This window comes from Helicoverpa zea, chromosome 29 (assembly GCF_022581195.2).
Source record: "Helicoverpa zea isolate HzStark_Cry1AcR chromosome 29, ilHelZeax1.1, whole genome shotgun sequence".
Lineage (NCBI taxonomy): Eukaryota > Metazoa > Arthropoda > Insecta > Lepidoptera > Noctuidae > Helicoverpa > Helicoverpa zea.
The window spans coordinates 6947046-7019134 of record NC_061480.1 but is presented as its reverse complement, the minus strand read 5'-3'; the positions used below and the strand labels follow the sequence as shown (position 1 = coordinate 7019134).

At 35.5% G+C, this 72089-nt stretch overlaps 4 protein-coding genes, 1 long non-coding RNA gene and 2 pseudogenes across 6 annotated transcripts; 2 read left to right on the top strand and 5 right to left on the bottom strand.

The window, feature by feature from the left end:
- Nucleotides 1-3945: 3945 nt before the first annotated feature.
- Nucleotides 3946-4826, top strand: LOC124644023 (annotated as a pseudogene).
- Nucleotides 4827-21857: 17031 nt separating this feature from the next.
- LOC124644017 lies at nucleotides 21858-28154 on the bottom strand. Its single transcript, XM_047183194.1, has 2 exons — nucleotides 27769-28154; nucleotides 21858-22852 (listed from the first exon to the last, which is right to left on the bottom strand). Exons 1-2 carry the CDS (start codon nucleotides 27908-27910, stop codon nucleotides 21861-21863), a joined length of 1134 nt encoding a protein of 377 aa, XP_047039150.1. The 5' UTR covers nucleotides 27911-28154; the 3' UTR covers nucleotides 21858-21860.
- Nucleotides 22736-23195, top strand: LOC124644025. The gene is made up of 2 exons (XR_006985997.1): nucleotides 22736-22876; nucleotides 23046-23195. It is a non-coding gene; the product is annotated as an uncharacterized LOC124644025 (long non-coding RNA).
- LOC124644012 lies at nucleotides 23642-26729 on the bottom strand. Of its 2 annotated transcripts, none has more exons than XM_047183187.1 (2): nucleotides 24133-26729; nucleotides 23642-24062 (listed from the first exon to the last, which is right to left on the bottom strand). In XM_047183187.1, exons 1-2 carry the CDS (start codon nucleotides 24449-24451, stop codon nucleotides 23710-23712), a joined length of 672 nt encoding a protein of 223 aa, XP_047039143.1. In that variant the 5' UTR covers nucleotides 24452-26729; the 3' UTR covers nucleotides 23642-23709. Both variants share the same exon structure in this region; 1 of them encodes a protein (XP_047039143.1).
- Nucleotides 28155-35594: 7440 nt separating the features above from the next.
- Nucleotides 35595-38587, bottom strand: LOC124644018. Its single transcript, XM_047183195.1, has 3 exons — nucleotides 37428-38587; nucleotides 36224-37342; nucleotides 35595-35634 (listed from the first exon to the last, which is right to left on the bottom strand). The coding sequence occupies exons 1-2, from the start codon at nucleotides 37576-37578 to the stop codon at nucleotides 36393-36395; spliced, it is 1101 nt and encodes a 366-aa protein (XP_047039151.1). The 5' UTR covers nucleotides 37579-38587; the 3' UTR covers nucleotides 35595-35634; nucleotides 36224-36392.
- A 52-nt stretch (nucleotides 38588-38639) lies between these two features.
- On the bottom strand, nucleotides 38640-41193 carry LOC124644011. The gene is made up of 2 exons (XM_047183186.1): nucleotides 41079-41193; nucleotides 38640-40819 (listed from the first exon to the last, which is right to left on the bottom strand). Exon 2 carries the CDS (start codon nucleotides 40809-40811, stop codon nucleotides 38844-38846), a length of 1968 nt encoding a protein of 655 aa, XP_047039142.1. The 5' UTR covers nucleotides 40812-40819; nucleotides 41079-41193; the 3' UTR covers nucleotides 38640-38843.
- An 837-nt stretch (nucleotides 41194-42030) lies between these two features.
- Nucleotides 42031-51142, bottom strand: LOC124643939 (annotated as a pseudogene).
- Between the last annotated feature and the right edge of the window lie 20947 nt (nucleotides 51143-72089).

The following is a 72089-nucleotide window of genomic DNA, read 5'->3' as shown; positions in this document are numbered from 1 at the left end:
CTAATGTTGGACCTAACCATTTATAGTTTCCATTCAGACTAAAACATTTATATAATTTATTTTTAACAGTTTTAATCAGTCGTTCTACGATGGAGGCTTTTTTCGTGGAAAAAGATGAGTAATGGTTAATATTATACGTTTTCATCATAGCTTGAAACGTACTGTTGTAAAACTCGGTTCCCATATCGGTTTGTAAATTAACAGGATTTCGAAGAGTGCTTAGCAGTATACGTTCAAATGCTCGACTAACCTCAAATTTATTTTTCGATTTTAATGGCTCTGCCCAAGCATACTTTGAGAAACAGTCAATCACCATTAAAATGTAATTATGACTTTTGTTATATTTTCTCAGATTTTGCATGTCCATAAGATCTGCTTGCCACAAGTCATCGATTCCCTTAAGAATAACACTACGACGAAGAAAATTTCTTCGTGCCGCTTTGTGTATTTCATTTACTATTTGCTGTTTTGACATTACAGAGATTTTTCTATTAATTTATTTACTTCTGCTTTAGTATAAAACTTGTCTTCCAATTGAGTTAAAACCTCAGGTATCTTTGCTTTTAAAGTATTCTGAGCTATCTTGTGTATATCTAGTATGATTTGAGATCGCAATGAACCTATCAGTTTATTTAATTCTCGTACCATATCAGCATTTATTTGGTCTACATAATTCTTATTCACAGCATCGTCTGTTTCAACGGGAGATTTTATTCCCCTCAATCTGGATTTTTTCAAATTAAATTCTCCATTTTCTGATTTTAGCAATGCTTCGTTAAAGTCAAATATTTCTGATAAACGCATTCTTTTATGAATATAGTGGCCAAATTTATCGACATTCATGGTTAGTGTACTGTATTGAAAGGTTGATGATAAAATGAAATGTATTTGTTTAACATCATTTATTTATTACATTACTTTCACGCAATTCTTCAATAATAGATATTATTTCATTATCTAATCCTGTGTTACCAGCATCTCGAGATGCAAGTAATAATTTCAACCTTTCTACCAATTCGTTTGGATCATCCCAATACACAAAATCTACATTCTTTTTCCATTTTTTTGTCAACGGTAGTCCTTTTCCCTTCGATTGGATACCTTGAACTGCAGTTTGCAGTTTGAAAAGAGGCTTAATTACTTGCAAATATTTTTGTCCTTTATTACTTTTTATTGGCTTATTTGGATCATAGTCTCGTCGATGTGCATTTGTTTCAAGTAGCATCGACTTATAATGTTGCAAGTCACTATGTGTAACCAAGTTCAAGTCAACATCTTTTTTTAGCAGCAACTGCTTCAAACCAGGCGTATTCCTATATTTACATCCAACCACAACGATGTATTTATCATCGATAGTTATGCGAGCAGAACCTAACATTAGGTTCCCACGTTCTACTCTAACACCGAATGGTACGTCTGCTAACGCTTCTGAAGACACTGACCAGGATGATGTATTAACCTCATGATTGGTGTCGCTTATTGATTGATATGATGAGTCACTGTCGTCATCAAATTCATATTCTTCCTTGTTAACCTGGTAACCAGGTCCTTCTTCCTGCAAAGTTTCATCAATACTTGGAATTTCGGCTTCTTTGTCTTCAATATCACGCACGAGAGGAGTTTGCTTACTGACGCTGGCAATTAGGTTGAGAGGTTCTGTTACGGGCTTGAAAACTGATTCCAGTGCTTGTTTATTATTAATTTCATCATCTCTCATTTTTCGTACTTTTTTCTTTACAGCTTCGGCAGCGTCAACAATTTGTCTTTTTAATGATTTATCCATATTTGTAAAATAGAATGTAATTTGTTAAGCGTTGTCTGATGAATAATAATATCACACAGGTAACAGCCTTATATATTCATGCTACTATTCAAATACTACGAAAGTGTCAAATTTGTTTCTGTAACAACCTTTATTTTTAGGACAATCTTTATTAATTACGACGTAATTAAAGGGTTCGCTCCATATTTTAGAACACATTTCACGAAACTGAGTCCATGTCATATCTGTGTTAACGTGTTCATCATAAACGTGTCTCATATTTATTTCATCTTGTTTAAAAAGTACGATTACGTTTGCGTTGTCTCTTACTAACTGTTTAGGGATTTTAGTATAAGTTTGATTTACATAAATACAGTCGATGTACTTATGTCTCCCCATTGCAAAATAATCACGCATGTTATTTTGATTTTCACAGGCAACATCATCAAATATGATTACAGAATAAGGGTTAGCATCTTGAACACTTAGTACTTCCTCATTTTCACAATATTTCTGAAATGAAACACCCGGTACACGTTGCAAGACTTGCTCCAAAAATATGTACTTTGGTTGGTGCAAGGTTTTTGAATAAACATACACGTTTTGAAATTTTAAACCATTTTCGTGTATTAGAAGTCCAATCATTAAATTAGTTTTTCCACAATTTGAGGGCCCGCAAATAATGCATCGTACCGAGTTAGGTAGTAATTCTCCATGACGAAAGTCTGTCTTTGGAGACTCAACGCAAATTTTGTTTAAATGTAACGTTTGCGGTTGTTTTACAAATTTCATGGTCACTGCATTAGTTAAAAAGGTTTGATTAATAATGAACAAGGCATTTTTTTACGTCAGTATATATATATATTTATAGAAACCCAAATCTTGTAGATTATCTTATTACTACAAATATATTTTCAAAAATGAAATTAAAATAAATACTTAGTTGAAACAAAAAACAGATGACAAATCCTGCATCGCGCAAGCAAAGTTATCGCACCGATCTGACATATATACGAGAGCTCGACGATGACCGTCGGGCAGTGGCCCACCAGGCAAAAACAAAACACTGCTTAGTGGGAGGATCCTCCTTTCAATGGAGAAACACCACTACAGTCGTTTCCCAGACTTAGGATAGTTTCTAGAAACGAGTTAGGCGTCACTCCACTGTGGCGCCTAATCCGTTTGCTGATCTATAGCTGTTCAAACAGTGACATTCGTTGTTTGTTAACTTGTGTTTATGTGAACTGAAACAGTGGAGTGGCACCTAATCCGTTTGCTGATCGAAACAGGTAATCCATTTATATTATTGGGCATTCTACTCCACCGAGAGTGACTGAGGCGAACGGAGTGAGCCGGAGGAACGGCAGGTGGAGTAGAATGCCCAATAATACCCTACTATAAAATGGTTGCAAATCTCTCTATTGGACCAGGAATTTGTCAACAAGTGTTTGTCTTACTAAAAATAGAGGTTAAATATTATATTTTTTTTTTTCATTTTTTGACCTAGAAAACAGCAAATGCTTTATCAAGATCTTCTTATGTTTATGTACATAAATTACTTTCATTCTTTTCTTCGAAGACAAAACAAAGATCAGACAGCAGTTTTAATTTATAACTGTTTCAGGTTGCAACATGGGATGAGAAGAAAAAAAATTGTCCAGTCATCTTCGATGAGATGTCATTAGACACTGCTTTAACCTATGATAAAAACAGGGACTGCATCAATGGCTTTGTAGAGTTAAATGAAAAGCAGAGCCAGTTTGCCGACCATGCACTTGTTTTCATGCTCAGAGGAGCGGACAAGTGGCAGCAACCCATTGCTTTTTATTATTGTCAGGGGGCCACATCAGGGACTGAGCTTAAAAAAATTCTAAGATATGTTGTGGCTGTTCTCGTGGAATGTGGTCTGAAGCTTATTTGTGTCATTTGTGATCAAAGCACATCTTTCCAAGCAGCCTTGAAAAGCTTTAGAGAGGACAATAAGCGGGATTGAATACTTGCAGGTCAAGAACCAGTTCGGTGAAATTACCATAAATTACCAATTTATGTCAAAAAAGTGAGTTCAAAGTGCAACGGTTGTGTGCATGTCTTTTGTGCTCGTATTAACTTGTGTCTAGTTATTATTTATATTGTGTTTTTGATAGTAAAATAACTTTATTCGACGGTGAAGTGTATCCAGAAAAGGTAAGTTTTACTGATTAGTTTGATTTTTATTGGTCAATTAGTAAAATAATTGAATGGTATATTTTTTATTTTAATTGAAAACCCTACGGCTAAAAGCGGATGGTTCGACTCAACTACCTTTTAAGACTGGTTCAACACAATAATTTCGTAGTGTTGTGCTTACAAATATTTATTTTTTCAGCACACTATGCGGATGGCAGGCCTGTCAGTGGCACAATAAAGACTACTACAGTACTGTTTCAGCAAACAGTACTGCTTTTGACAGACTTTTTGATTGCGTCAACGGAGCAGGATCCGCAAAAGAAGCCAGAGGGAAACTAAGCACTACAGTGATAAAAAAATCACCACACCACAAATTTTGGCCAGAAGCAGTTAGGAAATTTGAAAATTTGAAATTTATTGATTCTGCAGGGAAGGAAAAATCAGTGCCCTCAGTAAAAAATTATTTAACTTTAAAAAGTTATATGAGGCAGTGGCAAATTTTGCATGGACAAGATATAAAAGTGATGCGGCCCAGATATTTTAATTCTGACCCAATAGAATTTTTTTTTGTCAGGTAAGGGCCTATAATTATAGGAATAATGATCCAAACTGCCACAGCTTCAATTGTACATTCAAATCATTATTGATTACCAGATTTATAAAATTTCACAGTGAAAACATCAACTGAATTTTCTTTCAAGAAATCCCAAAACTTCCATCACATTATTGTAGGAAATCAAGCCAAAAACTGTATTTAACACCGATTATTCAATCCAAGGCCCATCTACACCGTTTGTATGTAGAACGTGCGAATTCTCTCTCCTCTCCTATAGCAAACAAAAGGTTTTTTGAAGATGTCCTAGCTCAACAAAACATGTTTAAGCCAAAGAAGGACGAATATGATATTATGATCCGCCCAGACCAGCCAAGCCCAAGCCAGCTAGACCCCAAATTGCATTATATAAGAACTTGGTTACCCAATATATTTTTCATCTTTTTTTTTCTTTGAATTGTATAAATTATTTTTCCAGTAACGATTGCACTAAAATTATTTAGTATAATTTACTAATACATTTTTAGCTCAATTTAGATGTATAACATTCTGAGGACTAGATAGAAAACTGTATGTTTGTAATTATTTTTATTTTCTTTTAAAAAGAGTGTCCATGGAGTTTCTTGCCGATTCTTCTCCATGAGACCAACTCTTTGGAACCGTGCACCTAGCTTTGACGTTTCGAAAGAGCTTTCATAGGCCTATTTGAAATAAAAAAAATTGAGTTTGAGTTTGAGTCTGACTTGTTGTGCTCATAAAGCTGGCGATCTAAGTGATGTAGGGACACCAAAACTATAGTTAATCAAGTAATGTGATATTGATTCCTAATCATTCCTATGACACAAAGGTAATTATTGTGTTGAAACTAAATAACAGATAAGCTAAAAGCATTGTCATATTTCCTATTTTCCTACTAACATTAAGAAAGCATTGAAAAATATTATTATTTTTACTTAATTATAATAAAAAAAAGTCTAATTACCGCATAAGTCTTTCTTTTGTTGAACTAATACTGCCTAAGTCAATTGTGTTTTTCATCTGTCCCAGAATCTTGTCAAATCAAACTTAACGTTTATAGATAAATATAGGCTTTGTATTATTTATGTACCTATTGAATAGTTTTATTCACAAAAAAATACCCTTATCATCTATGCCCTTATAATCTGAACGCTCCACTAATACGAAACGGGGGTAAAATTTTCAGAGTTTGGATTAAAGAGGTCCTGCTGTAGTAGGATATAAGAGAACTATGCATAATTATATTTCGCTGAATAAACAAAAGAATCCACCAAATGAAAACAACTTTTTTTTATAACAACAAACAGACCACATGACATGCATTACCAATGGTTTACAATACAACTGTCCTATCCAAAGTCTATGGAAATAAAGGTTAAAAAACGTAAATAAAGGTAAATGAAGGTAAATATGAAATATAGGTATCTATATAATATATAATTTTTTTTTTTTTAATATTTTTTATAAAAGTTTCTTCTCGGCACGTTTCCGGGGGACAGTGATGCGGAGGAGTACTTCGACGCCTAACCCTCAGCTGGTTTTTGGTTTTATTTTGTTGTTTTCTATTCCCTTTTTTATTTTTATTCTTGATTGTACATAATAATTTAGTTTGTAAATATAGTATTAGAAGTAGAATAGTAAGTGTTCGGGCCGACCGGCACGAAGTTTAGTGCGAACCATCGCTCATTCAATCATCATTCAAAAGACATTCTACATTCATTCATTCCAATCAGTGTGCAATAAAAGACTAAAGCTACAACATCAAAATTGTGACAAAATTAATAGTATGTGTGCCTATAAACCTTTTATTTACGAAGACTCCAAGAAATTGAAGTCCGCGCATTCAGTAAGTTTGTATATAAATGTATTAAAATAATGATACAATAAACCTATGAAGAAACCATATGAAATCAAGTAAATATATGAGTAAATTGGGTGATTTGGGTGTTTATATTGACAACAAGCTTCGCTTTAACGTTCATGTTGATAAAATTGCTACTAAAGGTTTTAAAATGTTGGGTTTTATACTTCGCAACTGCAAAAATTTCAAACGCGCCTCAACTAAAATTGCAATATTTAACTCAATAGTCAGGTCAGGCTTGGAATATTGCAGTATAGCTTGGACTCCATTCTACGAGATACATAAACAACGTTTAGAATCAGTGCAAAAAAGATTTCTTTGGCACTTGTCATATCACTGCAATATAGGCAGAAACAAATCTAGCTACGGTTCACGTTTGAAACACTTCAAACTTCTGAGTCTAGAAAATCGCCGTATAATCCTAGATCATCTGTTCCTGTATAAAATAATAAATACTCACATTGATTGTCCACGGTTACTGGATCAAATAAATATTAACGTGCCTTACAAAATCGCTCGAAAGTCTCGATATCGGTTGTTTAGCGCTAAGAACTTTAAGACCAATCTGGGCCATTTTTCTACTGTAAATAGAATGCAGGTACAATTTAGTCGTCTGTCAAGCTCACCCAACGTAGATATCGACATGTCTTACTCTTTACATAAATTCAAGTCTACCCTACCCTGCACGGGGCATTATCATAACGGTAAAATTGGTAAATTATTGTTATTGTTTTTTTTATTGTTTTTTTTATTATTGTTGTTTTTTTTATAAGACTTTTTTTTATATAAGACTTTGAAACTTATAAAATGTTTAGGTTTTGTTTTTCCTTTTTGTGATTAATTGTTGGATGGCACAAGTCAGCACAATATTCTTAGCTAGTAACATGGCAAATGATTTTTTTATTGTTTTTTTTCTTACTCCTATGTTTAATGCATGCCGTGGCAGCCTTTAATTAAGGCTACACTACAAAATGTAATTATTATGTAAGTGCTATAACATGTTCTTTTCTGGTGTATGCTTTGTTGGTTGTCCTTAAATAAATAAATAAATAAATAAATAAATAAATATGTGGTGCTTTATTCAACTTCAACTCTTACATTCTTTCTTAAAACTGACTACATTCTTTCTTAAGCCCTTTATGTACCAGGGCTGCAGTAACTCTTTCAAACAATTGACTGACCCTGTATTTATAACACAATAACTGGGCAACAGTTTGATAACTTTTCAAATTTTCAAGACCATAACAATACAAATGTAGTAGGAAAACTCATCATCTACCTAGCCTTTTCCCAACTATGTTGGGGTTGGTTTCAGTGGAACCAGATGCAGCTGAGTACCAAAAGACGACCCACTGACTAATATTGTACAAGGAGCAACTACCTAAACTCCGCCCCTAAGACAACCCACTGACCGACCTCCTCAACCCAGTTAACAACCAATAATACCACTTAGTAAGTATCAAATAAAATGATACTTAGATTAAGACAAGCCACCAACCAACAAGGTTTACAAGGATTCTACAAGGATGTAGGATTAGACTTTTGTCAGCACTGCCAACCGAAAATCTGACAGCCAAAAACATGTTACAGAAAAATAACCTTAAAACAATAAATAACAACACACTTCTTGTATTTTTTGACTCAATAGACACTTCCAAAAATCCAGTACAAAATCAACACTACCCGATAATGCGAAGTTGACCCTAAATGCAGTAAATAAATATTTAAATGCAGCCTTTTTTTTATTTCATTCACCCCTAAGATATCCCCGGACCTTAAAAGACACCTCCAGAAAACCAGTACATACAGATGCATTAAATAATATGAATAAAGAACATATTGTGAGTAATTCGTACAAGAGACCACAGAAAAACGAATACTCAAAATATTTTTTAACAATTATGTACCTGCATGCTCTTTAAAACAGTAACCTTTTATGTATAGCCAAACGGATCAAAAACGAGTAAAATCCGACGTGAAGTCGGGATGGAAGTTTTACCTAAAATAAAATTGATGCACTGAGCGGAATTCAAGAAGAGTTTGACCATTATTTACACAATGATAGTGAAAACAACGCTTCAACGAATGCCCAATTATACAACACGTCACGGCGGATGAAGGATTGACATTTGACATATTCAGTTCAGTGTTCCCAACACTTAAACGAGCTCTCCACCAGATTGCCCTTATAAAACTACTAACGAAATCGGTTCCACACATTTTACACTAAACTTTGGTAAAGAAACAATTGGTATATAAATTATTAGTCATCTTTATTATTCGGTACTTACATAATGTGTAGAATATCAAAAGGTAACTATCATTATGTAAAGCACGGACTATGGATGAGAAATTGATAATTGAAGACAGCAATTAATGTGACTTCAAGTTACAGAAGTGAGAAGAACAAGTTACAGAATGAAGTTTTGTCTTGACAACGTTGATCATATGTGTTGGAATGCGGTAGGTACAGCTAATAAATTTTGTACTAAAAATGTAAATTATTGTAACGAAAATCTTCAAACGTGCTTCCTCAGATCATGTAAATGGACTTACTAGTCATCAAGTTTCACAATAACATGCTTTTTATTAAAATGCAACATGAGTTCAGCGATCGGTCTTCAATAAGAAACAATGAGTTTAGTTTTCAGGACTTGTATAGTAAATTTTCAAATTGTTTTTGTTAATCAAGTTAGTGGTTGAACCTCGTACCTTTTCAGTGACTGAAGCTAACTTAAGTCTAAACCACCAGATCTGGTGTAAATTGGAATAAGCTGGCAACACCGACTACACCATAGCTAATAAATTTTTTATTAATTTTTAATGGCATGGCGTTCTAGCCTTTGTGCCAAATCTTCATTTTGATTAGCTAATAAATACGTCCGAACTATACCATAGCTAACCCCCAAGCTTTTTTTTTTATTTATTCTTCACCATAGATACTATCTTATGGACTTTCAGACAAATAAATCGGAATAGACTGAGCATCATTATCATTAATTTGAGAGCTCAGCTTTTGTCGGTGCAGCTCCTTCCATTTACGCCTTATTATCAGCGTCCAAGTTTACCAACCGTACAACGCAATGCTCCTGTATGTCCTTATGAAATTCTTACGAATGTATTTGTTTATATTGGATTTAAATAAATATTGTTTGCTGTAAAAGGCTTGTTTGGCCATTGCTATTCGGCATCGATATCAGCGGAAAGCTCTGTAGACATTACATTATTATTTTAGACACATAAGGATTTGTTTTCAAATTAATTACAACCATTTGACCAGTGTTTTAGCAATTGTATTTTATCTTATGAACATTGAAGCATTTATTTTACTTATTGAAAAAAATATTTAAATAACTAGCTTCCGCTCGCGGCTTCGCTTACACGATAACAGCCGCGCCGTGGCCGAAATCGGCCGTGGACGCCATTATTATTTTCGCGAGCGATCGACGACTGTCGTAGGTTTTATTTTAATTGTAATATTACTAATGATATTTTGCAAAGAAAATGTATGAATAAAATAACAGTAGAACGTAAAAGACTAGTATCTGACCTGTATCTTATGTCTATGGTCAATTAAATAGTTACTTTACATATTTAAATTTTTTAAAAATGGTGGTTGTCACTTGTCACTGGTTGTTCGTTCGTGCTAAATTATTATTATACCATATCATATTTTGATATTACCTTCTCTTTTATTTATATTTATATATATATATCGATCGAATTCTCCCTATATTAGCTCGTTACATATATGTATTAATCTGTGCTCTATATGAAACCAATCGGTCAGTGGGTCGTCCTTGTTATGTGCAATTATTCCGTCTTCAGAGCGGTGTTTTCATTTCGGTAGAGTTGGCCACATCTCACATCTGCTGTGTATGATACTGAGATCGGAAAAGATTAATTTGTGGTTGTTTTTGCTTCTGGTGCGTTCTTAAACTGTCGAGTTGCTGTTTTGTTGGTCAAAAATGCATAGAAATTGTGATGGGTGTGTGTGTGTACCATGTATAGGTATGGAATTTTGAAGTGATGTTCAAAAAGACGCTGACATTCAGCCAAATTCGATTAAATGAAAGAAATCTAGAAAAGGAAAGGTTTCGGTTTAAAAAAATGTGGTTTAAACATTATAAAGTAGCTCTGGTTGTCAGGTTGCCTGAGTAACTTTGTTTTGGTGGTCAGATAAGTAGTCGCTCCTTGTAAAACATTGTCAGTGGGTCATCTTTGCACTGGTACTCTGCTACATTTGTTGAGAATGGAAGCCAACTCCAACATAGTTGTGAGAAGACTAGATAGATGAGACGGGTGCTTTAAAATAGCAGTCTTTTGGAAGTGATGTTTGGTCCTTGTCACTCGTAACGGGTAGTCAGAAGCCAGTAAGTCTGACACTAGTCTAACCAAGGGTTATTGGGTTGCCCGGGTAACTGGGTTGAGGAGGTCAGATAGGCAGTCGCTCCTTGTAAAGCACTGGTACTCAGCTGAATCCGGTTAGACTGGAAGCCAATTCCAACATAGTTGGGGAAAAGGCTCAGAGGATGAAAGAACAGAAAAATTAGAAAGTTTAGGTACAACATTTGGTTCAGACTAAACAACAATAAAAAATCGTATTTTTGCTAAAACCAATAAACTTGATGGGTACTTCGTTGAACGTTAACAGTTTTCAGCTATCTAAATTGATATTTGGACCTACTTATGCAAAACAGAATCAACCCACACAATGATAGTTTTGAGAAAAAGCCATTTTTGTCTAAATTCTGTATACAGTCAAATTGTTGGTTATTTTGAATAAAGTTTATTTGCAATATTGTGCCAAATCATTTGTTCTATGTATACAAATATAATATTGAAGAAAATTATTAATATTTTTGATAATAATAAAAGGAAAACTCGTTGGTTCCTGTTTGCAAAACTACATATACATATGTGTGTTTGGGTTCTTTGTTAATTTATCACTATGCCAAAAGATTATAGAAAAATAATGAAAAGTCCCATGTCTCTTTTATACATATCCATTATTTATTAATAATAAATTCAAAACCTAAATTCTTAGAAGTATATGTTTATATAAAAAGGACAAAAACTACAAAAAAGTTTTTATTGAATAGGAAATGAAAGTTTTTATTCTATCTAATAATTGTCTTGCGTAAACGGGTACAGCATACTTTTTAAATCCAATAACTTTGCGTCAGGGATGGGTTTCCCTGTTTGTTGGCCAAAGTGGCTCCATTGTGGCTTTTGTTATAAAATATTCTCTTCCCCGATTTTTTTTTATCTACTATCTTAAAATCTTCATTCAAATTAGTTTTCATGTAAAGAACAATGTCAGACGTCATTGTAACTTAGGCTCAATAAAAATATTTCATGGACAGTGAAAATTCTTACGGTTTTTTGTGTAGTTTAATGTCAGAAGCTTTTCTATGTTTTCCACTTTTGCATTGAACTTCTCAAAACCAAATTATTCAGACATTGTAAATTGGAGGTGGTTTTTACAGAGTAAATTAAACAAAAAAATATACAGTAACTGAATAGTTTTATTCGTTTTCACCATACTCCTTAACATCATCTTCAATTTCGTTATATTCAATTAACAAATCATCAAGAAATTGTGCAGGGGGCTCAATATTGTTTTGGTACCGAGCCGAAATGATATTTTCTCGAAAAGTTCTAGATAACAATTAAATATTTTATAAGAAGTTATTATTTTATATTTAAATTGTTGTAGTAAAGAACTTTGTGTCCGTGAGAATTTAGTTTTAAAAGTTTATTGGGCCGAAACCTGACATTGTTCTTTGAACATTTCATCTGTGCATAACTCACTCATTGTCTCCCAATCTAATGCACTGATTTCAGGGCAAACTTTCTCAATTAGTGCCATCCAATGCACTACAGCTTGTTTTAGTCAAGTAAATCGGCGCAGCATATAGAACATATTTATATATTTACTTAATTTATATTTATATTTCCTAACCAGCAGGTTTATAATAAAAATACACTGGTAATTTTAAATACTTATATTTATTTATTAAACTTTGTAATAAATGAAACAAAATTACTTTGGAAACAAAAATATAACTTTTGTGAACACAAATAACAAAAATTTCAATTTGGCTTTATTGGGAATGCTGTGTCTTAATAAAGCCATAATTAAAGCAAAACATTAATTTTGCATTAATTAAGAAGTTAGGTGCTTATTTTAATTACTTTTCGTAATTTTAGATTACACTTAACGAGTATCTTATTATGTAAATGTACTATATTAATCAGCCTTTTTCATCTTTTTTTTTAACGATCTCCTGAATAGTAAAATAATATATCATTTCACTGGATCCTGCAAAAACGTTCGCTGTGTTCACAACGTAGTTCAGTTGCAGGATTCATAGTAAAAGGCCGGTCCCGCAAAACTGGACTGCCGTGTGAAAGGGCTGTATCCTGTTTTTTGACCATTCCTACGCTAGTGATCAGGCGAAATGGACGTGAAAACTTTGTTAATAGTCTATTGGTATTATCGGCGTCGTCGACAGCGAAATAGAAGATTTGAGAAGAGATGAGTCAAAATTATTCAATTATTTTAGGCTGAGTATGACTACATAAGACGACCTTTTAAAAAGGATTTTTTTTATTTATTATTGGGAAGCAAAGCGTGTGTGTGTGTGTTGCATGTAGGTTTGTTAGCCGGCTAGTAAATTTGAGTAGACTCATCTTCATTATCATGTCATCAGACAACTGAGCCACAGTAATGATGCACATATTTAAAGTTTCATATTTATTACCAAAAACATTGACTTATGTATGTAGGACATTTTTACTTAATTCGTTAACATTAATGAAGTCCGGAAAAGCAGAGGACTCCGACTCCACTGATGGTTCAGAACTTTGACCTGGCGATGACTGAACGCTGTAATGTGGTGTGAAATAACCTTGTGAATGATAAGAATAGTTTGAAGTAGATGGTTGTTGAGAAGACCATTAGGGTCAATCCCCACTGAAAGAGCAGCGGCCGGCAGCAGCCGTAAATGCAAGTGATTGAGCGCGAGCGCGGCGCTCTTACATTGTCCCTTAGTTTAAATTGCGGCTTTTTGTATTTTGCAAGAAATTTATGACAGCCCCTTGAAATTGTAATATTTGATCGACGTTGAATGAAGCTAGCATTGGAAGTAAACTTTTGAAATATGATAAGTTACGATCTTCATTCTGCATATTGGGTTGACTTTTCCTTTGGTGATCAATAAAAGTTGGCCATTTTGTTATGGGTGAATATTTGTTTTTGACATTTTTCGACAAAACAACCTTCCTTGGCGCTGCGCAAATTAAGACAGCGCGAGCAGAGCGCTACACACTGATACTGGTATAGATACGCCACTGTGAGACCCAAAATTCAGAAAACTATATTTCCCTCGCCGCTAGATGGTGCGCAAACTGGGCAGCAGCTAGGGTTGCCAACTTTTTTTACAAGAAAAAAAGTATATTCAGGTCTATGAAGATTATCAAACAGTGTTTTAGAAAAACGAACAGTATTTTATTTATTTATTGCTTTAAATACATATTTTTTTGAGCTTCTCGCACAACGTATTAATTCACAATCTTTTTTTAAAATGTCATGTGCCTCATCACAATTTATATCAAAGTTAAAATAAATGAGGAGCTCGTTTTTAGCTACTAGCAGCGCTATAGGTGGCGCAAGTAGTACCAGAGTTACTTAATTTATTATTTTCTTGGGCTGAAAAAATTAAATAAAAACAAACGAAGTTATTCTTTTCTTTTATTATAAAAATCAAATGATTTGGTCATTCCTATTAAAACACAATCAATGTAAAACTTGATTTCATCCTTTAAAAATTTTGGTGTCTGGTTATTTCGAAGACATGCAACAATCACATAATACATATTATTCATTAAATCTATAAAATTATCACTTGGGTGAAATAATGATCTTTTTGTATAATCAATTTCATAATGAAACGATTCCAAATCAGCACTAGATCTACACAAATTATTGACACAATTAGTACAACTTTTGAAAACTTTTGCCTCCGATTTCTTAATCACAAACCCTGTTACATATTTTTTCGATTCAGCATGCAATAGAGAATCATTCTTTTTTATTTCCGTCATCACATTAAGCAATGTTACATGAAAAATCAACAGTATTTGAATCAGCCCGATCGCTTCCGATTAGACATGATAATGATTGCATAGGTAACTGAATTATTATCTTCTTCACTATTGGCACCTGCAGAATGTGGTGAATTATAATGATTAACAATCAATGTTTTATAGGCATTAATAAATTGATAGCAATTTGGATTTACATTTCTGACACCATTGCTTTTAATACTTCTAAAAAAGTTTTCTAATGGATCTTGACTAAAATTTCTTGTGATTTTTGTTATTCTACAATTGGATGATAAATATTCTCACATTTCCTTAAAAGTTTTATATTTAGTATCCAATTCTTTATTGAAGGAATCATCTCATATTAAATTTGATCAATACCATTTTTTAACTGATTGATTTAAATCTAATTGATTCTAATGTAGGAAGTAAATCATCCCATAGTTGGAAGTGAGGGGAATTCTTTTTTACACAACTCTTATGCATTTTTGAATCATCTTGTAAGAAATGACCATTAAAAGAATCAAATAATTTATCAAATATTAAAAGTAAATCAGCGGTTCCCTCGCATTTCGCCGGTAAAATTCAAGGTCCTGAAAAAACTATATTATTATAAAGAGGAAAGAATTATATTTTTGCATGTGTGTATGTATGATTGTAATTTTGCCGTTCCGTTATAAGCTACTAGGACTTCACAATAGTCAAAAATAACAAACACACATCCTCAAAGCACGAGGTCGCAAAAGGTCGAATTCAGAATAGCAAAGTTTTTAATGTTAATTCAAATGTTAACAAAATGCACTTAGGGTAGGGTGGCATAGGAGTACGCACTTAAGCTTCAGCGGGTTAAAAGAAAACGAAGAAATTGAGTAGTCTAATCAGTTTTTGTTTTATTTGAATAACAAACTAATAACATAATTAAATTATGAGTAACAACTTCTTACGTTAATATAATATCGAGTTAAGTAAAAATCAAAAAATGGGATTTGCACAGGGGTGGATAAGAGTACTGCTTACATTAATCAGCACATGAATCACAAATAAATTGTCCAAACCCTGTATAAGCGGTGCATGCACTCACATGCACATGCAATGAAATGCAAGCTCCCTCAGCCCTTTTCGAGTTAGACCATAAAACATTCCGTCGATTCTTTTTATGTAGTCACATAATTCTTGCTCCATCTCTAAAGAAAATGTAGTGTCATACCTCCCAAGAGAGGTAGCTAGAGTATCTCTTTTTAATATCTTACGGAGAGTGGCTTCAGATACTATAAGTGAACGGGCTATTGATTCGCCATCATTTACACGTTTTCTTGCATTTTCAAGATCGTTGACGGACCAGAGACTTCGATCCGAAGTCTTTTTTCATCGAGACATACCTACTGAAAAAGTAAAAAATAACAATATTATATATTGAGAGTATACAAATAAAATATCGGCGTATAAGAGTACGCGCGTACTCCTGCACACCCTCGTTCTGCGTTATCTTAAGCCGCGTACGCACGTACGAACAAACATGATATGCAACAACTTGGTTCGCACGTGCGTACCACTATCGAACATCGAACACTCTGTTCGTCAAACATGTTCGCGGCGATCCTTGTAGTGCATAGCTGGGCACCGTTTATAAAATAGTTAACTTCGTTAATCGTTAATCCGCTACAAAAAAAGTTAGCTTCGTTAAACGTTAAAGCGTTACATTACGGAAGAATTAACGCAAGTTAAAGTTAATCGTTAATCCGTTAACTATGTGTAAAATTGCATTTTTATATCGTTGCGTTAGTGAACTTATAAAACCTGTTGGTTGGTTTAGGTTTTGGAAGTTAACAGGAACAAAACAAAAAACGTGTATAATTCAAATAAATGTATAATTTAATCGTCGGACAGAAGGTGCATATTCCCTTTCATAAACATTAACATGTTGAAGTTCTCGTCTGAAAGCGAGGCTCGTTTTGGTAAAATGTCTTTACCCGTGGAAAACAGACGTTCTACTGCAGCGCTTTAGGGTGTAGGAGTATTAAAAAAATCTTTATTTTTCTCTTCAATTACAGTGTTAGGTACATTACAATACAGGTTGCTTTTGTAAGAGAATGGTGTCTGTTTAAGGTTACCCCTGTGTTACAGATCACCATTTATCCTTTTGAATGTTATACAGCACATTTTGTAAGGAGAGAGGCAATTAAAAATCCTAAATACAACTATCTGTATTATCATAATGCCTGTATCACAAATAATTTAAAATAAAATAGGAAAGAGCAAACAAACATAAGTCTCTGCATTTATTATTGCACATAAATATTTAGATATATAACCCAAAACTTAACATATAATTATGTTTTCTTCCACTTAAAAATACACATTATCAAAGAATAAATAATAATAACATAATGCCTGTATCACAAATAATTTAAAATAAAATAGGAAAAAGCTAACAAACATAAGTCTCTGCACTTATTATTGCACATAAAAATTTAGATATATAACCCAAAAATTAACATATAATTATGGTTTCTTCAGTATGGTATTGTATTTAATAAATAGATTTATTAATATCTGTTCCCCGAGGAATCCGGTGCTCCAATACTCTTGACATTGAAAGAGCAATTGAGCTGAATCGGGGGTCAAAGGTATTCGTACAATCTCTTGGAAGAAGCCACTTGACGAAACTGACCACAACGACTGTTTCGGAGCGAATACGGCACCATCGACCACAGCCACACAGTGCGGCAGATTATACAGCAGACCGAAGAGTATAATTAGCCCCTGTGTCTAGCATTTGTGGACTATGAGAAGGCTTTTGACTCGGTTGAAATCTGGTGTTTCACTCACTGCCACGCGCCGCGCTCGCCGCGCCCGGCACTTGTCTGAAGGCGCGAACCTATTTTAAATCTATGGTCTGAACCTGTTTTTCGCGCCTCGTCCCGCGGAGCCGTGCGGTAAATAGTAGGCATTGGATTAACGATTAACGGACTTCTGCATAATTAACGGAAGTTAACATGTCCGTTAACATTTTTTAAAGTTAACTTAAAAGTTAATCCGCTAATCAAAATGTTAACTTCGTTAATTAACGATTAACGGATTAACGAGTCAATGCCCAGCTATGTTGTAGTGTGTTCTGTATGGACGGTGTTCGAAGCGCTTTAATAACTTCACAATCGACCACTTCCAACGGCGCCGTCATGGCTACTAAGATAGAGTTCACGACTGTTGTTCGCGAACTCGACTCGAACTATGTTTGCGTTCGTGTTCGAATATGCCGTCCATACGTACGAACCAAATGTTCGGATCTGGTGTTTGTGTTCGCTATGTTCGTGTTCGTACGTGCGTACGCGCCTTTACACCACACACCCTTTTAATGCAAATAATCCTACTACTGCCATCTAGTGGTTAGTAGCGGAATTACGTTTCTTTCCAATAAAAATACTATAAACCGGCACTCGAGAACAGTAATCGTTTTCTATAAAACACATCACGATTTTGAGTGGTTAAAAAGTGGTTTGGCGTTAAAAACGATGAAAACAAATAACAATAAAATATAAATAAATAACATTCTTCACATCAACGGGTTACCACGAAATACAGTCCACTGCTCGAAACCCGACATCAAGAACTAGCGACAAGCGGGGCGTCAACGTCTCAAGCCATACCCATAGTTCAACGCTTTGAGTACCTACGTCCGTCCCGCACAGCATCTCTAGTAGCTAATTGAAATTCTCCATTTTGACAAAGGTACATGGACTTTAAGCCTCTATCTAGGATGAACACATCTCCAGATTGAAAGTATTGTCTTAATGAACTGGATTCATCACCAAATTCATTATTTATTATATCCGCATCCGAGGTTGTTGCAGGATAAGGGCCTAGGATATCTATTATATAACCATCACAACAAACAAAAAGGAAAGGCTAAAGGTTGCGATATTTGTGTGATGAGTAAGTTTTTTTCTGGTATAAATAATTTTAACTTTTTTTTTTATATACATATACAGTATACAGGTACCATCGGCAATTATAATTGGCTTCCTATCTTCTCCCCCATTCAGTCCATTTGGAATAAGGAGATTTCTTAGAGCTATTTCTGCTCAGGATATATGATTTATGCCAACATGTCTGGGAACAAAATCCGTATTTAATATGTTGCGGGCCATATTCATGAGCCGCTCTAATGTGCTTCTTGGCACTTGCAATAATGCCGACATGCGTTCGTCACTATCTCCTGTTCACAGAACACATATACCCTGACGGGCAACTTAATACAAAAAAAATGCCAACAGCTATTGACACTAGCGCCCCAGTATTTGATCTGTGAAACTACTTTTATCGCCAAATTTTGAGACTGATGTAATTTTTTGTTTGTATTGTATTTTTTTGTAATTTTCTGACATATTATGAAAACAAAGAGATAAATTAAAATTGACCATTACCTGAATTTCGCTTTGTTTGCATGATTCATTCATGTTTACTGAAAAGTATTTAAATGAAACAAAATTTTAAGCGTTTTTAGAATATTTATTTTTCGTTTTACAACTTTTTTCGAAGCGTCTTGGATGAACTGTCTATTTTTTAAAATACAGTGTCGTTTTATGCAAATGTTTATGGTTGAAATTACTATGTGCATTTTATTTTTATCGTAATGCTCAGAACAATCAAGCAACCATTGGAAATTTAATTTTGTCCTTAAAATTTCTATGAGTTCATTTTTATTTTATTTTTACACACATGCTCATTTAACAAATTGTTAATAATTGTTGCAGCAATCTCTACTGTCTCCTTAAATGCAAATTTTACATATTGAAGCCTATTGCGCATAGAACTATATTCTTTAAAACTAGTAAATAAATGATCTGATGATGACCTCAGTCTTCTGGTCTGCAAGCATTGTGTTTTTGCACATATGGCAAACGGGTCCTAATATTTTTAACACATATGCGCAAGCTTGCAGTTCTCCAGAACACTGGGATATTACAATGTTAGATGTTTCTACAGCTGCCGTAAAATCAAATGTTTCAACATCAGCTACATTTGTTTCTTTGTTGGGGTTTGGTTGCGTTAGAAAAGATTTTAAATCATTTAATAATATATGATTATCTTTGCAGTTTTTATTTTTACTGCTATGCAATAAATTATTAATAATAGCAGTTTTAAGAGCTGCAACTAATTGTAGGGTGTTTGGGTTTGGGTTGCATCCACAATTGCTGCGGATGCAACCAAAACAGTTTTGTAACAGGGTCTTGATTCAGTCTGCGCGTTGATAAACTTTTGATGTTGTACTGTTTTTCTAAGTTAACAAATAGACGCTCAACTGCATTTAAAGTTCTTATAAAACCCTCCAAAGAAGGCAATAAATACTAATCCTTCAAATATAGCTTTCATTTCTTTGAAATAATTTAAATGTGGACTTTTTCGCGTAAAATTTGTGATAAATTTTTTGCCTCGTTTCCGATCCGGCGTATCACCATTTAAGGTGTCGAACAGTTGGTTCATTTTTTCAGTTCATCTGGAAAGTGAACACTTATTTTTAACTATTGTTAAAGCAAGGCAATTTTTAAAATTCATTATTATGAAATAGCGACATGTTATAGCGTGATGTTATACAGCCTACGTTCTTTTATTCTTTTCCATGTCAAAGACTATATGCATGCCAAATTTCATCCAAATCCGGTCCGTTTTTGCATGATTAATTAACAAACATCCACACTTTCACATTTATAATATTAGTGAGGATTTTAGCATTATGACAACTCACTGTTTGCAATCTTCGCAAGCATTCCTGGAATGAATGGCTGAAGACTTGGCAAGCTAAGCTGACCTTAATTTTTTGCTTAAAGTTTGGTTCAATATGCAGCTTGATTAAAGCAGGGGCAAAAACAAAATTCGGATTTACGTTATCTTTTTCATAAAATTCTTTTTATGTGGCTCCATTTGGCTATCCCTGTAATAAAAACACATAAAATAATTAGAAATAATTAAAAAACAATCCATATATTTGAGTCTACGTTAATTCAGGAATTCCTCCCAGGCGAATTTATATTACTTGATGATCATCCGCGCGGTGGATTACTGAAAACTCGATACGACTTATGAAATCTGCATTGCATCCGTCCAACTAATTAATGACCTTATCATGTACTCATGTTATACCTAATTTATTATCCCTTATAAATACACAAAATTCAAATTACCTGGTACAGATGGTCGAGCCACTGAGGAACCAGGGGAGTTTAATGCTCTGATGTTCACACCAAAGTTATCAGACACAGTAGCAGTGACATTCAACCCAGCTTGGAAACTTGCATCGAGAACCTGTAAATACAAAAAATAATATAGTTTAGCTATTTACCGTGCCTGTTCCAGACAGCGGGTTATGTTTTTCAAGTGGTGTATGTACCTATATATGTATGTATATTTCTTTGGCACGCTCTAAAGCCTGAATGGCTTGTCGCATTTTAGCTTGTAAGGTATCATTACATTAGTCTAAGTTGTAAGAGTGCCACAGGTTATATCAGATTTGTGTAATCTAAATCAATATTTAGGGTTTTCACACCTATTGTTCTTTAAATGCCGATTACGAATATGTACATATGTACCTGTATATGTATGTACATATGTACCTGTGTTCTGCGAGAGCACTGAGTTTATTTTTCAACGAAATACTACAGCGGTTGGTCAGACCAACCTTCACGGGCGGAAAACAAGACGCCAATGACGAACTATGGCCGCCGAGTGGCACCGAGAACACTCGTCGCCTCCTGCCTGCCGGAGAGTGAACCCGGTCGGTGTGCGAGAGAGATGCAAGATGTGGGGTAGAAAAGGACGGAGATAAACGCGCAGGCGGCGCGCGACGTCTGACATCTTCGATAGTACTGAGCCAATATACGGAACTGTAACGGCGTTAGCACACTGACGCCGCAAACCGCGATAGCGAACAGGAAAAAGCGGTAAACAAGCGAAATTTAAGCGGTCGTTTTCACACCGCATTTTAGTATCGCATTTTCCTATTCATTTTAGTGCAACATGTCGTTTGAGTCAGACTGGTTTCTTTCTGAATCTGAAGAAGAAGAACTATTACTTCTTGTATCGACAATAAGAAAAAGACGAAGAATATGGGTTCATGAAATTAATCAAAAAAGAAAGAAGCTTGGAGAAAATAAATTATGCAAAGAACTACAGCAGCATAGTGATCGTTTTTTCACTTATTTTAGAATGTCGCCTGAAACTTTTGATTACTTGCACAACCAACTTCAGCCATATATCCAGAAGAAAAATACAAACTTCAGGGAAAGTATATCCTCAAAGAAAAGATTGGCAATATGTTTAAGGTAAGTTTATTTATTTATTAAAAAAATACAATTTAGATTAGTATGTAGTAGATAATTTGCACACATGTTTCATTACTCGTTCCAATTAGCAAAACAACTTTGAGCACTCAAGTAATTATTTTCCTTATTATCATTTCTTTGGTCTGATGGTTGAATCATGATGTACTTTTGAGTACTTTTTTCATCAGTTATGATTTGTGATGTGTGTTGATCACTGATTTCAGATGATTGTAAAATGATGATATTAGGTGTTCGTATATTATTATGGGTGTTGACACCTGATGTGGACGGCTGATTGAGGTCACGATTTTCTGTTTGGCTTTGCGTGTTTGAAAGTGTATTATGATAGTTGACGCCTGATGTGGATGGTTGACGGACGTTACGATTGCTGTGATTGCTAAGATCATCGAGAGTAATACTTTCTGGAGTCGAAACATAGGTACTGTTGCTAGAGTTTGGTCTATTGTCACTTGTTATTTCTTTTAATTCATACTCGGTTATTAATTTCATGATTTGTAATTTAATAATGGCTTGGTTGTTCAAAGAAAGTTTCTTGACACTGTCAGCAAAACCTAAAAATGTCATATCAAGCCTGTCACACAATACATTAACTAGATTTTGACCTGTATTTGGAGTAGATGATTTTGCAATCTTCCTCTTTTCTAAATAATTAATAATTTTATCGGATGGATCTAAGTTTCGGCGTCTTCTTCTTCGATATAGATCGCTTCCTGTCTCTGAAATATTGCTTACTGACCCATCATCCTGTGCTTCTTGTTGTGTCTCATTTCCGATTATAGGTTCTACTCGTTCTTCTATATCCGTTGGATTTTGAAGTAAATTTTCAATCTTATTATTTTCCGCTGCTTGCAGTTTTGGAGGGCTAGTATTTAAAATGCTCTCAGTAGATCGTAAATTTGTTGTAGAATCCACATAACTCATGTGTTCAGCCCACACCCAATTAGCATATTTCTTTGCAGCTTGCCCACTAAATGTTAGTTGAGACTGTTTGTACTTCTTGTAAGTATCACGCAGATTTTTCCATTTTGCTTTTAGTGATTTCACTGAAACAAAATTAGGAGACACATGTAGATTATGCAGATTTAACAAATCTCACACAGCGTAATACATTCTGTATTTCATTTTTCAGATTTTTGGCTGCGGGCGATACTTTTACTACTATTTCATCTTCATACCGAATGGGTATAAGCACCGTTTCAAGTATAGTTTCTGAAGTTTGTGAAGCTATTTGGAAAGTATTGCAGCCAATATACATTCCAGTACCAACTCTACAGACATGGGAGCAAATATCAGAAGGATTTTATACAATATGGGGCTTTCCAAACTGCCTTGGGAGTATTGATGGAAAACATATAACTATCAAGTCTCCACCTAACAGTGGATCGATGTTTTATTGCTACAAAAATAAATTTTCTATCGTTCTTCTGGCGCTAGTTGATGCACATTATAAGTTCATTTTTATATAGATGTTGGATCATATGGCAAGGATTCAGACAGGGCCGTAGCTAGGGTCGAATTTGAGGTAGGGCAGCATTAGTTACAGGTAGGGCGGAAGTAAAAAAATTATCATAATTGATCTGCCGTCGAAACACGGGCTCCTAAATCAATCACCATGTATATCACCATCATGTGAATAGTTATTCGTAGACAAATAATTACTGTGACAGTGCATGAGCATGGATCTAAGAACTATTAAATCCTCAATGATGAAGAACAAGTGAATAAGATGGTTGAACTTCCAGATTTGGATGTAGAGATCCACGTCTGAGTGAGAGTGAGGTAATAATTAATTATTGGGTGGGGTGATACGAGTAAATAGAAACGACCAAAAATACCATTAAGATCACATTGTTTTTGCGTACTTATTATAATAATTAACTAACATAATAATAAAAAACATTTAAAACAGCTGAATTCTACGATTCGCCATGTTATTAAAAATGCGAAGAACTTCGTTCAGATCAACTGATTTTGTTCTTTTTTTTTCAAAGGCCAGAAATACCATACCAGCCATTCTCTCGTGACCCATTGACAGCCTTTGAGGCCTATTGATTGCAGTTAAAGTTGAAAACGTAGATTCACACACTGCAGTGCTACATCCTATGGTCGCCACAGACGCAAAAAGTTCATATGTATCTTTGAACGCCTCTCGTTGCCTGTACAAAACTTGCAATGTATTTTCCATTATATCCTCGTTACGACTCAAGTAAGCTTTAACCACACTAGCCTCTTCTCTTGATGGAATTTTCAGACCTGAAAAATTAGTTAAAATTGTAAATTGAACATGACAATTTTTTTGAATTTTTTTTTTTTTTAAACTTACCCAAATTTTTCAGTGGAACCATTTTATCTACATCCAACTCATCAAGACTTGCAATCGAATTAATTAAATCATCGTTGTCCGAAAACCTTCTTTGTAATTCAGCAATTAAAATGTCCAACGTTTCGAAATACTCAGACTTAAATGGCTCGTCGTTCTCATCTATATTTTGTCTGGCGGAGGAACAGGGGGTGTACGTCAAATAGTCATCCATCCGATTTGGTTTTTTTACTTGCCTCTTCGAGGTCTGTGTCCTATTTTCAGATTCGCCGCAGTCATTGCTTGTTAAAGACTTAGCTTCTTCCAGAATTTGATTATACATTTGATTTGATCTTAATTTAATAATTTCATCTTTATGATTGTTATGGCATCTTTTAATCCTGCGCTTCGGGCTTGCAAAGCTTTGTCTGCAGGTTGTAGCGTGGATAAGATTTTTTTGGCCACAACCATGGCTATTCGGAATTCCAGATCAAGCATGACTTTTTTAATACCTATACTCTTGGCGACGTCATCACCGTTGAATCTGCCATTTTTAATTTCTTTCAAAGTCTGCAAAATCGATGAATAATTGTCGTATACAACTTTTGTAACTGCTAAATGTCCAGACCAGCGTTGTTCGAGGAGTCTGCCAATCCTTTTTCCATCATATAAGGCAGCTATTTTGCCATGATGAAAGAATTCATGTAACATGATGCATTGGTCAAAAAATAAACGAATAAAAGTCATTTCTGAGATAGTCCTGATGACTATTAAGTGCAAGCGATGGTTATAGCAGTGGACGTAAGGAATTTTTCGGCCCAATTTATTTTCTATTCTAGTCGCAACTCCTGAAACTTTCCCACTCATTACACTTGCGCCATCATAGCATTGGCTAAGCATACAAGAGGGGTCAATGTTATTTTCCGTGAGAGTATTTAACGTTAATTCCGTGAAAGTGGCTGCATCAAGATTTTCAGTAGTCTTAACCATCAGCAACGACTCATTGACGACACCATCCTTGACGTAGCGTATTGCTAATGCAATATTTTCGCGGTTATTTTTATCTCTCGTCCCATCTTCCATTAGAGTAAACCATTTCACGTCAGATTCATTAATATCTTTGACAATGGAACTTCGTACCGCTTGAACCATTGCTTGAATTATTTGATTTTGAATTTCGGGTGAACGATATGTTGCGTTTTGTGGTATATGAGTGAGAACCTCGTTCAAATTTGGATCTTTCATACATGTGTATTCAAATAAATTCTGAAATAATCCTTGTTCTTTTTCTTCTTCCAAAATATAATTTCCACGCAAAGCTAATTCGTTGACAATTAGAAATTGTATTACTTCCATGATAGACTTTACATAATACCTATATTTTTCTAATACTTTTTGATTTATTAACGTTTCAACACTGCTAGATGTAGATATTCTTTGTAATTTCTCCTGCCACATCGACATAGCTTGAATATGAGAAATTGATTTTTCATGTTTTGGAAAACCAGTTTTAGAATCAGTGGCATTTTTCCAGTTTCTAAATCCTGTGGAAGTGTACGAAGTCTGTTTGCTTCCATGAGGTAAAAATTGCTGGCATGGATAGCAAAAAGCAGCATCTTTCTCGACAGAATACTGCAACCATTTATAACGCTTGAACCAATCGGAAACAAAGGCCCTGTTGTGTTGTTTTGGATATGTGTCTAAAACAACTTGTTTTATTGGTTCTCCGATTTGTGCAATATCAGACGGAATACCATAGCTAACGTTACCTGTTGCTACGGAACTAGGAGTAGCGATTGTATTTGGTGCTTCCACCTGTTTTGAACAGTTAGGTTTTTCGTGGTCAATTTGCTCCTCAAGTCTTCGTTTTTTTCCAAAGAAAGCCCGTATATCCATCGCGAAATAAATGAATCTTCAATTTATAGCAATACAAATAACAATTGTATCGATTTTTGTCTAAAGCACTCTTCACCGTACACTTCACTTAACCAAACTACAAACAATCATAATCAATCTTTAGGTCAGGTTTAAAAGGGGATTCCCCGTACCATAGATTGCAATATAGCCCATATTGCAGTCTATGGTACGGGGATTCCCTCTGCATCACACAGATATTGGCGCCCAGTACACGCTCAATCTGGATCACGATCCAGATCTTGCCTTCTCGCTCTTAGATAAGACGGTGTCCCTTTCAGACTCCTACGTGAAAGGGACATAATTCAGTTGAATCTTCAACTGTTGACAATTGTAAACAATTGAAAAGGTGGCTAAAATGTCATGGGCGTCCGCAAAAAGGGAAAAAAAATTAGCTGATTGAGAGGTTAGTCATCGAATATTCGTATTCTAATTCTTTGTATAAACCCATCGCTTCATGAGATGGCGCTTCGAATGCCATCTATACACAGAACAAAGAATTATTATAATATGAAATGAATGTCACAATCTGTGGTAGGTAAGTATTTTCGGAAAAACTTAGATACCTATCGCTACATTTTTTTTCTCAAACTATGAACAAACAATTTAATTATAATAATTTATCTTAGTTTTAGATATTTTTAAGGTAGGGCATTGTGGTTTCAAGGTAGGGCATTGCCCCACAATGCCCCCCCCTAGCTACGGCCATGGATTCAGATAGTACAATTTTTGAAAATTCAACACTCTACAAACTTGTAAAAGGAAGGAAAATGGAATTGCCTGCATCTAAACCTTTACCAGGTTGTGAAAACCCTACACCACACGTGTTCATCGGCGATGGAGGTTTTAGATTGGAAACTTTTCTAATGAGACCGTTTACTAGAGAATCAATAATAAATGATCCTGATAAAAAAAAAATTTAATCGTGCATTAAGTAGAGCTAGAGTTGTCGTGGAATGTGCATTCGGAATATTGGCCCAGAAGTTTCGTATATTTTTGAGACCCTTTGAAACTGATATAAACAATACCGTAAAAGTCGTCAAAGCAGCAGCATGTCTACACAATTATTTACAAGATATGGAAAGTGCCTATGTGTATGAAAACCAAAATTCTACTAATCCTTTGGGAGCATTTGTATCCATACAACCAAACAGACATAGGGCAAATAATGAAGCGTTTGATGTTAGACAAAATTTTGTGAATTATTTTAAAAGCTAGTTTCTGTAATTAAATGGAATGCATTGTACACATCTACAATTTTTAAAACATCCTTTAAGATTATTCCAAACGGACCCCATGGCTCTGACCCAGTAAGGAGTCCTTATGAGGAGTCCGTCAGAATTCAAAATACCTAATTTCATGCTCATCCACCCTACCGAAAGTTGTATGGGGTCGGTAGGGATGAAAACATCCTATCTGCCCCTACATCTTAATAACCATTTATTTAATTTTTTTTCTTTCTTGAACGCGTAACTTTGCATTAATTTGTATTAAACCGCAGTTAAGGGCCAGGTAAACGTTCAAACTTGTTTGTCAAACTTTACGTTTTCTTCAAACAACCGCGTACACGATCAAACCAAGGAACAAAATGATTTTCATTAAACGCTTCAAACACGTAGATCAACGTAGATTGTTTGACAAACACTTCAAACACAGCCGCACACTCTCAAAAAAATTGATAAACACGTAAAATTTGACAAACACGTTTGATCGTTTACCGGGCACTTTAGGTTAAATTCAACTCACCATCCAAGCCGGTACTTCCCTCGATTTTTCGCCACGCCACTTCTTTTTTATACGAATTCTTGTAATCAGGATGTCCCAAATGGTATAATTCGGGATAACCTCGAATTTCATTAATAATTCTTTCAGTTTCTACCTCCGTCATCTTGTATCGTCGCGATATTCTGTCGAAAAAGACAAATCGCGTCGTTTCTCTCCCAGCGGCGAAACTAAAATGGCGGTACAGCGGCGTCCGTGTGAAACAAGTATCGCGAGGTACAACGATACCACACAAACTAAGATGCAATTATAGGAAGTCATAGGCGATAGAGCGAGATGTAACATAACGCGATACGTTTCGAAGTGTGGGACAGACTTACCGCAGTTTCGCTATCGCGGTTCGCGGCGTCAGTGTGCTAAAGGCATAAGGGCGAGAACTGATTGCGCGCAGATCGCGCGCCGCTCGCGCGCTCTATACGAGCCTTGCGTGAGTTGCGCTAAAGAGGCGCACCGAACTATTGCAGTGACTGCACGCGCGCAGCTCGTGGACAGCTCGCGATCGGCTCGCGTGCTGCGCATTTGCGGCGCATTCGCCAGATGTGGACGCACCCTTAAATCACTGCCAAATTAACATTAAAATTCTAGAACATTTTAAAACACCCTTCGTGCGTTCATTACAATGCAAAAAATCACTGAAAACAGAAAAAATACTGCAACTTTTGTTCTATGAACTTTAATAATACATTACATTTTTATTTGTTTTAGACTTTAATACGTTTAACAATGAACTGTTTAGCTTAGTAAAAGCACTAGATACGTTCTGAGGTCGGAACGGATCGTTGTATTAAATTTTATTTTGCATGAAATTCGAAAGAATTTTTAAAAAAACTAATGAATTATTAAAAAACATGGCACAAAATATTTTTTTATGATCCAAGTCATACGATCCTCAGCCCTCTTATTATAAAACGCGGTATCAAATAAGTATCGGCTTTTGTACTACCTTTAATCCAGCTTTAAGTACGACCTTGAAAAAACGTTATTACAAAACGCAGTTTATCGCAAGTCCTATTACTATCTGTAGTACAAAAGATAAACCATCGAGCCCCCTAGTTTAACTGCAGTACTTAGTCGACAAACGTCAAATTCCGACATTATTTACTTTTGAGGTTATTTGTTTTGTGATGAAAAAAACGAAAGTGGATATAAATATGTGTGATTTGGAATACTTGGATGTGTTAGAATACTATTGAGAGTGTCCGGGGACCCAACAGAGTGCGTCATCGAGAAAATCTCTTCAAATTACCTGACGACAATTTTCGATGTAAATATCGATTTACGTTTTTCGAAATAATAGTCAATTGAATGCATGATGATAATCCAGGATGATGATATGATGCTCAATTGGGCTCGCCATAAAGTAAGTAGCCTTTACAGTGCAAGTAGGTTGCCAAAACATCCTAATTAATTGTATAAGAGTGGAAGTTTTTATTATGGATGTTTGTTTATGTTCCACGCATAAACTACCACATGGATTTTGATGAAACTCCGAAAATATATCAGATTATCATACAGTCTACTGTTTATTTACAGATTCAAGACTATTTTGGCGTTTTACACGCCGTATCTCTGCCAGTAATATGCAATGTTTGTAAAAGACTGGAAGCTTGCTAAAATTTACAAAAATGCCAAGATGAGAAAGGGAACAAGATTGTGTGATGAAGAACAGTGTCCAACATGTATCAGTGCGTTTAACTGTATAAATAGACATCGGAATAAAATATAATTTTCTACTTTTATGTTGTTTCATTTTCTTTTGGTAATATAATGCACACGATATTCTGTGTGTAAGTTATTGTGCACTTAATTTTGAAGAGGTTCTAATGAGATGCACAACGTCTTATTTAATCATTTAAATCGGGATGAAAATAATCCAAGTTATTTCTAACCTAAAAACAAAACATAACTCGGATACGCGCGCTGACGTTCCGTTATACGCGCAAACTCGATAGTTGTTTAAAAGAGAATAATTGGATCATGTATATCGTTAAAAGATACTAGAAATATAAAATTACCTTTAAATAATAAAAAGTAACCTTTTCAACTGCAGAGATATTTTTTTTATTTTCATAGTTAATTATTTTTCATCAAAATAGACTTAACAAAATAATGTAAAAAGGAACGGCGCATAGAATCCGGAACGATTGAACGAATGATTTAAATATTTGTTGCTTATAATCTGTGGATATTATTTCAACCACAGACAAATCGAAGTACCAAACAGTCTTCTCTTAGTCTACGTTTTGTAATAAGGATGTAAAGACTATCGTAAGTACCGTAACAAACCAAGACGTCTTCAGTCTGGTTTAATCCACTACTTGCGGCAGTTTTTATAATAACAGGGAATAGGTTTTTAGTGTTTCACCAATAACTAATAATATAAAACAGCGTAAAAATTAAAAAATATTATATTTATTGAGATCAACGTTGAATATTAGTTGACCACGTCGAAAAATAACGGGCTGAGGTAAGACACAAATTATATCTGCTTTAGATTTAATAACACAGATATCCTCTACAATAGGATAACTAAACGTTGTTTCAGATTTTGACTGTTTTACCTTTCGTACAAATTTTACAACTGGTAATTTATCTTCAATCGATAAAATTGTACCTATGAAATGTTTGACACTTTTTTTCGTAGTAAACTGAACTACAAGCCAGTCGTCTTTTTTTAATTTAAAACGAACTTTCATCATAAAATTGTATATCACTTAAACCAAACGGCAGTTTTGCATTTGGTTCAATGTTTTCTTCATCTTCTTGGATTTTCAGGCATTGTTCTATGTATTCGTCCATATTTTCATATTCGGAATCGGTATCTACAGTCATACACCCCTTTTCGCTGTGTGTGTGTTGTTTATATCAACACGGTGGACTATAGCTGTAACACTGATTTTCCTAGATCTCACTGCTTTATTATCATCATCACAGGAGTCTGAGATACTATCTTCAGTATTCATTGGCATAGATTAAACACTATAATACTGTAATAGATACGCAACTCGTGGTACAAAAATAAAGATTTTGACCGTGATTACCAGAGGGCGCGGCAGTAGCTTTAGTACCAAAAAAATCCGATAGGTGGTGCCCATTCTATAGTACTATTGATATTTTAACATTGTTAAGATGATTGAATTTAAATATTCTAATCAAATTCAAAATTTTATAAATAAATACCAAGATTAGAATTCAATTTATTTCAATCATCTAACAATCTTAAGATAATGGATAATTTAGTAAAAAAATGTTTTATAATAAAAATAATAACACTGGTTATGTATATTTCGTTATTTATTTATTTATTTAGTCTTTTTTTATAATATTCAAGTGCTTGCTGTTTGATATGGTCATTCTTATCAAATTTTGAAATTTTTCCATTTAAAATCCTATTCACCCCTGTACACCAACTGTGTATAATCAACTTAATTGATAAATCATTAATAAACTCAATTAGTGCTTTTTTATGTCGCTTACACAAGTTACAAGTTATAACGTTATAATCACATGCACAATCTATACATATAATAAATCTGTAAAAAAACTGTGTCTGTACATTGAATATATTAAAAAAATAATAATTGGGTGCGGTTTAGAAACAGTAATGGAGCACAAATCCAAAAAAAAAATTCTGTCTGTATGTCTGTATGTCTGTATGTCTGTTTGTTTGTACACGCTAATCTTCCGAACTACTGAACGGATTTCAATGATTTTTTCTTTGTTGTATCAGTATTAAGCCTGGTCAACATATAGGCTATAATTTATCTTCGAAACTTGAAGACCTGATGCAGAACTCCAACAGACCAATAAAACTATAAGAGATACAAATATGGTGCCGTGGCAAAAATTGTTTCATTTGATGAGCATTTTCAGCTGAGATAATAAATTTTAAGATCTGGAACACCTGATGTGGAACCCCAAGAGCCCAGCTTCTCTGTACCATATACAGGTATGACGTTTTAGCAAAAGTTGTTCAATTTGATAAGCACTTTCTATTGACTTATACAAATTGAAGATCTAAAACATCTGATGTGGAACTCCAGGGGCCCAGCTAGACTATAGCATATAGAGGTATGACGTTTTAGCAAAAGTTGTTCAATCTGATAAGCACTCTCTGTTGACTTATAAAAATTGAAGATGTAAAACACCTGATGTGGAACTCCAGGAGCCCTGCTAGACTATATGAAGCATATGAAGATATGACGTTTTAGCAAAAGTGGTTCAATCTGATAAGCACTCTCTATTGACGCATTTTTCTTTTCTCTCTCACACAAACAAATAATAACGAAGATACAACAACGCTTGAATTTTGTGTTAAGTCACTGCTTAGTACAAATTTTACATACCTAGACGTGGCGTCACGAGCCCCCGCTCTCTAACTTTGTTGCGTTATATCTCATTATTATTTTGTATGTCTCTTCCAGACCTCGGGACTACAGAGTTCCGAATTTTTGGGAGGCAAACGTGGGGCCGAAGCCAACACGCTGAAGTCCTTTTGAGACAACTTTAATGAAATGGTGACACAAAACCGACGATTATTCCTTTATACACTATAGAAATGAACCCAAGGACAATCCCCGGTGGACGTCGTTAAAAAAAAAGACAATCCCCGGTTCTGTGCTAAACTATTGCTAACTATGGAGGAAAACTACTTGGGCTATTGTGATGGGATGTTAGTGGATGACAATGTATTAGGTACATGTAAAAACGGCAGGTGGAGACTCGCCACCTCACTTACTGGGCCCCCGGGAACCAGTCACTGAATAGCAACAAGAGGGCAACAGGGACATGAGCGGCTGAAGGGTGAGGATAACTCGGCGGACTTTAAACGCAGATTACGCGCTCCCTGTGCTTACCATGAGGCACCTACCCTGCGAGCAAGGCTAATAATCCTGCTCTAGCGACGGCTCCACTCTGGACGGCCAAGCCAAGCCAGAGGCGTGAGACCTACCCCCGTCATGGTTCACTCCGACCGGCCGGATATGGGGGACAGTATACACTCCCTGGAGAACTCAGTTTATATAGCCCCGCGGGGTCGCTACTCCCCGTCATCAGCCTCAGATGTCCTGCGGTGCCTATATCTCATTATTATTGTCGTTATTATCTCAAGAGCCTTTGTCCCAATTATGTTAGGGTCGACTTCCAGTCAAGATGCAACTGAGTACCAGTGTTTTACAAGGAGCGACTGCCTATCTGACCTCCACAACCCGGTTACCCGCTCAACCCAACACCCCTTGGTAAGACTTACTGGCTTCTGACTACCCATAACGACTGCCAAGAATGGAATGTTCAATGACAGTCGGAACCTACAGTTTAACATCCCCTCCAAATAACGGTCATTGGTATCCAAAATATACGTAGAAAGTACATACTTAGAAAAGTTGCATTGGCAGGCACTTGCCAGACCTGGAATCAAAGACACACGCTCATACTTAAGAGATTGGTTCTCTACCTACTAAACCACCACGAATTCCACTATTTAATGTTTTTATACGTAATATTTTTGCCACACACAACTTAAATGCGGACTAATTAGAATCACTACTTTTATCCCTATGTTCACGTCTATTGCGACTATTCAGATCTTTGATTTTGCTGACCCCGTAGTCGCTGGCATAAGGGACAGGATCCGCGTACGAAGTCGCGGGCAGAAGCTAGTTAATCATATATTTGATTTTTTTATTCAATAAATTTGATTCTGGGCAATCACGTAAACATGCAACAATTGTGTGATAAATATCTGTCATTAAATGATTAAATTTGTCGCTGGGATAAAATAAAGATTTTTTAGTATAATCAACTTCATAATTGAATGATTGCAAATCAACTTCAGATCTACAAAAATCACGCATGCAAACACCACAGTTTTTAAATATTTTAGATTTAATTTTTTTAATCATATATCCTGTGACATATTTTTTTGATTCAATATGAATTAAAGAATCGTCAATTTTAATTTCATTCATTACATTTAATAAAGGATTAATGTCACATGCAAAATCATCATTATTCGAATCATCAGATTTATCATCAAGCAGATTTATAATTGATTGAAATGATTTATTAGAATCATCTTCACAATTAGCTCCGCACAGAATTAAAATTATTAATCAGTAAAGTTTTGTATGCATTGGTAAATTGATTACAATTTGGATTCACATTACGCACACCATTACTCCTTATACTACTAAAGAAATTTTCCAGAGGGTCTTGATTGAAATTTCGGGTGATAATGTTATGGACCAAGTGATAAATTGAGCAGTATACATAATGCCCGGTCATTATGAAAAATGCCCAATATGAGAGTGCAATTTGATAATAATTATTCAAATAATCAAATTGACCGGGCACTATACATATTGCCCATGACCTTTTGGGCAAAGTAATACAAGCAACGTAATAACATATTTATATTCAATTTTTTATTGTTATTGCCATTTAATTTAAAATTAACTAAATATTAAACCACTTAAATAATCAGCCTCATGATTTGGATTAATTATGAAGGACTTCTGCCTTAAAAATCCACTAGTTTTTGCATTTAAAAGTTAAGGAAAGTCATATTTAAAGGGTGCTTATTAAACAGGCTCCTTTTTAATATAATTATTCGCCCCGAATAATGTATGTTGCCTTCTTAATTACTAAGTCAGCCACAATTAACGAGCATCTAAATAATACTATCTCAGCCACTCGTTATCTTCTAAGTAAACTACTCTAAATACAACTCCGCATGATGGTTATTTTTTAGCATCTAAATTTGTAGCATGCATTCTAACAGTAAACTTCTAAAATACTATTAAATGACATCATAAAATTTATTTATTTAGCTTCTAATTTTTTAACTCAGTACGTTTAAAATGTAAGCAAGCAACATGCAGCAAGCATGGCTTCTGTCACGGCTCCGGTGCTGCGGGGCTCCGGCGGTCCCATGCGAGCTTATCGTCGCAGATGGTTTTCACGCTCACCGCCGCAGCTTCGGCTTGCTGGCCGGCTCAGCCGGCCAGCCTCAGCCGCGTCGGCGAGCGTTAAAACTACCTGCGCCTCAGCTCGCAGGCCGCCTCGCCCCTCCACACTTACGGGGTTTTGAATTGCACTCTAGGGGTAGGACAGACAAGACTACGTGGAGTCGGTTTTGCAGCGATACGTTTTCGTCACATCATCCTCCGAGCCTTTTTCCCAAACTATGTTGGGGTCGGCTTCCAGTCTAACCGGATGTAGCTGAGTACCAGTGCTTTACAAGGAGCGACTGCCCTATCTGACCTCCTCAACCCAGTTACCCGGGCAACCGTTACGTGGGATACGTTTTCGTCACTAACTTCAATTTTTTGCTTTATTATCAAATTGCCCAACTGTCATGTAGCAATATAATAATGCCCGTGCAATGTGATAAATAATGAAGTTAAGATAGTTATTAATCACTTGGCCCGATAAAGCTAGACATTATTCATAATGCTCGGGCATTATTTATAATGCCCGAATTAATCACATGGTCCATAACAATAACATTATTGATTTTAAAACTTTTATTTAAATATTGCCACATTTCCTTAAATGTATGTATATTGTGGATCCAATTTTTAACAGACGGAACTGATTCATGTTTAATCAACACAGAATTATTTTTTCTAACTACTGATTCAAATTTAATTGATTCTAAAATCGGCAACATTTCATTCCACAGTTGGAAATGGGGTGAATAATTTGTCAAGCATTGCTTATATTTCTTAGGTGATCCTTCATAAGAATGACCATTAAATGAATCAAATAACTTGTCGAAAATTAAAAGGAACTCTGCAGTTTCTTGGCCTTCTGTAGGAAGTATATTGTGTTCTGAAACAAAGAGTGAATGCTTGTTTTAACGTAATGTAATAATCGAGAGTCATTTACTAAAAATAATAGATTACTAGTAGCATAATCGATGAAAACTTTTAGACAATCTTTCATCCCTAATTATATTAGAAATGTGAAAGTAATTTTATCTGTGTGTTACGTAATCACACTTTACAGGCTGAACCAATCGAGATGAAATTAGGCACAGAGAGGGATTGGAGATAGACACTTTTTATTCAGGGGACAGAAGTAGCTCTCCCGGGACACAAATGAAACCATGGGCAGAAACAAATATAAATTTGTGACAACAAATTGTATTTATCAAATAATGTAAATTTATTGTTTACTAGCTTTGCTTCACGGCCCAAGGGAATTTCTTCCAGTACCCGGGTAAAAAGTATCATATCTCAGTCTATAAACTGGTCATCAATCAAATTGATTTCGCCGTTTTTGGTGTGATAACATAACGATTTCGAATTTATAATCACCTTATGTGAGGTAGGGACGGGTCGCTAGTAACAAACAAAATATACATTATTTGAGTTTATGATTAAAGAAAGTCTTATATGCATACTATTAACATACTTACTTGATGAAAATCGTAGGGCGCTAGACACTCTCTGGCTGAAGACTTGGGCTGCGTATTTGACCTTCATCTTTGGGATTTTGTTCTTGATAACATGTTTTTCTGTTAATTTATTGACAAGTCTTATTTCATCATCCCCCTCATCTAATTCTAACAACATTTCTATGTGTTCCTATTTCGCCTTTTTTGTTTCCCCATTCTGAGTAAACTGAGCATTTTTTTCTAACAAATTATTTCTGACTCCCTTGAGCAAATGTGGCGTATCAAATAGAGGAAATATCTTTGAATTTTCAATTTCAAATGCTTTGGAGTAATACTCCATGCCTTTCCTCAAGTATTTTTCTCTGGTTTCAGCGAGTAATTGCCGCACCACTCTTACGTTAGTAGCGGCTTGGTCACAAATTGTAGCAATTACTTTTAAACCAGTTGAATTTATTTCTTTTATTACTCTTGTAATTATATTTTTTAAATCATTCGCTTTTGTAATGCCTTTGCAGAATGTAAAGCAAATGGGCTGCTTAGATTTGCTCTTAATTCCTTTGATCATGAAGACAAGTGCATGGTCAGCGAGTGTCTTATTTCTATGGTCACCAAAATCTTCAAATCCAATAATTTTGCCAGTTGCGGCTTTAAATTCTACTCCAGCGGCCAAGGACACCTCGTCGAACAGTAAGTTCACCAGCTTTTTTTCATTAGGCAATCTGCTGGCCATTTTTTTTAAATCATTTATTATATTTTTATTTATGCCAGGTTCCAAAGTGAATGCGCTTAATAGGCTCTGCAAACAACGCTTAGAAGGCAGCACAAGCATTTTTTGTAAAAGGCTATAAGCCTTGGGGCTTTGTTTTAGAATGGTAAGTGCCATTATTTTTTCCTCATTGGAAAATCGTCTCCCCCTTGGTTTAGCATTATATTTTAATTGTAATTTTGTAAAAAAATTTATTTCCTCTGGTAACTTTTCTATTGTAGAGAGGAATGCCTTGTTCATTGAAATTTTTTTTGCGGCTCGTAATTGTGGTTTGCTATTTTTACATTTTTGTCTTAGTTTCTCTAATTGTAATTGCAGTTTATATATTGATTTGTTTGAATTGCTTTTGCCCGGACGAGTTTTCCGATTTGAACCTGAAATAAAAAATATAGTTTCAAAGAAATAATTTACAAAAATATAAAATAGAAAAAACAATCACAAAGAAGTATGTTTATTCACCAACAAGCTGTGCAGGCATTTGAGAGGTTGATGGTTGTAGACCCGATGTAGAGGGTAGTGAAAAGACAGCAGGTGCCAATGTCGGCCGTTGTTGTTCTGAAAATGTTATATTGATTACTTTATTAATCATCATACTTAGTGAATTGAACATTATATTGGTGCATTGACGAGTGCTAACTTATGGCAATAATTGCATTCGTAGCATGTATAGGTAGAACCAGAGTATTTCTTTTGTAGCATCTTTGTATTCTATCCCATACTAGACCATGGAGGATGGAAAGATCGTCCCTCGAACACCCGCACTTGGGCGGTGCTACTTTCTTAGGAGATTTTATGTTGTGGCATCTCCGCTCATCATTTTGTTTTCCAAGTACCACTCTTTTGATCTCAGGAGACACATAATATTCTTTGGTTTTTCTCCATATACATATAAAAAAATATAGGTGGGAATAAAATAACTGATTTGGTTTAAAGACACTCTTAAAACTATAAGACAATTTACTAACCAGTAGGTCCAGGTATGTCAGCTGCGAAGTGTTGATTTCTGTCAACCTTGAATAAGTTTATTGTAGGTACCTACAGCGTTATTTGTAAGGCGACGGCTGGGCAGTCGATAACATTCCAAAAAGTGTTCATTACACAGTAGTATATGATTATAAATATATTTATCTCCCCTCTCCTGAGTCGCCGTATCCAATATAGCCTTCCACTGAGCAAATCTCTCAATTGGGGAAATGAGCAGCCCTTTTGGATTGGGGAAATGATGCAGCGGTCCTATAAAAAATTAAAAAAAATGTGGATCAACCATGATACTTACCATCATTGATGCACCCGAAGTAGCACACCAAACGAGATTTGTCAGGCATGATGATAAATATCTTAAACCAGATGATCAACAGGCACCAATTATCAAAACACAATCGTGAGCCGCCAGTAGTCCGGATATCTTGCCAAGGTCTCGCGAATGGAATAATCGGTGTCCAAATTCAAAGCCAAGTAGTACCAGGTATGCTGGGATCTCAGAATCCGTAGGAAGAAAGCCAAGTCGTCCAATTTTCTCATCCAAAAGCACTTTAACATCAACACAACACAGCAACGAAAACAGCGAAACAGAAAAAAAACGGTCAAGTTTGAAAAATCTGTCATCGACAGTCTCATAGAGTACTAGGGGAAGGGGGGGCATGATGGGGTATCTAAGGAAAATACCAAAAATACAGTATAATCATTGCGTTTATTATGCTTATTTATTTATGGCACAATGCCTTATTAATCTAACTACAATTTGGCATAGTCTTTGGGAGATGAACTTATAACATTTTTTTTAAATAAATGATTTAATAGGAACTTTCGAAAACCCATCTTGCCCCTTACCATGGGGTAAGATGGGGTAATGAAAATGGGGCAAGATGGGGTTAGCTAATTATTATCACAATAAATACAAATATGAATTTCTTCGGTGTTTTCATCATCCACACCAGCACAACCATTGTGAGCCCAACGTCCACAAAGCTGGCAGCCTACCCAACCTTCGGATGATTTCAGAAAACTATGATTTTCATCATTACAATAGAGACAAATTGTATCTTCATCATCGTCATTTTTCGTCTTGGCTGCAACTGTAGTCTTTTGTTTCTTCTTAGCATTTTTTTTGAGCCGAGGATCATTAGGATTGGATACTTTCCTCAGTTTTTTCAAATTCTCCAGCTCATTTTTATAAGGAGTTGAAGTAATGACAGCTGTTTTTCCTCTCCGGTATTGCTTCCTCTTTTCAGTTTGTTGGACCAAAGGGATTGGCAAAATATCACCAGGGGATGCATTTTCAAAGCTAGATGTAAGATCGCGGCATACCGCACGGATGGGAGATTTAGAAGCAAAAGAACATCCAGGTTCAGGTTCGGGAGCAGATTTTTTAGTCACATCAGGTGTGACTTGCTCTGTACATTCGGTGATAAAATCTATTCTAACTGAAGTGCATGATTCTGTTGTAAGTTCAGGTCTTGTTGTAACTGCTCCAGGATGGGATGTTGTGGTCGTTGAAGATACAGTCGTGACTACTGTGGTTGAAGGCACAGATGGAACTACCTCATATTGAGGCCCTTCGGCTTCTGTAACTCTGTGTTGCTCTACACTCGACGAGTTTTCAATATTTTGTATATCAGTAGTTGCAGCAGATATGAAATCGGCATCCGTAAAATTATTTTCATTAAACGGCCATATGCCACACTTTCTGAATGCGTTGATTGCTGTCGACATTGTAGCTGCCTGAATATATGCATTTCCAAATATTTCACTTATCTGAAATACAGTTACCACACGCCCTGGGTGTGATCTCAACCAGGCCGAAACAGCATGGTCATAATATGTACTGAGTGGCCTCATAAATGCAACATCTGCTGGCTGCATTTTATGTGTGCAGTGAGGTGGAAAGCAAAGTATAATAACTCCATTTTTACGTGCCAGATCAATTACTTCCAAATTTTGAGTGTGACTTACATGCCCATCTAGAAGCAGCAACACATGATTAGTAGGAGTAGCTCCGGAGAATCTGATAAACTTTTTGAACCAAGTCAAAAATATTTCGGTAGTTATCCAGCCTCGAGCATTGCAAACACCTTCAGTACCTGGTGGGGCGTGATCTAACAATTCTGGTTTCATTCGTTGTCTCGGAAAAATCATCAGTGGAGGCATGTAGGTTCCAGCAGCGTTAAAACATATTTCTACTGTAATAGTCTGGCCGCGATCTGCAGATGATAACGAGCCTACTTGTTTTCGTCCTTTCATGGCCAATATTTTGCTCTTGGTTTTAGATACAACGGAGATACCAGTTTCGTCACAATTATATATTTTGTCAGGAGTTAATTTATGCTTGTCATAAATCTCTCCGAGCAACTGGTAGAATTTACTAACGGCCACTTTATTAAACCCCATTGCTCTAGCTGCTGAAGTAGCTTCGGGCTTACGAATGGATAAATCTGGATGACGCCTTAAGAAACCTTTGAGCCAATCAACCCCTGCCATCTGCTTGTCAGTATTAAAATTGTGCGCCTTACCATTTCTCACAGCCAGTTGATATGCTAGACGTCTCAGATCGAGAGTTGTCAGCCCAAAAAGACGTTCTTCCATATGTTTTAGATATGCCACAATCTCGTCTTCTTCTTTTGTTGTAAAAATAGGTTTTTTAGGGCCCAAAGGTACACCAATTGTAACTTCACCATCTTCCTTCATTTTCTTAACATATCGCTCCAAAGTAGTCTGAGGCACTCCGTATTCAGAAGCGGCTTTTCTGTAGCCCATTTCTTTACTTAATACTTTATCTATAGCTGTTTTCATAGAAATTGTTGACCACTCTCCTCTTTTAGTTTTTTTCTTGTATGAACGTACCATTGTTTTACCTGAAAAGTACAATCGTATTAGGCACGTACCTATTTATAAACATAGATACCTAAACGAAGACCCACTTCACCATGTTGCCCCTATACCCCATCTTACCTCATACCCAATACCCCGTCTTACCCCAAAGGCTGATTTAGAAAAAATAAATTTCTCGAAAAAAAAATATTAACTGAACTTTTGTCTAACTATACCACAACAAAGTAAACAACACTAACAACCATATACGAGAAAAGACATAAATTGGGTAGTCATAATTACCTTACAGTAAAGACGTTTTTAACTGCGTAAAATTAGATCGACGAGACACTCAACGTGATTTTCGTTTGTAAACAAAAAACGCGTGCACTCCCACTCACTGTTTCTGTCGCACTGACGCACAGTATACGATTTGACTAATCTAGGGGGACAAAACTCGGGAACCTAACTATTATATTATTATTACATTTGTTGTGAATGTTGTAGTAAATAAAAGGCAAAACTGAACGTATAACATTTTTTTTAATCTTTTAATAAGATTCTTATATCTATATCACGCTTAGATATTTTTTTTTGATGAAGTTTTCTTAATAATGTTATATAGGGATCTGAAGATGTTAACAAATGTTTAATTAAATCATAATTACTTCTGTGTCTTGATGTTTTCAATGTATGCCCCAATCTGGCTTTTCTAATTTCTTTATTTTTGGCCTCGGAAGCCTCTTCGGACATTTGTCCTATCGGTATCACCGAATTTTTTATTATATTTGCTCCATGTACCAAAATTTTATGCACTGTTGCCGGCATATTATACCATGGGTATAAACTTAAATACATCTCCCTGGTCGCCACACAGTAGTCATTAAATTTTTCTGTGTCGATTTCATAGCCTGAAGCTATGGCTGCAAGAATTGTCCCAAAACGATGAATGAGGTTTTCATTGAGACCAGTAATCCGCGCTGTTGTGGCATAATTATAAAAAAATGCTCGTGCGGTATTTCCGTCATTGCTTGTACCGAATCCTGGTTTAACTTTGTCGATTATTAGACCAATTTCTTTAAACTTTGCCTTTATTTCTTCTTTAGTTTTTTTGAATGTCTCTTTATTTTTGTCTCCTCTGATTTGCCACTCACAAATGTTCATGCGATAACTAATATTTAAGAGACATTCCATTGTACGAATGTACGCATGTAAACTAGAGATTCCAAATTGGTACATATTCTCATCAGGCTCTCTAACCATTGATGCCGAATTCATTTCCTTTGATGTTGCCTTGCAGATAAAACATCTTTGAGTCGATTTATTTTCAGCTAAAACGTTACAAACTTTACCATCAATCATTGAAAGAATCATCTTGTGCGTGATTGAGATGGTTACGCCTCTGATTTCCAATAGAGTTGGCATTAACGCCCGTATTTGATTTTCCATACCTTGGCATTCTTCTTTGATCAATGCTTCGCACTCTTTCTTATATATGAATTTGATAACTCTGCAGAATCTTGGTGAGGATGGCCGAGGATTTTCCCATATGACCTTCTGTGCATTGTTTACAAGTCTTATTGGAACTAAAGACATGATAAACATATATTCGTCTGTGCTACCGGTATCTTCAAATGGTTGCTTGTATAAGCTATGACCCGAAGACCCATCGCATCCCCATTTGTATATCAAAGTGTAATTTAACACACTTGTATCTAATATTTCTCCAAGAATATTTTTACATATTCTCAATGCAGTATGGTTCAAAAGAGAATCCAGTCTTACTTCAGCCGATATATCGGTTACTGTTATATTTTCAACTGGAGGATAGCACTGCTTTTTAACCTGTGCCACGTGATCATAGCAAGGGTATATATTGAATCCCCTTTCTTTGGCTTCTTGTTGAACATTTTTGTATGTCTGGACAGTGAAATTATTTGATATGAACAACGCCAAAGCTTCGTCAGGAGTATAAGGCCTTTGTTCTTTTCCAGTATTAATAATTCTTCGAGCTTTCTTATATGTGGTGGCTCGTTTTGGCGAGGCTGTAGATAATTCTTCAATCAATGTAGCAGCATCACGTTTGCCACTAGCTCTAACACTTAATTGCGCGGCGAAAATCAATTCATCTTTACTGTAGTCATTTAATAAGTGCTGAACTTTCCTCTTCTTCGTTTTTTTTGAACTTTCCACAAAACTTTTCTGCGGCCTGCCACCACTAGTACTTGGTATTGAAACATTTTCTGATACCACAAGCATGGCGAAAGTTAAATCTTCGCTGAGCCACTGTTCATAGTCTTTTAAAAACAAGTCTAATCGTCTTTGCTTGCGATCCCATTTCACACGTATTTTTTCGCATTCTTTTTTCAAAAATGCTTTTAACTGTTCGTCTTGGTGTTCGGTAACAACCAAATTACCAAAGCTCACTTTCACAAAGTCGATTACTTTATTTAATCGACCTTTGGGCGGAATAGAACGCCAAAAATCAAATATTGATTTTCGCTGCATTCTGGCATCTATAAAGAAAAAACGAAAAAAAAATATAATCGCAAAAAATCGCAAAATACAATTATTATAGCTTCAAAGTATATAACACAGAGATTTTTTTAAGACTACACTTACAGCTTGACTACATTTGACTACATGGTAGATCTCCAAACAAAAATTAATTTAAAATAGAAATACATTTTTATTGATGTGTTTTTTCAGTGAGTGTTACAGTTCGAAAGCATACAATTTGGTTTTATTTAAGGACTTTAATATATGGATAATTACCTCTATTTGATGACTCCATCACAAAAAAACACTTACAAGCACTCAATACACCAAAGAACATGTATACACGTTAGCGTTAACGGTCACACTGAGCGGTCGAGCGACTACCTGAATAGGGTCAAGTAACTTCGCCCATTGTTAAAACCAGTTTTGCGTGACAAGAGATTATTTGCCTTGTGTTATCAGCTAAAAGATGTATTCGACAGCGTAACAAGATTAAAAAAAATGTAGTTTTAAACATTTCATTTAAATACCTATTGTCTCCCTAGATTAGTCAAATCGTATACTGTGTGACGGTTGATCGAGTATGGCTTCCTATTGGGTTATTGCTTTCTGTTCGCAAGAGTCTAGTTTCTTGTATGTGTGCGTGACCCCGTCTTACCTCGCGTCCCCGTCATGCCCCCCCTTCCCCTATAGACGTATTAGTGTATTATCTATGCTATAGACTTAAATAAAATTTCTTTATTTTTTAATTACTCGCATTCATAAATTTTTGTATGATTATTTTAGAAATATTTTATTAATTACGAAAAATAATGCCGTATATTAATCATTTTCACACCAAATATTGTAGCTGCTGCCATCTGTTGAACAAAATGCGACAATACTCTCTCAATAATGTTTAACCTTAATCACAAGGTGGCGCTAGTTTTGCTACAAATTTTTGGTACTGTGATTTGTATGGAACTTTCACCCCCCTGTTCATTGGTTCTGGTATGGCGCCTTCTCTCGGCTAACGATGCAGTCACACTTCGCTATAGCTCTAACTATAGCTATAATGTAATTATGTACTAGGCACAACCAAGATCTAATAGATTACAATTTTTTTGATATACATATTATACCTCGTCCAAGATAGCTTTATGCCAAAATCACAAAGCTATGTTGCACGAGGTATAATATACCAAAAAGTCGAGGTTTCGGGTAAAAATGGACGAATAAAACAACATTGTTGTCGACATTGATGGCCATTGTTGTTAATCCTGGCGTACCAGAGTGTTAAGTGAAGGCTTCTTTGAAGAATCTTTCAGCAGTACTACTTCTTCTGATATGTAACACATCCATCTCTTCATCATAATTATCTACTGAATGTGAATTACCAATAGCTGGTGATACATGTTTGTAGTAGCTTTAAGTGTACATTTTTTTAAAGACTGATATGATCGTCTTTCAGATTCTTTGACGGCATGGGAGCAATCTGGGACTCTCTGTAATTATAATAGCACCTGTAGTTTTTTTTTCATTGGCCTCGAATTTCCAGGAATAGCCCTCAACGGTGATATAGTTTCCAGTGTCGTTCTAACTGACTGTGCTGTAAGATCCTCTATTTAAGTATTTGAGGAAGAATCTTTCTTTTTGCCTTTTAGACACTGATCTTCCTGTTTCAAATGATATATGCTCGTTACCTAAGGAAGATTTGGGGACATGACTTCCTAAGTCTGTTCTTGCACAGAAATTTCGTTAGATTGTGGCACACTCGTGAAAGCCTTTGTTTGTTCTTGTTGTATTTCATTTGTTAGATTCTGGGAGACTTCTGTCAATATATTATTGATAATTTATGGATTGTTATAGCATAGGAATAGAGATGACTTGGTGTGGGCAAATGTCACCATTTACCGACAATATTTCACGTTCCATTGTAATATGTTGATGACAATTACTACCTACTGTTAAACTACTATAGTTCGGCCATTCAGAGAATGCGTTCCTGACACGTCGCGATTGAACTGACGACGTAACTTTGCAATGGTTTTGCAGTTACGATAAAAATATTTTTGCTGGTTGTTTACCGTTTTAACAATTGAGGAGCATTAAAACAACATTATTATATCAATAATCAATGAATGTTATTACGTCGTCAGTTCAATCGCGACGTGTCAGGAACGCATTCTCTGAATGGCCGAACTATACTACCAAATATATTCCTACAGCTTAAACGTATAAAATAACTAAACTAACTTACAATTAAATCACTGAGTATATAACAAATTAAACTAACTTACATGCAACTAACGGCCAGTTTCTTCATCAAAAGTTAAAGTAATGTCTTAAGTTAAAGTAACGGTCAAATTCGTTTTTTCAAGGCTAAAGTGACAGCAAATTCATAGAAAAATTGAATTTAACCGTTACTTTTACTTTAGACATTACTTTGACTTTTACTTTGGCTTTAACTTTTGATGAAGAAACTGGCCGTAACTAAATATATAACAAACTAAATATGTACAGCTAAAGTTGCGGCGCACTGTGGGCTGGACTTCGGGTTTCATAGACATCCGGTCTCGCACGATTGGCCCTAATTAATGTTCAGGGAGTAAATCTTTGAATTATTTGAAATGTTTTGATATACTGCATTATAAGGCCAGGGGTGCGAAACATTATTTTTTTAATTATTAAAAAATTTAACTCTATTCCAGCTTAGCGTCTATATCTAGCGCAATAAAAATAGGAATATGAATAGTGTAGGATTGTGGTAAATAAAACAAGTATTTAATAAAGAATTTAGTTTATTCGGACACACTTCTGTACGTTACAAGGCTTGAGAGCAGAAAGGAACGACCAATAATATAAACATAGGTCAAAGAGAATAGGTTCAAAAATCCATTCACAACATCCTCCCCAGAACGGATTCCCATATGTGTTACACAAAATACATGTTTTTCAAAAGATGTACCTTTATTAAGTATATCTGCAACATTATCAGAACCTTTGACAAAACAAAATTTTAACTCATTATTAAAAACATGGTCCTTTATAAAATGATATCGTATATCTATGTGCTTAGATCTGGGTAAGTAGCAGTCGCTGACTGTTAACTTGATAGAGCTCTGATTGTCACTGTATATCAGTAACGTGTCGGAGCCGCTGTCGCAGCCAGAGTGCCTCCTGCGCGGCGCTCCCCATGGCCATGTACTCGGCCTCAGCGGTTGACAGAGCGATGGTCTGATGCTTGGGGGAACACCATGAAATCGCGCCTCCCTGAAACATAAAAATATAACCTGTGCACGACTTCCGATCACGTGCATCACTCGCCCAGTCTGCATCACAGTAGTCTGTGATTTCTTTTTTACCATTCTTGTTATATGTAAGTTTGTAATCCTTTGTGCCTTGTAAGTATCTCATCACTCTTTTCACCTCAGCCCAATGCTCAGACCTTGGCTCCTTGTTGAATCTGCTTAGAGTATTCACAATATATCGCACGCTTATTATTAAAGTGACCGAATTGAAAAAACTAGTTTTTTGGCAAATCGCAAAAAACGTTTTGCAATTAGGACTTTGGCTGTTTATTTAGACATAAATGTTACAAGATGTTACTCGCATAGTTATTTTTATTTTTTAATGATAGAATATGAACCACATAGTTGGTTGAAACTTAAATTTCAATTGAATACTATTTATTTTGTTTATTGTAGGCTGTCAAAATTACTTTTGTAGTTTTAGGTCTATATAATACTAAGTAACAGTTAGTCTGCCAAAAAGATAAAGACCTAATTAATTTTGAGTTGATTTATTATTAAATTCAAATACTACTTGGTTGTATATGTAAGGTTTAAGTCATAATAATACTAAACGAAAATACATAAAAATGAAAATACATTTTTGTAGTTACGGTTTTTAATTAAAAAAAAGAGATCAACATTAAGGAACTAAAATTATAAAAAAACTGTTATTTTCATTTTAACACTTATTAATAGAAGATGTTAGATGTTTTTATACCGAACTTATTAATATAATTAAAAGAGATCTTAACTTCTAAGCAATAAATCAATCAGTCTCATGGTATTCTAAGTAGGTTTACATCAGTTCACAAAAATCACTCTTCTATCCTAACTATCGCTTTTTAAATTACAAGTCTTTATTTAAATGATTACGAGAAATATAATAAAAAAAATAGTATACATTTTCATATACCTTCAAAATTAACAAAAAGCAAATAGTTTTTTTATACAAAGTAGTATATAGTATTGTAAAAAACTATGATAACTATTATAAACTATAATTATAACATCGTAGCAAAATTAAAAGAGATCTTAGCGAATCTAATCAGCGTTATGGTATTCTTAGTAGGTCCGCAGTCTAGGTATAAATCAGTTAACAAAACATAAATTATTTAAAAATATAAGATGAAAACGGAGGAGTCATCTTTACCTTTACTGATTAAAGAATGGAATTATAAAAGTCAGAATAAAAGTTAGGGATCAAATTCTTAGACAATAATTCGCGTAAATCTTTTTTTTTATTTTCACTTAGCTCTTGTTTTCCAGTGTACGCTTTGACTAGCGTTAACTCGTTTAAAGGCAACATTTTGGTTCGCCTGTTTCTTACACATACTTCCAAAAAATCCTGTTTATAAGATTTTTTTATAAAAAATGAAAAGGGGTTTTTCTTTGTCACCTTAATCATTTTTACGTCATTCCATACAATATTATCTCCATTCTTTGTTTTATTAAAATTGTATCCCCAAGCTTCTTGTAACTTTTTCAAGTCATAAAAGTCATGAAATGTACGCTCATTTACTATAAATTTGTTTCCTGATTTTCGTGCATTTTTAATTATTGATACATATTGGTGTGGTGAATATATAGGTCCAGATCTTAAATTCTTTTTTACCTCTTTTTCTATAAGGCTATGTATGTTATCGGCTTCATTCTGCGTATGCCCTTTGATTAAGTATTTATGTGTGATGGAATTAATATTAAGATGTGTAACTGCGTAAAGATAAAGTGTAACGATATATTTATTTTTATTTTGTCCTCCGCAATTGTCCGAATACAGTATAAGATTGATGCCTTCCTCATTAGTAGCCCTGGATTCGATACAAAGTTGTTCGAAATAATGGAGTAGACAAGAGCCTATTTCATTGGCACCTCTTTTTGCATCAGTTTCATTCCAAAAATAACAATGCACGTTACTGTACGATTCCTGTACTTTGCCTTCTACTTTTTTGTTTAAGGAGGCAACAGTGAAATTATAGCTATTGAGCTTACTTTTGTAATAGAAAGCTGAAGTGTCCCCTTTAGGTGATTGAAGAACAGCTTGGAGGTCGAACAAAATTACTTTATTACTGTCATCAATTTTAAGTCGGTCATTATATTTTTCCTGTCGGCTGAGGGTTTTTTCTTCTAAATGGGAATCATATTTTTCTTGAATAATAAGTTTTTGTTCAGGCGATGAATTCTGGTATTGCAAACATGTGTCGCATTGATCCTTTCTTGGGCGAAAAAATGATATATTGAATTGTGTATTAAAAACCTTATAAAATGTGCAATACTTTCCTGCTGGCTTATTTTTTTGTTTTTGGACTTCTTCAAAGTCTTTAAAGAGATCTACTATCGTTTTTCCACCGTCTATGTATTCACGGGTCGATGATTGTCGTGTGTAATGAGAATCAGTTCTTGGAATAGAATTGATAAATTCTTTGATGTCAGAAATTAATACTTCATCTGATTTATGATTACCGGTTATTCCTCTACAATCCGTCTTCAAAATTCCATGTTTATCAGTCTTATGTTTAACAGTACGAATCATACGATCGGATATGTTCAAAGTATTAGTAAAAAAGGTTTTACAAACTCTGATCGAATTACCAGCAACAACAAAATGGAAAGCTTTGTTACAATGCCGTGGGGTCAATGCATTGGTATATTTATATCTGGGTGTGATATCAGATAAACACGACAAAATGAAAGATCGCTGATTATGAATATCTCCAAGTTCCCAGTATGCGTCGAAAATACTTTGCCTTTGAACAGAATCAATCTTGCTAGAACATTGCAGCCTGCACTGGTCATTACATGGTGGTTTAAGTTCACGAGCTTTAGTTATAATATTTTTACTATTAATATATGACTTACCACAATTTCTCAATTTTTTTGCTCTAGTTTGCTTCCAGTTTTCCGGTTGTCTAGTGCGTTTTTTACCTTTTGGCTTAGTAGAAACTGTAGGTGTTCCGGAAGTTGTGTCTTCTGTTAAATTATCTTGATTCTCCATTGTTCCTCCGTCTAACTCTCTTGTTGGCTCAGGTGTTCTATTTTCTGTGTTATTGGCATTTAACTGTTCTTCCAAAGTCTCTTCGTTAGAGCTATCAGATGATGAACTTGAGTCTGAAGTTGAAGAAGAACTACTACTCGAACTTGAACTACGGGTACGGGGAAATAGCAAATGACTACCCTGTTGGCCCTTTTGTACGGTTTCGAAAGTAGGATCGCCATCACTTAAATCTGCGTCGCTTTCTCCAGAATTAACAGGTGACACACGATAATCTATAACTGCCTTGTTACGGCCTTCAGTATGTTTGAAATACTCAGAGGCATTCAAATGTCGTTGATTTTCGGGTTTATTATAAACATCACATAACATCTGCAAGTAAACATAAAAGGTGAATAAACAAATTTAACTAAACATACCTACATAAAGTATCAATAAATAAGTAAGTGCTAAGTAGTAATTTTACATACCTGGACATCACCACTTTGAGTTGAAACAATATCAGTATCATTTTCGGGCTCTTTAGATGCGTCACATATCATCGTCTGTTAACAATTAAAGGTGAGTAAGTCAGTAAATTGCAGCTAGCCATAAATAAAATACCTTGACAATACAATTATTTTTACAAACCTGGACATCAGCACTTTGAGTTGGAATAATATTCGTAACATTTTCGGGCTCTTTAGTTGCATCACAACAAATCGTCTGTTAACAATAAAAGAAGTATTAGTCAGTAAATTGCAGGTAGACGTAAATAAAGAAAGACACCATAAAGACAATTCAACGATTTTTACACACCTGAACATCAACATTTTGAGTTGGAATAATGTTATCTTCAATTTGAATTAAATCTAGAATTTTTCTTGATCGCGAAGTAGACGACGTCATCCTAATAAAAAAATACTTAATTATAATTATAGGTCAACAAGTGAAACTTCTTTTTTTGTTCCATATTTCGTTTTAAAGTGACTCAATCCTGAACTTAAATCACCTAGCACATTCATAGCAAAATTCCGTTTTTTTTTTAGTATAGTACAGACCAAATACTGAATGTTACTAAAAATACATTATCATTATTTGTAATAAACAGACTTAACAATGAATTCTACAGAGTGTACGAATAAATTTACTAAGTTTTTTATTCAAAAAGAGACCTAATCATTAATGTGCTGTAGAATCATCTAGAAGTTTTAGTTTTAAACAGTCCTAAAACGTAATATATCGTACAATAAATTAACAAATTTAATATAAAATAGACTCATTACGTATTGGGTCAAAATACAACAAAAATAATCAGTAAAACTTACCTTCGATTTCACTGTTACACAATCCTAAATATTAATAGGTCACTTTTATGACAAACGACCAGATGTTCGTTTTGAGCCGGTTAAACGATTACTGAATGTGTCAGTGTAATGTCAAAATGGCGTCTTCAAATTCATAAGTGTGAAAGAGACCGAAACATTGTAAGAGCAGTATAACTCTAACTTTTTAAGAGTTTCTTGGAGTTTGTCACAGATGGCGTTGTTTTAAAGATGACAGTGTATCTAACTCATGATTGATTGATTTTGAATTCGGTCACTTTAATACTAAGCAAGCGATATGATATGCAGTGGCGTAGCGTGGGTATCTGCCGCCCGGGGCAGTGGTCGATTTTGCCGCCCCTTCCCGTGTATTTTTTTTTAAGAAGTTTTAGAGCGCTTGTAGACGTCCGTTTTTTTCACCGGATAACGGACCGTGAATAAACGGCTATCCTTGTATACATATTTTTTTACCGGATGGATCGACTGCCCTCTATATGCGTTAGTTTTGAACTGCTAGTCAGAGATTACACATGTGTGAAATGTCGAATAATAAGAAAAAAAAACTCGTATTGGCCTACTATTTGTACAAGAAGAAACAAAAAGAAATAGAAAAACGTAAAAGGTCATCGTGGGTGCATCCTATATTATTGGAAAGGGAAAAATATGGTGCATTTCAAACTCTATTTACGCAGTTGGAAGAAGATGAAACTAAATTTTACAATTATTTTCGGATGAAGAAAGAAACCTTTCAACTATTATTAACAGCCATATATGATAAAATAAGACACGAGGATACTGACATGCGTAAATCTATTTCCCCGGCAGAGAGATTAGCCGTTACGATAAGGTATGTTAAAGAGATGTTCAATTTCAAATTATAGAAAAGGGAATTGATTACTTGTATTAATTAAAACAAAATTTATAGTTCGGCCATTCAGAGAATGCGTTCCTGACACGTCGCGATTGAACTGACGACGTAACTACATTCATTGATTATTGATATAATAATGTTGTTTTAATGCTCCTCAATTGTTAAAACGGTAAACAACCAGCAAAAATATTTTTATCGTAACTGCAACGCAAGTAAATCGCTGTTAGTATCGTTCAATCGCGACGTGTCAGGAACGCATTCTCTGAATGGCCGAACTATAGTAGGTAGTAATTGTTTTATTATACTCAAAAAATAAATTAAGGAGTTTTAGAAAAATCGAATTCGTAATCAGGCGATGTGATTGAACTTAATTCAGTAATAATTGAAGATTGGGAATCATCTTGCTGCATGAGTTCTTGAGGCATCCTGGATGTGGATGGAATGAGTTGTGTTGGCTGATATTCATAGGGCATCCTGGATGTCGAAGGAATGGGTTGTGTTGGCTGATATTCGTGTATCCTGTAGTCGGGTGTAGCCGTAGTGTAGCCTCGATCAATATTGTAATTGTAATTTTGCTGCTGCATGGACGCTCGATTTCTCCGAGTTAAATTTCTCATAACTTTAATGACTTCATCACTATACTTATCTATAGCAATACCTTTGAAAAAACACATACTCTTACTCTTGTCTTCATCTTCAACTGATTTAATTAAAGTAAGCATTTGTCGATCAACTTCGCTACAGTCTGTCTTTCTCTTCTTGCTTGTTTTTGTTAAATCGGAAGTATTGGCTGGTGCGGTAGGGTCATTATTGGTTTGTGAGTCAGTTTCTTTGTTGTGAGATTGTGTGATGTTTTTTTCTGACGTAAAACTTGCTTCCGTTGTTCGGCGAGTCACAATTTTACACAAAAAGAGCATTTGATCGTAGAATTTATATTTTCGTAGACTTTTTGCACCAGAGCCGGATTTACATTCCTTAACTTTTTTGTCATATTTCATCCAGTTATCTCTTGCATTGTTCCATTTTTTTATGATATCTTTGCCTAAAAAAGAAAAAATTTCGAGATCAATGCAAATTTTCCTCATTGCTTGGGAGCTATTGACGGAAAACATATTAGAATCATCAAGCCAGAAGAAAGTGGATCAATGTTTTTCAACTACAAGCACTATTTCTCAATAGTATTAATGGCTGTGGTAGACACAAACTATAATTTTGTTTTTATTGATGTTGGAGCCTACGGCATAGAATGCGATTCAGCAGTATTTAAAGAAACAGAATTTTGGAAAAGAATAGTAGGCGATAAATTAAATATAAGTGAGTTACCTTATGTATTTGTTGCTGATGAAGCTTTCGCTTTACATCAACACGTACTTCGTCCTTACGGTAGGCATCAACTTGACTCAATAAAAAAAAAAATCAATTATCGTCTCACAAGAGCGCGACGCTACGTCGAATGCGCATTTGGTATTTTATCCAATAAATGGAGGATTTTGCATAGACCATTAAATGTTTCAACAGATACTGCTATTAACATTGTAAAAACATGCTGCTTATTACAAAACATAATTCATAAAGTAGAGGGTATTGCTAATAATGCTACTGACACTGCTAGTTCACACATGGTGTCTACTCTATGCCATTTGCCTCGTTCCCATTCAACACGAGGTAATGTAACAGCAAATATGATTCGTAACAAATATGCAGAGTATTTCATGTCACCAGTAGGGCGTGTACCATGGCAAAATCGACATGCATAAAAATAATGAAAATAAAATGTTTTTTTTATATTTTTAAATGTTTTTTATTTTTATATTTAATATTTAAAAATGTAAATTATATGTTCTAAATAAATAAATGAGATGAAAATAAAATGTTACTTACCAAAATCATTTTTTTCTTTCTCGGACATCGTTTCAAAACCTTCATCGTGCGTTAAGCAAGACAAATTTATCTCCAAGCGGCAAAACTCGACTGTCTATTTTGATAGCACTCTTGGGTTTTGTCCCACAGTACAGGCCTATTTTCAACCAAACTTATTAACAATTCCATGTCAATATTACCCATTTTTAAAAGAACGCAGGTAGACGGCACTCAATTAACAGAAAACAGGCAATACGTCCGGCAGCGTCAACACGCACCAATACACTGGCGTGGATGACCGCCATTTCTTACACCGGACCGGTGTCCGTCGCGCCGAGGGGAAGGGGTGGTGCATCCGGCGCAAATTGTTCGCCGGACCGATGTCCGGTGCATGTACACACATTCATTATAATTCATACACCACCGCGAATCCGGCAAAAAACACGGTCCGTTATCCGGTGAAAAAAACGGATTATAACGCCATCAATGTCTTTAGAATCACACACGTCTTGCTCAACGGATAAGATAGCCAAATTGCTAAATTACTCATTTTAGATCGTAAATATTTTTTTTATTAATTTTAGTTTTGAAAAACTCCTCTCGCAGCTGGCGTTGCTTATGGCAACTGTAAAAATATCCTAAACATTATTGAAATATTAGGCAGGGCATCTTCCATCTTAGATTTCACGATAAATTTAAATAACTCAAGTGTGTCTGAATTATTTTTTTTTTTATTGCAGAAACGAAAGCCCTCAGTCGCATCCTCTCTATCTTAAAATCCTCCAAGTCAATGTCGACAGATGCATCTAGATTAGATATTTCAGTATCTTCCAGCAGTGCCGGTTTTAACACTACCAGAGCGCCCTGGGCGAGATTTCTACGGCGCCCCCAACTGCAATACAGACCCCAGAACCCGAATTAAGACTACGGCTAGCTGCCAGCGCGCTAACTACGCGTTGTCCGCAAGGTGCCAGCTCGCCGTATGCGCGCCGGCCGCGAGGTGTAAGCTTGCTGTCACCGCAAACTCAATATTATTTTAAGACAGTTATGATTGAACACGACGTAATGACGTTGTTTCGCTGCCGACTCGCTGCGCGTAATGAGCATGCCGTCGGCGCGCTGTACGCATGAGGTCCGCTCGCTTGCAGCACGCGGGCTGCGAGCCGAGTTGTGTGGTAGCGGCAAGCGCGGTGACTGCTCGCCGTTGGCTTTTTCATATTGACATTACGATAGATATTATAATATACACGATTTAATGCTCTAAATTGAATGATTACTTAAATGCTGGCGTGGAGCCGTGCTGTTGCGGTACCGCTATACTGTGCCATGACCCTTAGACGCTGATCACGTGTGTTTTAAGTACCAAATTTTAAATAATTATTAATTTTAAGTTAAAAAATTTCAACTTTCTTGTTAAATGTTTTGTTATTGTTAGACAGTTTTATGTAGCGGCGCAGATACTAGTTGCGAACATTTTTTTTTTAATTGGGTAATTTTTTTTTAGCCCGGGGAATTTGCCCCCCCCCCCCCACGCTACGCCTCTGATGATATGTCTGGCCTTGTTCCTTGAGCTACATACAAATGACTTCCAATAGCTTGTTGGTATGGACAATCCAATATATCTTCATTGTTTTCATTAAATTTTAGCATTTATTATATATGCTATGCATAACGGGCTTCCGAAGCCTCTTCAGAGAGGTTTCCAATTGAAACGATCGCATTACAAGTAATGATGTCAGCTCCATGAAGTAGCAGTTTGTGCACGGTTGCAGACATGTAGTACCAATTATACAAGGACACGTACCTTTCAGCAGTTTTGTATGCGTAATCTTTGAATTTTACAGTAACCACATCCTCACCGGAAGTTATCGCTTGCAAAATAACAGCAAATCTGTGAATCAGTTCCGCATCGAGTCCTGTTATATCGGCAGTTTTCACTGGATCTTCAAAGAATTTTCTCGCTGTGTTACCGTCATTGGTCGTACCATGGCCTTGCTTCACTACATCAATCAGTAGGCCGAGTTCATTTTTAAAACGATCTTGAACTATCTTCTTTTTTGCATCTCTTACATTTTGTTCTTCTTTTCCTCTTACAGACGATTTTTTTTTATATCAATCTCTGTATGCCTGAGATGTCCTAGGAGACAGATCCTCACCCAATTCCTGGCACAAATACTGCACCACCTCCTTCGACATTGTAAAATTTTCGACGAACTCGTTGTCCGGAAGGTCGAGAAACCTAGCTTAACGCTCGTACAGCGTTGCTTTGTGCTTTACGCTCATTTTTTTCAGTATGAAACCTAACCTTATGACAACGGTAAGACCCCGACATACTTTTTAAATGATAATACAATTGTTGTAATTAAGGTAGACCAAGCAAAGTAGGCATTTAATTAACCCTACGAATCTTTACGCGACGTGAGCCGCACGCTTACGTCACAGAAGCTGGCCCATCATTTTGGTTTTGAGTCTCTCTTAATTTTATCTTTTTTTGTGGGATGCTCAACGTTTTATTATCTTTTTAGAGCTCTTTTCTTCTCTACTTCATCCACTTTTCCGCCAGGGCTTATCTCTGTAAAAACTTTTTGAATAGTGGAAAGAGCAGCTTTTGTGTTAAATGAAACTGCTGTAGCGTGACAACGGCCCTGGTAATACATAATAAATAGCCCTAATAAAGAAGACGGATCACAATCCATACAAAATTGCCCCACGTCCTATAACAATGTGACATATCTCAAAAAAAAGATAAAAATGTTTAAAAAAATATGGCATACTCTCTAATTTTTTTTTTTACACCTTCATACGAAAAAAATGTTTTAAAAATTGTTCAGGCGCTGTTATGAAAACATCGTTCCTAAGACTATTTATGGACTATTTTATTAAATTACTTTTTTGTTTGATAGGATATACCTCACAGGTGGTCCCATAATCATCAGGTCAGGATCTGATGATGGAAACCTTAAGAAATCCAGGGCAACTTTTGAAAGTTGTAGGCATGCGCAGGATAAAAACTTGACTATAAGGTGTATGTCTTATAACAATATGCAACAGTGAAGGTTTGGAGCTGACCTGATGATAGAGACGAAAGAAGGTCGAGGGAACTCGACAACCGAATATGTAAACTACTTCGTGTTTGGGCTTATATTATTTGTATTGAATAGACCTTTGCAACAGTGAAGGTTTGAAGCGGACTTGATGATGGAGACCAGAGAAGGTCGAGGGGACTCGATAACAATATAATATGTAAACTACCTCAGAAGTCTGTGTCTAATGGATGTACCTAAGTTTATTTCCCCACCGACCTCTAGGCCGATGCTCCTAAGAATAGTTTTTTTTGGCTTTTCAGTGACAATCACAGTTGTCACTATCCGCATAAGTGGAAAGTTCTCATCGATACGATTAATATAAGCACAAACACGAGGTAGTTCACATATTTTGTTGTCGAGTTCCCTCGACCTTCTCTGGTCTCCATCATCAAGTCTGCTTCAAACCTTCACTGTTGCAAAGGTCTATTCAAAACAAATAATATAAGCCCAAACACGAGGCAGTTTACATATTCGGTTGTCGAGTTCCCTCGACCTTCTTTCGTCTCCATCATCAGGTCAGCTCCAAACCTTCACTGTTGCATATTGTTATAAGACATACACCTTATAATCAAGTTTTTATCCTGGCATGCCTACAACTTTCAAAAGTTGCCCTGGATTTCTCAAGGTTTCCATCATCAGATCCTGACCTGATGATTATGGGACCACCTGTGAGGTATACCCTATCAAACAAAAAAGTAATTTAACAAAATAGTCCATAAATAGTCCTATGAACGATGTTTTCATAATAGCGCCTGAACAATTTTTAAAGCATTTTTTTCGTATGAAGGTGTAAAAAAAATAAATTAGAGAGTATGCCATGTTTTTTTAAACATTTTTTTCTTTTTTTTGAGATATGTCACATTGTTATAGGACGTGGGGCAATTTTGATCCATCTTCTTTAGCTATTAGATTATTGAAGCACTCGACAGTATTAGTGTCTACGTCTTCTAATAGACTTCGCGATTTCGCAGCAACGTTGGAAATAATTGCATTTAATCTAAAGGCAAACGTCGAATTTTGGATTTTTTAAACTCCTCATTTAAATTGTTTTTTTTTTTGTCACAGAAGTAACTCTGGCACATTCTGTGATCACCGTAAGCATGTGCCAAAGAGTTAATTATATCATTATGTAGTAACGATATAGCTACATGGTTATTATTCTGTGAAACTTTATTATGTTTTATGGAATTTACAATTGCTTTTCATGTACGTCAATGACGGGGTAACCGTTCTTTGTTCTTCCTTCTGCGAGCTCTTTTAAGAGCCAACTTCTTTGTTTTAATTATTTTAATAGTGGTTAGTAAGGTAGTGGTAGATTTTTATTGATATATTAGTTTTAAGTTTTATTATTTTTAATAGTACATAGTTGTAGATTTTCTTTTTAATTTTAGATATAAGTTTTCTTCATATTTTTTTTAATAAATATTTTTGTTTAATATGTAGTTTTAATGTAAAATGTAGTTTTAATTAGTTTTTCGGTAGTAGTAGCAGTGGATCCGTTGCAACTTATTTTAGCTTGCAACTTTAATATTTGGAATTTCGCTTGCGCAATTCGCGACGAGGAGACCGCTGTCGATGCAGCCAAGGCATGGCTGCTTATACCGCAGCCAAGGCATGGCTGCTTATACCGGCCCGGACGCCTCGGTGTCCGACATGCCGGGGCAATATGTCTAGGGAGCCCAAACTCAGCTATAAATTAAAATATCGACAAAGGTGCTGGAGGTGCGCTAGGGAGGGCAGACCGTCTATTAGGTCGCCCCTAAAAAATACGTTTTTCGAAAGGGCACACAAGCGTACTTAATACGCTACGTCTCGTGTTGCATTTCCTAAGAAAGGATAAGGTCTCGCAGGCGGCAATAGATGTTGGGGTAACAAAAAAAACCGCCATTCAAACCTATCACTACCTTAGAGAGGTGTGTGAGGTGGCAGAAGCCCACGATAGGGAATTGCTCGCTGGGAACACGGACATCTTTGAAATAGATGTGACCCACTTATACACCAGAAAATACCACCGGGGCCGGCTGTTAAGGCGGCAAACTTGGAGATTTGGGTTCTTAAGCGGCCTTACCAAAAAAATTCACGTGGAGCTTATCCCGGATAAGTCGCGTACGACCCTGGACCCGATATCACGACAGCTTTTTCGTTGTTTAGTGCGTTCGATTAAGTTTCTGTTTGTTCTAGTGGTATATTGGTCATATATGTAGCCAAATAATCTAGGTCAGAAAATAAATGTCTGTCAAATGGGTAGATACCAGTGCCTTTGAATCCAGATACTGCAAGATCCAATCAAGCTACTTTTATAAATGCTTCTTTGACCAAACCAGCAATGTCGTAATCCGTTATCCTTTCGTATGTTGAATGACATTAGTCCACTTTGTATTATCTGTTATACCGGATGCCGGTATGGTCAACAGACAGCCCATTTTTGTGATACACTTTTACTATAACAGGATTTTTTCCGTATCTAGTTGGAATCAAGTTAATTCAAGTTAAAAATCTTATTGTTAATTGAATAATCTTTATTTACTTTTAACCATTTCTATATAAATACTCAATTATAGCTAACATAGAACTTAACAATCTTCAAAGTCTTTAACGGGACGACCACCCGAACCACTACTTCTTTTTTGTCCTCTGCTTGGTACAGGAAATGTAATATACGTTTCAAACAAATTTTTATTAGAGTTTTTACACCGCTCAAAGTTTTTATGTGACGTTTCTAGCTTTTGTTTGTATGTGTAAACCAGTTTGCTTAAGACACTTTTTATGTCGCTTGTATTGTCTCTTAGGGCATTTGCAACTTTGTTACACAAATAATGCATTCGATCAACATCACTCTTAGACCGACATTCTCGATAGTAACTCACAAGAGTTATTCTGTTAATACAAATTTCTTCATTGTTGGATCCTAGAAAGAAGAAGTAAAATTAAAAAAAAAGTGGTTTTCACTAATATGTAGGTAGGCTAGTTCATTAGGAAGATTTAAGTATACATTTTATATTCTTTTGTATAAATTCACTCAGGTATCACACTGGCTCTCGACCCAGATGAAACAAATTCCCCACTGGAACCCTCACAAGACGTGCATTATTATTAAAATCGTTCTAGTTACATGGAAGTGATGTATTGAATAATTATTCCTTACTATTAAGTCTAAAAAAAGTCTTTTACACTCTATGTCTAACTACAAAGACAAACCTGTGCTGAGCCGAGACGTGTAGTTAATACTTATTTGAGTTACACAGGAGACTCAATATGAATTCTCATTCAAACGGATATTTTGTTAAAGCGTCTAAATTGGTCGCCTTTAAAAGTTACTTTTATTCATTAAATAGTAAATAAAGAGTGCAGTGAAGGTTATTTTAAGGAATGAAATGGCAGGAAATTAAACTTTTACTCTATGAGAAATCTCTGTTTGAAAAAAAAAATACTGATTTCGTAAAACAATCATAACAAATGAAAGATTTTACTTATACAATTGGATCACTATAAAAATAAACAATTATTACCTCCTGGAAGGACATCTATTGTTGAAACACCAATAATTTCACAATAACTTATAATATTTTAGATTGAAATGTTACAAATATTGCATAAAAGAAGACGGATCAAAATTGCCCCACGTCCTATAACAATGTGACGTATCTCAAAAAAAATATAAAAATGTTAAAAAAAATATGGCATACTCTCCAATTCATTTTTTTTACACCTTCATACGAAAAAAATGCTTTAAAAATTGTTCAGGCGCTGTTATGAAAACATCGTTCATAGGACTATTTATGGACTATTTTATTACATTATTTTTTGTTTTGATAGGGTATACCTCACAGATGGTCCCATAATCATCAGGTCAGGATCTGATGATGGAAACCCTGAGAAATCCAGGGCAACTTTTGAAAGTTGTAGGCATGCGCAGGATAAAAACTTGACTATAAGGTGTATGTCTTATAACAATATGCAACAGTGAAGGTTTGAAGCTGACTTGATGATGGAGACCAGAGAAGGGCGAGGGAACTGGACAACTGAATATGTGAACTGCCTCGTGTTTGGGCTTATATTATTCGTATTGATAAGAACTTTCCACTTATGCGGATAGTGACAACTGTGCTTGTCACTGAAAAGCCAAAAATAAAAAAAAAACTTTTTACGATAAAAAAACTTCCAAAAACACTGAAAAGCAAAAAAAAAAACTAGTCTTAGGAGCATCGGCCTAGAAGTCGTTGGGGAAATAAACTTAGGTACATCCATTAGACACCGACTTCTGAGGTAGTTTAAATATTTTGCTGTCGATTTCCCTCGACCTTCTCTGGTCTCCATCGTCGGGTCAGCTCCAAACCTTCACTGTTGCAAAGGTCTATTCAATACAAATAATATGAGCCCAAACACGAGGTAGTTTACATATTCAGTTGTCGAGTTCCCTCGACCTTCTTTCGTCTCCATCATCAGGTCAGCTCCAAACCTTTACTGTTGCATATTGTTATAAGACATACACCTTATAGTCAAGTTTTTATCCTGCGCATGCCTACAACTTTTAAAAGTTGCCTTGGATTTCTCAGGGTTTCCATCATCAGATCCGGACCAGATGAATATGGGACCACCTGTGAGGTATACCCTATCAAACAAAAAAATAATTTAATAAAATAGTCCATAAATAGTCCTATGAACGATGTTTTCATAATAGCGCCTGAACAATTTTTAAAGCATTTTTTTCGTATGAAGGTGTAAAAAAAATGAATTGGACAGTATGCCATATTTTTTTAAACATTTTTATCTTTTTTTTGAGATACGTCACATTGTTATAGGACGTGGGGCAATTTTGTATGGATTGTGATCCGTCTTCTTTAATCGTAACATTGGGTTTAGCTTCTACTGCTATATCTTTAGGCTTTTGTTGCTCAGCTTTTATACGCTTTCTGCAAACATCTATGGTGTCCTGGTAGCCTACAAAAATTACATCGTAACTTTGGTTTTGTGCTGCTTGTTGTAGCATCCTCTTTGCGTATTTGTTTTTCTTCTGCTTTCTCACCCAAATTACGTCCAACCTCCCTAGTTTTGACGATTTGTTGGAGAAGGCTCCAACAAATCGTCAAAACTTGTTATACTTTCTCTTGATATCTTTTCTCGTATCGCAAATCGAATCTGACTGTAAACCAAATCTATTTCTTGCTGCTCATTATGGCCAGGTGAAGGTAATTCAGATAAAAGGGCCCGTTTTTCTGCGATGAAAATCTCTGTTAGAGTGTCATCCTTCTGTTTCTTCATTATTTTTTGATAAATTTTATAAGCCAACTTCTTGGGTGCAAAAGCGTGTCGTCACCGTTCTTCGAACTGCTTCCAAGTTTTCACTTGATTTTTAATACCCTGCCACCAAGTAGCAGCATCATTAGTCAAGATAAGTGGTAGCCCAGTGAGTGCATCTTTGTCATCTATTTGTTCGACTTTCTTGAAAACACAAACCGCGGAAAGAAAAGACTCGACCTCTGGAGCACTTTTATTGCCACTGAATTTTACCGGACATCTCGCCAATGAACTTTTATGCTTTGACCCTGAACCGACTGCTGCCAATAATTGTTGGAATTATTCTGCAGACATTGTAATTGATGACGAAGTAGACGCTGAACCACTTTTGTCACCTTCCATCGTCTCGGGTTTCTTAACCTTCTGTGGGTTATGTAGTACAGTAAACCTCTGTGTTCTTGCGGTTGGTCGAGGTCTTAGGTTTCTCTCTGGGGGATCCACGATTGGGCGCCAAGTTGTAACTGGGGTTCTTAATAAATAATACACCAGATAGCTCACTAATAACCTATATTAAACAATAAACACAAGTTCACAGGGAAAAGATAATGAATGTGACGGTGTATAAAAAAAAAAAAAAACAAGTAGTGGGTATTCACTAAATTACTTAGCAAAACAAAAGAACAATACTAACTATTAACTACTAATGTAGGTAAGTACACAAAAAAAAACAAGTGCGTGAAGCGCCAGAAACTACTACGGTAGAACTACATACACTAAAAGATGCTAACAAGCAATAAATCACACCAATAATGTTCCGTATTACGAATACACTAAGGGCGTGGCGTATCGCGTGAGAGTGCGCTCGATCAGCGAAGGAGTTGTTCCGAGTCGTCGGATGCAAAGATGCCCGCGCAGAGTCGAACTGACGACGTGCCGCGAAGGGAGCGGGTTTTTATAGCCGTGCGCGGTGCATCTGTGTGCATACGCACAGTGTGCGATAACTTGTGTGGCACACTAAGCAAACGGGCTCACGGAGTTACGTCGTGCGCGTAGTCTAGCCGTTACATTGTTTAATATTCTTAACTTTTGATGCTGCTTCTGCTCCATCACATTATGTTTCTGATTTTTATAATAAAAAATAATTTTAACAAATATCATTTTTTTTAATAAATAGTGTACATGTTCTGTGCATGAAATATTCAATAGACTGCTAGCTTCACAACTCGAAAATGTCACAATTGCGTTGAATAATTTAGATTTAACTTGCGGCTGGTGCAACAAATCACTGAAATGTGCATTAACTCATCGCTGGGCATTTTCAGTTTGATGAATGCATTAAAATCGTAAGATTTGTTCAAAATTAATATTTGTTTTTTGTCATTTAAATCAAAGTTTTTCAAAAAGTTCTTTAAACACACTGAACAATTGTTAAATTTATCAATGCAAGACTTTGTAAGATAACCAGCAAAATAAACAATGGAACATTTCTCTAATGTCGTTGTGCTTTCTAGTGTCGTTGTGATTTTTAATGTTTGGGATTTTGAAGCAGATCCAGAACCAGCTATTTTGCTCGTTGAAGGTATTATTTCGTCAGTTTCATGTTGCATCCAAAATTCTTGGGTTACATGATCAGTTATTGGTGTTTTGTTCATTAAATCTGAATTTATGTCTACAAATTCCTCCTCTTCTCTTCACAATTTTTATTTTTTGGGAATTTTATAAAGGAATCGATAACGTTACTTTTAAAAATACCCCTTAAAATTTTCACGGTGGGATTTCTGTTACAGCCTCCTTTTTGACGGAATCGGGCGAAAAGGTTTTCAATAAAATCTTGATTAAATTTTGTTGTTAAAATGTATTTATTATTTTTTTCTATGGATTCTTCAGCAAATAGCTGTAGAACTGCTTCGCAAGTCTGCACAACGCCATTAAAGCATGGAGATCCTGGATTGTACCATCTTTTAGTTTTTTTGTCGAAATTTTATTCAGTTCCTCAAAATATGTATTGCCTGTTACAATTGCTTGTCTAGCATATGTTGAAGATGCAGAAAGGGATATAGGGATTTTTATCATACATTTTTTTACTATTCAATGCATCGAACAAATTGTTAGTCATTTGGACAAAGTCTGCCGTATTACTGGCTGTTTCGCTAATTAGCTGATTCGTCTGTAGAACAGTTCTTATGGTAGCTTCAACTGTGTTACTGAATATTTGAGTTGCAAACCGAACAGTCATTTTTTGAAAATTGTTTGGGTGTGTTTTGCAGAGATTTTTGTTAATGACCTACTTTTTTGAGATTTTTTGTCAATTTCATACGTTTTCAAAGGATAAAATAAATGCGTCTTTAAAGGATATAATATTATTATTTTGAGCGAAATCACCGCTTTGCAAATTGTTTCTTACATTTTTGATTAAATGTGGCACATCAAATATTGCAAATATTTTCCGGCCATTACAAAAAAAAATGGACTATTGTTACTTACCCCTAAAAAAATTACGCTTGCAGGTTTGAAGTGAGCAGAACATATCGCACCCCCGGTGCAATACTGTCACTTATGCAAAAATGAAGTTTTTCAGGAGAAGCATTTAAAACTTTGACACCTCACAAAACAATGACTTTAAGATATACCGATGAGATGAATAGTCTATACTAAACTGTCAACTATCAACTTTATTTTTGGATAAATACCTGTCTCTTTCTAATTTAAAAAATATACTATACCATTATTTAAAACTTCCAATGCCCTCAGAAGTGACGTTGTGGATCTAACGAAAAATTATAACTGTAGTTATGTCACTCTAAGAAAAAAGAAAACAAGAACAAATTATTTAATTAGTTTTATTTTTAATCATAAATATGTAGTTTTATTAACGAAAAAAATAAAATTAGTCTAAACTCTTCAAAATAACATAAGAAATTTTGTACTTCTTATCATTTGTACGAAAAAAAATTAGTAGAAAATAGTGTATGAAAGTCTCTCAAAAAACAACAATTAGGACAAAATGAGATTTTTACTTAAGTATGTTTACTTATAATTAAAATAATAAAAATAACTCTGTGTTCTGAACCAATTCTTCTAGTTCTAATTAAGTACTATCTGAATTCTAAGTTTAATCAGACTTGTGACATCACAGCGAGTTAATCACTTATAGGTATCTTATTCTTAGTAGTATAATATTAAAATTATTCGAAACACTAAGTGTTTCGCTATTACTACTACTAAGTGCTATTAAGTCTTAATAGCAATCACAATTAATATTGCATATAAAATATTGAATAAGGAGGTAGGTTTTACAAGATCAATTCAATTAAATGAGATCTCTATAGAACTGTTCATAGTATCTTGGTACTATGTTTGTCTCTACCAAACTCAACAAGTCGCGCTTCTTGCGTTCTGTAACAGCAATCTTCGAGGTATACGCTGGTTTCATCAGGATCTCGTTGATGCTTGTGACGTTGCCTCGACCTCGACGTAAGTTATTTCTATTCGGTTCTAATATAGCTTTGGCCTCTTTCCATGTTTCAGTCTTATAGGTTGTTCGATATTGATAATTGGCACAATTTTTAGTAAACTTAATGCTCATAATCTCCCCAGTTTTAATTGCGTCCCCTTCAATATTTTTGCTCATGTTAAAGTTTATATTATCAGCTAAAGCCTTAAGACCGAAAAAATCACTGTAGTTCATTTCTTTCAACAAAAATGGTTTCCCTGTCTTCTTCGCTCCTCTTATTATAGATATGTATTGGTCAGGAATATAGATGGGTCCAGATTTTTTTGCTCTAGCGATGGCTTTTTCAATAATTGATTGAGCGTATCAAAAATTTGTGTTCGATAGAATTTATATTTAATTTTGTTACTGCGAAATGGTACATTGCAAATATGAATCGGTTTTTTTGCTGGCCGCAGCAATTATCTGAGTAAAAAATGACATTATAGCCAGGATACTTATTTGCAACTTCTAACAAATATGAGTACACACAAGATCCTATTTCTATAGATCCCCTGTGGCCTAAGCCTTCATGCCAAAAATAGCATTTAGTTTCTCGATCTTTTGCATTGGAAATAATGAAATTATAGCAATTTAGCCTGGATTTATAGAAAAAAGCAGATGAATTTCCTAAAGGGCATGGCAAGACAGCTTGTAGGTCGTAGGTACATACGATGTTAGTACTTTGAGGATCTTGACATTCTTTCATGTCCCTATCTTTTTCAATTCTACTCAAGCTCTTCTTTTCTTCTTGGTGAACCTTGTAGCTGGCGTACAATTTTTCTTTTTCTTGAGCTGGTGCATTTTCATATGCAGCGCATTGATCACATAAGTCTTTCTTCGGCCTAAAAAAGCCAATATTAAAATCATGATTAAAAATGCGCTGGTAGGCGTAGTCATTAACAGCTGGCTTATTATTTTGTGCCTGTACCTCCTTGTAGTTTCTGTGCAATTCTGCAATTGTTAAACCACCGTCAATATAAAGCCTAGTTGTGTTTGCCCTTAGATAGTGGCTTTCTACTTTTGGAATAGATTCAATGTGGTCTCTGACGGCTTTTATCACTTCATTATCCAATTTGCAATGCTTATCGTGTTTGCCTGGGCGATCTTCGGGAATGATACCGTCATTGAGTTTTTAGCATCAATGACAGTTCGTATAGTTCTTGGTGAAATACCCAAGGTGTTGATTAAAAAGGTTTTGCAGACTCGAACTGACTGACCATCATTGAGTAAATAAAATGCAGAGTTACCTTGTCTTGGGTACCGACGATTCGTATTGATACGCCGACTTGCAATTTCGAGTGGTCTGATGCACGAATTTAAAAAATCACGGTGTCTTTCTATACTGCCTAGCTCCCAATAAGAATTGAATATTTGGATTCTTTTTTCTTGGGTGAAATGAGATGAGCAAGCCAGCCGACACTTATCGGAACAAGAGGGACCAATTTTTTTAGCCTGAACTGTTTTACCAGTTTTAATTGTATGACCTATGACCCTACTGTCCGAGTTCCTACAGGCTATGCTACAGATCAATACCAGTAATAACCTACTATACAGGGTGTTTGGCGCATGGACCGACACAATTTTTTGGGGGATTCGTGAGGCCATGTACTAGTTTTCACTCATAGACCCAATGTCCTATATGTCACTGTATTCGAGATACGATTTTTTTTGTTTGTTTTTAAAAATTACCGGAACTATCACCTTTAAAACGCTATAACTTTTCAGTCTGTTGTCGAATTTACACCAAATCACTTTCATTGCGTTCTCTGATGTATTATTATTCCAAATAAAACATAAATTCATAGCACTAGATGGAAAAAAAATACTTGTTGAGCTTCCAAAGTCTTAAAAATGAAAAAACGTATGAAAAATGTCAAATTCAAAATTAATTATAAAAAAAGTAAAAGCTTTTATGAACTTCATTTAATAAAAAAAAAATGCCTACTTAATACCCTTTCCAACGATATGCCACATGGGTGTGAAATCATTAATAATGTCGTCACAAACCTAAAGGTACACATTAACCAGTGCCAGGGTAATGAAAACACAAAAATGTTTTAAAATGTTTTAATTAAATTTAAGTTATAAATTATGTTCAAAATGACTGCCTCTGTTGCGAATGCATGCACGGCATCTTTTTCTAATTTCTACAGTCGTCGTCCTCAGTCGCATTTCTGCTTTCATAATTTCAAAGGCGCAATTTATTCTTTCGATTAAAATTTCTCTTGTGGGTACTTCAGTCGCATACACAATTTCTTTTGCACGGCCCCAGACATAAAAATCCAAGGGCGTCAGGTCTGGTGAACGTGCAGGCCAAGGAATTGGGCCGCCTCTTCCGATCCATGAATTTGGAAAACAGTTGTCCAAATGTTCTCGCACGTCTCGCTGGTAATGTGCTGGACAGCCATCATTTTGGAAAATAATTGGTTCTCCATCTAATACTGGTAATACCAATTCAGGTAAATCTTCGAGTAAAAAATTCAAATAATTTTCTCCGGTCAGGCGCTCTGGTAAGAAATGTGGACCGATCAGGTGTCTTCCAATAACCCCCGCCCAAACGTTTACACTAAACTTAGTTTGAAAGGAACTTTGTCTTTTCTTGCGGGGATTTTGTCTTTTTTGCGCCCAATGGTGAAGGTTGTGGAGATTCACAATTCCCTCGTGATTAAAATTGGATTCATCAGTCCACAAAATTCTTTTTAAAAAATTTGTATCATCTACGTCCGTATGCATCATAAATCGGCAAAAATCGAGCCGTCTCCTGTGATCATCATCTATGAGACCTAGAACAATCCATTAAAGACTGGTAAAAATTCACTTTTTGAATGGCAAAAACTAACATAAATTTAAAAGATAAAATTAGAAAAAATAAAAGTTACTAGGTATTTATTTGAAAAACGAACCAGTAAAGCTACAAGGATATTTGTAAACGTTTAAAATAAGTGTATGGTTAAAACCATTTTAAAATACAAGTTTTTTGGGTGCAAAATTTCAGCACAATAAGGTCGAAGATAACTGGTTCAAAATTTAGTTTTACGATTTCGCCTGATAAAATAAATAAAGTACTTAACGTACCTTGAACAGAAGTGTAGTGATACGCATGCTTTCCATTTTCCCGAAGAACTGACCAAACTTTCCAAACCGACAAGTGAAGTCTTTCAGCTACAACTCGAATACTTGTCGTTGGATCCTCATCAAAAGCTTGCAAAATGCTTTCATCAATTACAACATTATGTTGCCTCACATTAACGCGAGGCTCTTGGAAATTTATGTTTCCAGTCTCCCTCAGACGTCGATAGGTTGTAGCAAACGTCTCGTGGTGTGGTATACGCCGGTTAGGATAACGCTGCTGGTAAATTCTACGCGCTTCACGAGCGTTACAATTAGCGCTGCCATATGCCAACAACATGTCAGCATACTCTTCGTTGCTGAAGTTAGGCATTGTAACAAGCACGGTGAATACACCAACAGTTTAACAGAAAAGTTCAACAAACAAAACTTAACAAAAACAAACTTTAACAAAAAACAACGAAATAGGAAAACGTGAAATACACGGACACTTCCGATAGCAGAGATAGTCAAATCTCGACTAAACAAGGATCACATAACAAACTCCAACCCAATGATAGACAAAGACAAGAGATATTTTTCATGCGTAAGAAAGAGACAGGCAGTTTACCTGCCAATTACCTGCTTACCATTGTTCTATCAAACGGGTTCGTTGTTAGAGACGTTAGAGTGCGTGTTCGTTCCTGCTCTGATTTTGACGACATTATTAATGATTTCACACCCATGTGGCATATCGTTGGAAAGGGTATTAAGTAGGCAATTTTTTTTTATTAAACGAAGTTCATAAAAGCCTTTACTTTTTTTTATAATTAATTTTGAATTTGACATTTTTCATACGTTTTTTCATTTTTAAGAGTTTGGAAGCTCAACAAGTATTTTTTTTCCATCTAGTGCTATGAATTTATGTTTTATTTGGAATAATAATACATCAGAGAACGCAATGAAAGTGATTTGGTGTAAATTCGACAACAGACTGAAAAGTTATAGCGTTTTAAAGGTGATAGTTCCGGTAATTTTTAAAAACAAACAAAAAAAATCGTATCTCGAATACAGTGACATATAGGACATTGGGTCTATGAGTGAAAACTAGTACATGGCCTCACGAATCCCCCAAAAATTTTTGTCGGTCCATGCGCCAAACACCCTGTAGAAATTCGCCCCACCAGCCTTCTATTAACTGCTATGTAGGTATGTAAAGTAGGACTTACTTCCTATATGCCTAGATTTACTTTTGCCACGGATAATAGATAGCTGGCTGTTATTAAATATCCCTTGCAGAGGTGCATTATCCTGGCAAGCTTCTAAAGTGTACATTCCGTGGACTCTTAGATGCTCCCTAATATATGATTTTGTTTGCCTAATTTGGTATGTGCCGAGAGCAATTAATTCTAAGTCATTTATGGTCAATTCAGGGAATTCAACATTTGTATGTGAGATGTTTTGAAACAAAGTGGATCTCATATTTAAATTATATCCTTGTACAATTTCACTGAGTTCATTGTTTTCAAATATTTTTTCATCTATTATTTCTATGATTTCATTTACATTAGCTCTTTCCCTGAATTGAACAGCAAAATGGTTCAAAAATGCAGCTGCAATCCGAAATTCTGCCATAATATGAAGACATCTTTTGTTTAAGTAATCTTCACGGAATATTTTAAAATCTCTACTAAACCTTCCATTAACAGCCTTAACCACCCATCTATTCATGGTAACACATCTCGTGATATTGGCTTGGAGAGTAGAAAGTTGCCTTTCTCCTGTAGAAATAGTTTCCGGCATATGTACTAAAAAACCTTTATTTGTCATGTTGTCTGCACAGTCTCTAAACCCACGTTCTAAAATAAAAACATCATCCTCTTTAAACAAATATGTTAAGACATCACCCCGTGATATAAGTTCATTCACTATAGAGGCATCATTTTTAGTGGCTGGATATGGTCCCATGGCCTCCATAATATACCCATCTCAGCAAACAATTAGAAAAGGTTTCACTAAATTGTAGTATTTGAGAAGGGAATAAGTTGCTTTTTGGAACGAGTAGTTGCTACTTTTTTGGGTAGGTATTTAAATAAGTTCCATCAGCAATTACGATTAAACGCCTTTCTTCAATGGGCGCTTCAGGATTCCCAAAAAGGTGTTCAGCCAGAGCAGTATTTCTGGCCACAAACTCATGTCTGGGTTTGTGTGCCCATCCCAAACTCGAACGAGTCGTACGGATGCCCGCGGCGCCGCGGGACTTCCCGCGAATTCCATGAACGGAGTCGTGCGACTGCGCGGGAACTCCCGAGAATGCTCTAGCAGTAGCGAGCGGCCGCTGGCAATATCCCGCCCCTCGCGCCCGCTCTCCGCGCGCGTCTGTTGCGAGCGCGCGAGCGAGTATTCGTTCGCATTAATTCCTTGCAGTGCGGCGAATACAGAAGTGATGGAAATGGATGAAGAAAAGCTTATTTATTTAGTCCAAATGTACGACTGCCTATACAATATAAAATCAAGACATTACAGCGATAAACACATAAAAAATAACGCTTGGCAAAAAGTAGGCGCTGAAATGAATATGTCTGGTATGTATTCGTTTAATAATTTTTATTCGAAAATTACAATAAAACCTTTTTATGGCCTGTCCAGGAGGGCGAATTCGTCACGTACATCGATATATATGTACTACGTATGTACTAGATAGAACGTTCCGAACAAAAAGCTTACCACACTGAAATGAACTGCAGACTTTACATAGCCCAAAATAGCAAATCAGAGCGATTTTGACACCTGCGTCAGATGGATGTCTATGAAACGACAATTGTGAAATAGAAAATACGCTTGTATATCATACTTTTCATTTCTAATTCAATTTTACAAATATACATTAATTTGTTTCCCGCCATCTTGTGCCCAAACAGATGTGCCATAAAACTGGTAGTAGGTAAAATATCAATGAAAACAGACTTCACTCTGTCATGGTATGTTCTTACTTTCAAGAAAAAATAATATGACGTCGTGTGTATTTCGCTACTGTAAAAACACTGCAAGAAATATCAGCGCATCATCAGGGACATTTTTATAATTCTTTCACCATTAGAAAGCTACATTATCTGCGTGTAACATAGGCTATATTTTATCCCTGTGCGGGCTTCCCCAAATTCTTAAAAACTCTACATGTGTTGTTCTGACATATAAGCCGTACCTCTCATAAACATCGATATCCATTCCTTTCATCCAATAACAAACATGCATCACACAGAAAGGACATTGCATTAAGAGAGAGTAGAAGTGGGTCAGCTAGGACAGTAGAACGCCCATTAAAATTTGAAAAAGAGTTAGAATTTATAAAACCTTTCATTAAAAGCAGACAACAAATATCAAATTTAACGAGTTCGCCAGAAGATTCAGATATTACCACAGATGGCGAATATCAGTCAATGTCGCCATGACCGCAGTCGCTGCCGTCACCACGGTCACAGTCACAGCTTTCACACCGGATTACTTCACCCAACGAACAGCCTTCCAAAATGTCAAATTTATTTTTAAAACAATATATTGAAAGAAAGCAAATAGAAGATGACCCAACCATTAGTTTTTTCTTTACTATGGGCCGAACTGTGAAAACGATGCCTAAAAATATTCAAGCCAAAT

What these genes read in the sequence shown, in the direction of transcription:
- LOC124644017 (XM_047183194.1), bottom strand. Translation starts at nt 27,910, where the DNA reads ATGACGGAGGTAGAAACTGAAAGAATTATTAATGAAATTCGAGGTTAT. An exon ending in GGGAAGTACCGGCTTGGATG is followed by an intron (nt 22,853 to 27,768) that starts GTGAGTTGAATT and finishes ATTTTGTTTCAG; the next exon opens with TGAAATCACTAAAAGCAAAA.
- LOC124644011 (XM_047183186.1), bottom strand. Translation starts at nt 40,811, where the DNA reads ATGGTACGTTCATACAAGAAAAAAACTAAAAGAGGAGAGTGGTCAACA.
- LOC124644018 (XM_047183195.1), bottom strand. Translation starts at nt 37,578, where the DNA reads ATGTTCAATTCACTAAGTATGATGATTAATAAAGTAATCAATATAACA. An exon ending in AATGCCTGCACAGCTTGTTG is followed by an intron (nt 37,343 to 37,427) that starts GTGAATAAACAT and finishes TTTTTATTTCAG; the next exon opens with GTTCAAATCGGAAAACTCGT.
- LOC124644012 (XM_047183187.1), bottom strand. Translation starts at nt 24,451, where the DNA reads ATGTATAATCAAATTCTGGAAGAAGCTAAGTCTTTAACAAGCAATGAC. An exon ending in GGTTCCACTGAAAAATTTGG is followed by an intron (nt 24,063 to 24,132) that starts GTAAGTTTAAAA and finishes CTAATTTTTCAG; the next exon opens with GTCTGAAAATTCCATCAAGA.